This window comes from Panicum virgatum, chromosome 7K (genome assembly GCF_016808335.1).
Source record: "Panicum virgatum strain AP13 chromosome 7K, P.virgatum_v5, whole genome shotgun sequence".
NCBI classification, from domain to species: domain Eukaryota; kingdom Viridiplantae; phylum Streptophyta; class Magnoliopsida; order Poales; family Poaceae; genus Panicum; species Panicum virgatum.
The window spans coordinates 12427240-12499328 of record NC_053142.1 but is presented as its reverse complement, the minus strand read 5'-3'; the positions used below and the strand labels follow the sequence as shown (position 1 = coordinate 12499328).

Sequence of the window (72089 nt, the reverse complement as noted above, 5' to 3'; positions counted from 1 at the left end):
GGCCCAGCACTTTTCTGAGGCGGTTTGCCTTCCCCTTCGACCGGTGGCTTCCTCGGCTTATAAATAGCTCGCACCTTATTCAACTCGAAGCATCCATCCAACCAGAACTCGACGAAAACCTAGGGCCAAGACCGGAGGGAGACGACGGCCGCCGCAAGTCTTCGAAGTTGTTTAGGAGATGGCTTAGGCCATCCCTAGCCGCCATGGCCTCCCTGCGTGGTTGTGTCATGGTGGAGTTCGTGAGCTAGTTGGAGTCGTCAATGGTGTATACGCAGTGGTGGCGATCCAAACGAATCTATTATGTGAGTAGTGTCTTCATGTCATCCGATCTATTTAGCGATCATGTCTCTCCTCTTTCGATTTCGTTCTTGCTTTGGGTGCGCTTATTCCTAGATCTATTCTCGAGATAGATTGCATGGGGTGTTCTTGTAGCTATGGTGGCTAGGAGTTCATACCGGATCTACCCAAAGGAGGTTCGACTTGCTTCAGGGTATCCCGTTGAAAAGGGGGGCGTCGTGACAGGCCGTCTCCACAGAGTAGGTTGGGTATCGAGGGATCGGATTGGAGGTTTTGATTTAAAGAGGCTTTGGATGAGATGCATGTTGAGCTTACTCGTTTAGCTAGAACTACAACTAGAATGCGTGTGATAGGCTTAGTCATGCCTTCGGTCATGCTTTATCCTTACCGATGTTCATGGATGAGATCAACCTTCGTACATCACTCATATTTATCAAAGGTTCACCTTTTATATGCAATTAATGCTTCATGTTAGGATAGATCTGTTAGATTAGATAGAAAACCCTAGTAAGTTCATTGTCGATCCACGGATTGATAAACCTTGGGGGAATACTCTAAGGGAAAAGCTATCATGAACCGTGCGCTTGCGGTATACAAATCGGGGGCGTTAGTGAATGTCAACAACCACTTAGTTGTCTGATAGTCCCACGGTCTGTAGAGGTAGCCGACAGGTGGTGACAGCCCTGTTCGAGCCTTTTAGTAATCCTCCACATTCGGATATCAGATAGAGCACATATTGGAACTACCGGTTTGCATAAGTCGGGCGATACCTTTAGCTCGAAGTATAACGGCGATGTGATCTCTTCTTCTAGGCATAGATTCTAGATATAGAAAGTCCTCTCTTCTGTCTTCTCCACACTGGCGCGTGTGTCCTTGGATGAGCTTGAACCTGTAGATAGCGTACTCACGTTCCTCAGTAGATATGATACCCTGGAATACTCTCGGGTGAAAGCTACAGCAGTATCCGTGCGCTTGCGGATTTTATTCGTGACGTTGCAAAATACCAACAAGCTTTCAGGCGCCGTTGTCGGGGAACGGTAGCTACATTATCTACGGACTCAGTCGTCCTCGTATCTTTTTTTCTTTTTCCTTGATTCTACCTCAACCCCTTCTACCCATGGAGCAGCCATCCCTTTTACATCTCTCTTCACCCAAGAGCGAGTACTACAAGCCAGCACCCTCTGCTGACCCAATTCTTTATACTAGCTATGAACTCGACTCAGGCTACATAGCCTTTGTTCAGGAAAATTCCTTTTCAGGAAGGGATTGTGAAAATCCCTACCATCATCTGCGCGAGTTTGAGCAAGTATGTTCATACAAGAAAATTTCGGGCATGACACACGAAACTCTTAAATGGAAATTGTTTCCTTTTTTCCCTTTCGGGAGAAGCGAAGCAATGGTACATTCGTGTCGTAGGCGGTGTGAATGGAAGTTGGAGTGAACTTCGGGACAGATTCTGTTCTGCATTCTTTCCGCTTTCACAAATATGCGCCTTATGAACAGAAATTTTAACTTTCCGTCAGAATGATAAGGAATCAATCAGTGTAGCTTGGGCTAGATTTACCTTATTGGTAAAATCAGGCCCAGACTTGTCATTACCCCGGGCATTTATTGCTCTAGCATTTTTATGCTGGTCTTGACAAGGAGTCTGCACACCATCTCGATCTTACCTCTGGAGGATCTTTCGCTCATCTTATCCCAACCGAAAGTAGGGAAGTCCTCGACAAAATCTTGGACATAACCTCTTTCGTTTGTATCCATGAGCCAGTCCCCACAGAGCCCTAGATGCGTCAAGCGGAGCCTTTAGAAATCGAATCGGAATCCCCTGAAAGCCAATCAGTAGATTTGATCTATGAGACCGCCCAAGAACATAAATCCGAAACATCGGAGGAAGAAGACCCTCTACCTCTGGAATTTCTCCGAAGTATCGAGCCAGATGTCTTTGAAGATTTCGGCAACACCTCAAGATACTTCTGCCAGAAGTGACCACCAAGCCCTGTCACTCCTACGGATCCCTTAGAGGAGAATTTTCTTCGGGAGACAGTTCAAGAGTTGACAACATTGATCAGCAACGAATGGTTGTAGGAAGGAGAGTCATCCGTATCCCCAATTTATCTAAACTCTCCCTCCACATCATTCTGTTGCCGTCTCCAAAATCAAAATTTGGACGCTCTCTATAGTCCCGCTGTCGGAGCTAATCTCATGTCAGATGATTTTGCCTTAGCTTTTCTAGGCAATTACAAACTCACTCCGATAGACAGACTGCTCAAGAGACCTTCAGGTTCTCTTACAAGCAGCTACGGGATAATCGCCGATGTGTCATTATGGCACAATGATGTTAAAATCCGTCTGAACTTCCATATCTTCGAAGATCTCAACTTCGACTTCTTGATAGGACATCCCCTTAAAGCTCTCTTTTCGGATGTTCCTAAGGACGGATGTTTAAACATCAAGTTAGGGAAGGACACGTTTCACATCCCCGTGGATCGAGCATTAACATGCTCAATGGAGGATCTCCCTATTCCAGAGCCGATCGAGGAAATAATGGCCACTTCCACCTCCGAGTTTTTTGACTTGGGCCTCGAGGAGGACATCGAGGAAATGCCGGAAGAAGTCAGCGATGCAGAAGAAGAATCTGGTGAAACTTCTGAACTGCTCACAACTGAGAAGCCATCACGACCTCTGATTGAGCTAAAGCCTTTACCTTCAGGGCTTAGATATGCCTTTCTGAATAGCGATGTAGAGTCTCCCGTGATCATTAGCGACAAACTCTCGGAAGAGGAGACGAATAAGCTCATCACTGTTTTAGAGAAGCATCGATCGGTCTTAGGCTATACCCTACAAGACCTCAAGGGCATCAGTCCTGCCCTCTGCACCCACCGAATCCCATTGGATCCCACAATAGCACCTTCTAGGGAACCCCAAAGAAGGTTGAACAATGCGATGAGGGAGGTGGTGAAGAAAGAGGTTCTTAAACTCCTAGATGCCGGAATTATCTATCATGTTCGGCATAGTGAGTGGGTAAGCCCAGTCCAAGTTGTGCCCAAGAAAGGAGGCATGATGGTGGTGGAAAATAGCAAGAACAAGCTAATTCCCCAACGAACCGTCACGGGATGGAGGATGTGTATAGATTACAGGAAACTCAACAAGGCCACTAAGAAGGATCACTTCCCACTACCTTTCATCGATGAGATATTGGAGCGGTTGGCAAAGCACTCCTACTTATGTTTCCTTGACATGCCATGACTCTTTCTCTCTAAAGTGACCATCAGGGATGTGGGCTATGCAAAAAGAAATAAAAGATGCATACCCAAAGAAGGTATGCCACATGTCCACAAGACATGTCGAAAAAAAGAAAAAAATAATAAAGATGGATACCCAAAGAAGGTATGCCACATGCCCACAAGGCATGTCATAAAAAAAAGAAAAAAAGAGAAAGATAGTCCACATCCATGGAAAATAAAGAAGAGAGATGGATCATGCAAAGGAGTTCATCCACCGTCCACAAAAAAAAATTCACACACTTGCACCTCTTGATCAGATTGTATGACTCGTTTCTGCTTGGATCTTGTTTTTGACTTAACAATATAAGTAAAGCAAACATGCCTCTTTGCTCCTACCCTGAGCTCCACATAAGCCTGATTAGATGATAGGAGAAAAGAAGGCAGCAACTTTGTCTTGGTGAGGATTTGAAACAAAACGAGTGATTCGAGAGAACAATTTGAGGAGCAAGGCTATTATTTTATTTCAAAATATAAAACCCAAGTTTCCAAGCAGGAAGAGGTAGGAACCTAAAGTCTACATTGTTCCATCCTTCAATTACCCAAGAAAGCATGGTAGCCACTTCAAAGTTCACAAGACTAGAGGAAGCTTGGAATAACTTGTATGCAGGTTACATCCAAGGTGTGGCAGCCAACTTAGTCCTTTCTCCTTCACTCGAGGACGAGCAAAGGCTAAGTGTGGGGGTGTTGTTGACGGCTTTTAAGTCCTAAAATCAGCCGTCAACTCCTGCAGCTTTTCATGTTCAATAATCACCAAACTTAGTTATAGGGCTTATGACTAATTGAATTCCACGAGTTTTGGTGAATTATCATTTGCAAGCACCCACGTCAGTAAAACTAGGAAAACACAAGTGAACACAGAAGAAATGCACATAATATCTTGCACCTGTGTTTCACTTAGAAGAAGGGCCCACAAACTAGACGAAATAGGTGTGCCAAGCAAGATGCACCCAAGGATCAAGACCAAGACCCACCAATCAATTGTCCAGAGGAAGGCAGGCCCAGGGGAGCGCCATTTGGGCTCGGCCGACCCCCTGGGTCGCCCGACCCCCTAGTGGGCCAAATCAGGCCCATCTTTCTGCTGCAAGTTCTCGCGGCTCCCCTACATCTCTTCCGGACGTGCATAGTACCACCTCGCGAGTCTAACCGCGGATCCACCTTTGGAGAGGCTACATAAGGAGGAGGAGAGCTCCCCATTCAAGACGCACCACCATCATGTAGATCTTGTGCTCCATTGCAAAGGCGAGGCACTGCCTAGGCTAGTGCTTAGAGTAGCAGGAGCGTGAGGAGTAGTTCGAAGGGGCGCCGGCCTGTCGGCGCTCTTCTCCAACTTGTACCTCTACGGATGCTGGCTTCCTATGGTATGAGTAAGTTAGTATTTATGATTCTTGTATTGCATAGTACTTTCGTATGGGTGAGATCAGTTTTCTTACTCGCAGGTTCGTCGCTCCTATTTATACGGAGTGTTGTAGTTTGCTACGGGATATCAGACGTAGTTGGACTGAAGTAGTAATCAGTAGCATAGACGTGGAGTCTAGGCTAAGGATAACCTTCGTTTGCCTTATATCCCACGGTCTGTGAGGTAGGCCGTAGGTGGTGATAGCCCTATTTGTCCTTTGTAGCCCTCCATGTTCGGATATAGCGTAGAGCCGTTGGCCGGAGTATCCTGACCATTTCAGGGGTAAGCTGGTACCCGAAGCGAGTCTTACCCGAGAGATCGACCTTTAACTCATCTTTAGTGCTACCGCAGGAATCCTCTCCAGCCTTGCCACTTAATCTTGGTGTGTCCTTGGACCGACTGAGTTAGGAGTTAGTGTGCACACGTTCCCTGTGGAAATGATACCCTTGAATACTCATAGGTGAAAGCTACAACAGTATCCGTGCGCTTACGGATCTAATTCGCATCGTTAAAATACCCAACATCGGCCTGCCCGAGGCTCCAACCGCCCCTAGCTTCGTCCAGCAGGCTGTCCTGGGCCTCCTTGTCCTAACCCCATGGGTCTTGGTCTGTCCTATGCTGGTTTGCTTGGGTGTATGGGCTTGTTTTGATCCAATTGAGCCTGACTCGTGTTCTCTGATTGGTTGCGCATTTTGCCTTGATCTGTGGAGTGTGTTTCCCTACTCATGAAGTGTGTTTTCACCCTTATTTCACATGCATACAAATAATTACCAACACTCGTGGAAATGGTCAGTAATAAACCCCTACTATTATGTTGATGTTTGCATTTCATGTGTTTATGTAGGAGTTGACGACCTAGATTTGGTACTTAAGAGCCGTCAACACCCCTCAAATTCGTGAAATTCAGCGCTTGACCAGAGATGCCTTGCGTCAGATTGGGAGACAAAACCCGGCTCCATCTGTTTCCCACAACAGCCGGACTCCTGCTAAACAGAAGGGACATCAGGAGGCAAACCAAGGCAACCACCCACCTGGCCAACCCCGGCCTAGATACCAGGATGAGAGCCGTCACACTGGTCGTTCGAGAAGCCACGGCCGATACCCTAATGACACACAGGACATCGTCAACGCGAAACGTCATGGACGACCTGCGGATGAAACTGATTGATTCCCAGCCTTCACCCAGAACATAAATTATGCCGAGTACCCGACTAGTTTCAACCCAGTAAACATGCAAAATCTAAAAAAGTACAACGGCAAGCAGGATCCCAAACAATGGCTACGGATCTACTCGACTGCTTTCGAAGTAGCAGGAGGCACAAATTCTACTAAAGTCATATACTTCCCTATGGCTCTGGAATCCGCCCAACTGACATGGGTCGAAAGCTTAAGACATGACTCGATCCACTCATGGGAGGACTTGAAAAAGATCTTCATTGACAACTTCCAAGGCTCAATTCATCGCCTAGCTACTCGCCATGACTTACGACTGTGCAAACATGAGCGAGGTGAAGCCCTGAGATCATACATAAAGAGATTTTTCGATACCCGAGCCACCATTGCCAATATACAGACGATGATGTGATCCACTGCTTCCACAACGGCCTCGCTGCGCAACAGCTATACTGAGACTTCGGGAGAAACATACCCCGCTCAGTCGTAGCATTGCGTGACATGATGCTTGCATGGGCTGACCAATAAGAACAAGAACGCGATCGCTTCCCCCGCCGTGAGGATAACAATCAGAAACACAACGGGGACTCATGATCAGATAAAGGGCAACGCAACTTCGACAAGAAGTGAAAGCCGGAGGATACAGTAGCTACAATGGAACGGGGACAGAAAGGCAAGAAAGGAAACCCGTAAGACGATTTCCAAAAACTACTCGATAGACCTTGCCCTTTACATCCTAAATGAAAGCACACGATCCTTGAATGTGTCAGCCTTCGCAAGTCTCTCCAACAACATCAATTGGAAGAAGACAAAAAGAATAAATAAAAACAAGACAATGAAGATGGCGACAAAGATGGAACCATGGGATTCCAGCAACCCGCCAACAGGGTCAACATGATCTACGGAGGAGACTCTTCTTTCAACAGGAGAAACCAGAAACTGGGCTGGCGTGAAATACTAAAGATGGAACTAGCAGTCTAGAAACCACTAAGTTACAGTGAAACACCCATAACCTTCTCAAGGGAGGATCAATGGACCAACTTTTCCGAACCTGGAAAATTTCCACTCGTCCTGGACCCAGTGGTAGCTGGTTCCATTCTCACTCGGGTACTAATTGACGGGGGTAGCGGATTAAACCTCGTCTTCATGAGTACAATCACTAAGATGGAACTCGATATATCTGACAAACTGAAACCAAGCAAAGCACCCTTCTACGGCATCGTCCTAGGGAACGCTTCTTTCCCAGTTGGAACCATGGTGATCCCAGTCACCTTCGGCACACCAGATAACTACCGAACGGAACTCATCGAGTTCGAGGTAGCAGACTTCAAGTCTTCATACCATGCCATACTCGGACAGCTAGCATTGGCCAAATTCATGGCAATTCCCCACTACGTCTACCTTCTGCTGAAGATGCCGGGAAAAATAGGAGTCATCACTTTCCGCGGAGACCTTCAAAGATCCTTTGAATGTGAAAAGGAAGCTATAACCTATGGCTCCACAAATTGAGTCCCGGATACCGCAGGAGAAGTATTGGTAGCAGCCCAATAGTGCTCGGCGTCGGGATCAGAGATCCCTACAAAGAAGATAAACCGCTTTGCCTCAAAGCCACCCGACAACATCAGAGTAAAGAAAATCCAACTGCAAGAAGATGACCCATCGAAGACAGCCTTGATCGGGACAGGGCTTTCCGACAAATAGGAAAGCACGCTCGTCAACTTCCTTAGGGCCAACCGCGATGTATTTGCATGAAAACTAGCTGACATGACCGGTGTCCCAAAGGAGTTGATCGAGCACTCCCTGAATGTCAATCCTACCGCTACTCCAAAGAAGCAAAGGCTACGAAAATTCTCGGCAGATAAAAGAGAAGCCATCAAGAAAGAACTCGCCAAGCTACTCGTGGCTGGATTCATCAAAGAAGTTTACCGAATGACTGGCGAATCCAGTACTCATTCTCAAAAAGAACAACAACGAGTGGAGGATGTGCGTCGACTACACAGACCTCAACAAGCACTGCCCTAAGGATCCCTTTGGGCTCCCTCGCATCAACCAAGTCATCGACTCGACGGCCGAATGCGTACTACTATCCCTCCTGGACTGCTACTCGGGCTATCATCAAATAGCCCTCAAGGAAGAGGACCAGATCAAAACGGCGTTCATTACTCCATTTGGTGCATACGCTTACAAGACCATGTCCTTCGGACTGAAGAACGCTGGACCCACATATCAGCGTGCCATTCAGTTATGCTTCACCAACCAGCTCCATCACAACGTGGAGGCCTATGTCGACGATGTGGTTGTAAAAACAAAGGAATTTGACTCCTTTATCCCCGACCTAGAAGAAACCTTCAACAGTTTCCGAAGCTTCAGGTGGAAATTGAACCCGACCAAGTGCGTTTTCGGTGTACCATCCGGAAACTACTCGGCTTCATAGTCATCCACAAAGGAATCAAAGCAAACCCAGAGAAAATTAACGCCATCTTGAACATGGAAGCTCCAGCATCCATCAAATACGTTCAGAAGCTCACAGGATGCATGGCTGCTCTAAACAGATTCTTATCAAGACTCGGAGAAAGAGGCCTTCCTTTCTTTAAGCTGCTCAAGAAACAAGACAAATTCAAATGGTCTCAAAAAGCAGCCGATGCTCTCAAAGATCTCAAACAGCACCTCCAATCTCCTCCCACCCTCACAACTCCATTGCTAGGAGAGGAACTGTTCCTCTATATTGCAGCCACCACACACGTCGTCATCACGGCAATTGTGGTAGAACGCAAAGAAGAAGGTCACGCCTACGGTGTCCAAAGACCAGTCTACTTCATAAGTGAAGTACTCTCTGAATCAAAGGTGCGATACCCACCGATCCAGAAACTACTCTACACGATACTAATCACCTCAAGGAAGCTACGACACTACTTCGACGAGTACAAGATATCAATCGTCACGGACTTCTCACTGGGAGACATCTTACACAACCGAGACGCGACTGGTCGCATCTCAAATTGGGCAGTTGAGCTAGGGGCACTCGAGCTGAAATTCACGCCAAGAATAGCAATCAAGTCTCAGACTCTAGTCGACTTCCTGGCTGAATGGAGAGAAAACCAAGTACCTACCCCACCATCCATATCAGATCACTGGACCATGTACTGCGACAGCTCACTAAAATTGGGTGGAGGAGGAGCAGGCGTACTTTTCATCTCTCCAAAAGGCGAGCAACTCAAGTATGTTTTCCAAATTCTCTTCGAAGTATCCAACAATGAAGCAGAATATGAAGCCCTCCTACACGGCCTCTGATTGGCCATCTCACTCGACATAAAGCGGCTACTCGTCTACGGAGACTCCCTCCTTGTGGTCCAACAAGTGAATAAGGAGTGGGACATCAACAAAGAGACCATGGATGCCTACGTTGCAGAGATCAAGAAACTAGAAAACAAATTTTCAGGACTAGAAATCCACCACGTTGTCTGCGACAACAATGTGGCCGCAGACGTCCTCTCAAAACTTGACTCCGACTGAGCAGAAGTCCCTCTAGGAATCTTCGTCCATGAACTTCATTGCCCCTAAATCAGTATTTCCACCCCAATGGAAGTCGACCCGGTTCCCCAAGAAACCAGTTGAGAGGTAATGATGATCGAAGCTGATTGGCTCATTACATTCATCGACTAGATCAAGGACAAAGTACTCCCACCGGGAATCAAAAAAGACGACGCAGAAGCAGTACGCATCATACGTCACAGCAAGAATTACGTCCTCGTCGACAACAAACTCTACAAGCGAGGCACAGGATTAGGAATTCTAATGAAGTGCGTCACAACAGAAGAAGGAAAAGGAATCCTACAGGAAGCTCAAGAAGCCACTTGTGGAAACCACGCGGCTTCATGCACGCTGGTCAGCAAAGTCTTCAGATCAGGATTCTACTGGCCCACAGCATTATCAGACACAGAACTACTCGTCAAATGATGCCCAGGATTCTACTAGCCTGCTCACAACTTGATAACCATACCTCCATCGTGGTCGTTCGCTTGCTGGAGCCTTGACATGGTAGGACCACTCCCAACAGCGCCAGGAGGCTTCACACACATCCTAGTAGTAGTCGACAAGTTTACCAAATGGGTTGAAGTCAAACCAATCAAGAAGATCTCATCAGATCGTGCAGTCGAGTTCATCAGTGAAATAGTTCACAGATTTGGTTTCCCCAATACAATCATAACTGATCTTGGATCAAACTTCACTTCGCAAGAATTCTGGGATTACTGCGAGAACTCCAGCATTGACGTCAAGTATGTATCAATCGCACACCCAAGAGCCAATGGCCAAGTGGAACGCATCAACGGACTAATAATCGACGGCTTAAAGAAAAGGATCTTTGATTCTGCAAGCAAGAAAGGAGGCAAATGGCTAGCCGAACTACCAATGGTAATCTGGGGGCTATGCACCCAACCCAGCAAGGCAACAGGTCAAACTCCTTTCTTCCTAGTATACGGCTCCGAAGCAATACTGCCAGCAGACATCATGTGGAAGTCACCTCGACTAGAGATGTATGACTCAGCAGAAGCCGATAGGAGCCGACAACTAGAACTGGACTCACTCGATGAGATGAGATGCAACGCACTGTTTCGATCAACCCAATATCTACAAAACACCGATATCTACAAAACATGAGAAGATATCACGATCGCAACATCCAGTAAAGATCTTTCAACGTCGAAGACATGGTCCTCCGCAGAATACAAGATGAGACAGGCCTCCACAAACTCAACTCAAGATGGGAAGGACCTTTCATCATCACCAAAGTCATAGGACCAGGATCCTATCATCTGATCTATGTGTATGGACTAGATGTCCCAACTCTTGGAACATCGAGCATCTTCGGAAGTTCTACCCATAAGCTGTCACAGACCACCTCCCGGATTTCAAATTTCAATAAAGAAATATGGTACTTTGGAGTTCAATTCAGGCACCCAAGACAGCTTCAGGAGTCGTAACTCCATCAACTACCTTGAATACCAACCTTTCTTTGTTCACTCAAAGTCAAAGGCACGGCGAATCGAGTAGTCGGGGCTAAGGGCCATGAGCCTTGCGGCCCTAGAGACAAGTTCTCTACCTTCTTCAGGAGTCATAACTCCATCGACTACCTTGAATATCAACCTTTCTTTGTTCACTCAAAGTCAAAGGCACGGCGAATCGAGTAGTCGGGGTTAAGGGCCATGAGCCTTGCGGCCCTAGAGACAAGTTCTCTACCTTCTTCAGGAGTCATAACTCCATCGACTACATCAAATACCAACCTTTCTTTGTTCACTCAAAGTCAAAGGCACGGCGAATCGAGTAGTCGGGGCTAAAGGACATGTGCCTTGCGGCCCTAGAGATAAGTTCTCTACAACCACCAGGAGTCATGACTCCACAAAATTCTCTCGTCCATGAGACGATGACCTATTCGACTACTGCTGTACTCGACTTACGGATGAGACATGCTCCCTATTTTTCACGTCCATGTGACGAAGACTCATTCGACCTCTAAGGTACTCGACCTCTGAATGGGACATGCTCCCAAACTCCCTAGAAGATCTTCGGATGAGACACGCTATCTATTTCCCAAGAGGATTTTTCTCTCGCCAACAAGACGGCGAATTATTCGACTACTCCGGTACTCGACCTACGGATGGGACAAGTTCCCCATCCCCCAAAATAACTCAATCGCTCATGAGATATCAATTAATCGACTACTATGGTACTCCATCTGAAAAGAGAGAACATCTCAAGATGAGCTACAACACAAGACGGTCAATCAGGAAAAGTTCTTTCAAAGATAACTTGCCAACTCATTGACTAAAAACTCATATCCACAACAGTACATCCTACTGGTCTATCAACTTTACAATTTGGTCGGCCACCGGTTCTGCCTCCTCTACAAACTTGACAAATTGGTCATGGTTACAAGTCGAACACATGCCATCGCCAAGGACATCTATCTTGGCCCAAGGCCAGTAAGATTTGACAAGACCAAGAGCCTGCGATACGCAATTCCTAGAAGCTTTGGCCAAGTACTCGGCAAACTTCCGTGGAACTTTCTACAGCCGATAAGCCAAACTGCCATCAGACTCTCCGGCGGAAACTACGGACTCAACAACAGCTTGAGCCGCCACCCGAAGTTCTTGCAACTCCTTCTGGTGTTCCTCAGCACCATCTGCAGCAACAACAAAAAGGCATAAGCACCTGTACAGTCAAAAAGGAAAGCATCCGAACTCAGGACAAGAGGTCACCTCGGTTCTTCTGGATCACCTCCTTCAACATCCTGACCCTCTGCTCGAGCGCGGCTTTGTCCTTCTTCAAAGCAGCATTCTCCGCCTCCAGCAGAGCAATCTTTTGGCAATCCACCTCATTCGCTTTCAGCTTCTGAGACTTCAAATATGACCGATTGGCCATTTGCTGCAACAACGCAGTCAATATATAGATAAATCCACAAAAGGAAAAAGTACTCGACAATAGTACTTACCAAAGAGAACTTGGTGAATTCCCGCACAACGGCCTGGAACTTCTTCATGTTTCCAGCTGTCAACTGCGGATCATCCTCAAGCTACTCGCCATGATAACTTTCAAAGAGAGGAGGGGACGCCCTAATCTCCTCCAACAAGCTATCACTCGACTCCTCCACCTCCTCAGCATCTGGTGAGACACCTACTATCTTACCCACGTGAAGCAGTTGAGCAACTGGAAGAACCTTCTAACCATTGTAAGGAGGAATGATGGGCTGACCAACTAGAATCTCCTCCGGAGACTGCGACCCCACCCCACCAGCCCTCCTCGAAGACTCCACCACATCAGAAGGAGCAGCAGCGGCAGGAGCCCTCTCCTCAATGACTCGCCTATGCTTAGGCACAGGACCATGGCTGAAATCAGAGACAAAGATGTCAGGCAGCAAAAACCAAGAGTGAGACAAAAACCACCCGACTGGTTACTTGACATCGTCGCTAGCCCTTCTCTTCCACATAGTTGTCCTCGGCTTCTTGGGACAACTAATGCCGGCTTCGTGTCCCGGACTCCCCTCACAAGCCAAAAGCTCGACTCCTCCCATCTTACCCTTCATCATGTCGGAAAGGGTAGCATGATCATCAGAGTCAGAACTCGACAGAGTCTCCGAAATAGTCGGATCCAAATCCGGCCGATAATCATGAGGCTGCAAATGAGCGCTTTTCATCATATGGCTCGGCCGATGAACCTCTGGCAACGGAGGATCACTCCGATAGACCAACAAATCATTCTACAAAAGACCGAGAATCAGCCAAAGCACAGAAGAATAGTTTAGAAAAGCACTCGATGACAGAGAACCTTACCTGCTTCGGAGGATTACTCGCATGAAATAAATCCAGTAGCTTAGGCATGGAAGTAACACCCTCAAAGAGATTATAAAGAAGCACCATAGACTCATCTCGACCGGTCTTCTCCGAAGAAAACTGAGAGGGATTGCGCAATCCCATATACTTGAATCTAGGATGACTGCACCACTGCAAGGGCTGAATCTGGCTCCTAAGCCAGGACGAGACAACTATAGCCCCAGTCACCCCTCCCTTCGCAACCTAGCAATCTGCTTCAGAAGCTCTCCCAATTGATCAGTATTACCAGCAGGCACACACCACTCGTGACGCGGCTTTGGTGGTCCAGCAGTCCTCTCCGGAAGAGCAGGAGCATGGTTATCGATATAAAACCACTCCGCTTTCCAATCCCCAATCTGACAGCGCAGAGAATACGGGATATACTTCTCCGCCATGCTAGAATGGAACTGGAGATCGGCACCCCCCCACTTTGGCAATACTCCTAAGATTGGGGCACAGATTCAAGGAAAAGAGACTTTTGAAAAGATCAAAATGGGGATAAATCCCAAGAAACCCTCACATAGCTGAACAAAAAAAGCTATATGGAGAATCGAGTCAGGGGTTAAGTGATGAAGCTGAATTCCCCAGAAGAAAAGCAGACCCCGCAAAAAGTCACAAGCAGGAATGGCAAGGCCACGCTCAACAAAGGCTTTGAAAAAAATAATTTTAGAAGATTTTTCAAATGGCCTCCCATGACCCTTGGCTGGCTGCCACTGGATCAAAGCTCTGGATTGCAAAAGATGCCGGTTAACAAGAGACGAGATCACAGCTTCAGACAACTTACTCTTCTTCCACCCATCAGCCATAGTCGCCTCCTTCTCGGACATTTGGTGCTTGGACTTCTTCGGTGCCATCCGGAAGGTCACGAGCCTCTTCTCACGCATATGCTCGGGGGCTGAGAAATCAAAGGAAGATAGAAGACGAAACCTAACACAAGAAGGCTATGGAAAGGGTAGCAGGCAAGAGAAGATGAAAACACAGATCAGATCTCTGATGTTAAATAAACAGGACAATGGCATTTCTGGAATTACCAGGAAAACCAAAAGACACAAAGAACGCCTCGATTTGGGAACCATAACCCTAAATCGAGGGATTTCAAGTTAAGGCTCGGGGGCTGCGAGACATGTGTCATAAATGGCAAAAAAATTTCAAAAACAGACCTGAAGACAGAAAATGACCCTCAGCCTGATCCATCGGTTCAACCTAAGGCTCGGGGGGCTACTCCATATGGAGCGCGAGTACATCGCGCACCATATCAAAAGAAGAAATTCGGGGCTAGAGCACCTCATAGCCTCGATGCAGCCAGGGAAGTACTCAGAAGACTACTCGAGACGCCCAGTGGACTTCAAGCCCGAGCAATGGATTCCAGAAGAACTCGAAAGCACTCGATGGACATCTTCAGAAGTACTCAATGCCTGCGGGACTCGACTACAAAGAGCTCGGGGGCTTATCAGACCCGGGGCAGTAGGACTGCTCACGAGCATTGAATATTCTAAAGTAGGGAGTACTGCATGGGTACAACTTGCCTCTAACTGTAACTACTCATACAGCAGTAGAACTAGCCTACGTACAAGAAACTACCCGACCCACTCGGAGTAGGACTCTAAACGTACTCGGCTAGGACTTTCCATATAACCCTGCTTCCCCAGATTATATAAGGGCGAGCAGGGACCCCTCCAAAACATCGGACAATACCAGAGGGAATACAAACCACCACACAGGACGTAGGGTATTACGCTCTGGTGGCCTGAACCTGTCTAAATCCTTGTGTTCCTTTCACCATCGCGTTCTGATCTCGGTGAGTCCCTACTCGTAACCACTCTCCTCGGGATACCCCTCGGAGAACCCGACGGTAAAACACCGACAGGTGGTGCTTGCATTTTCTCTAGCATCTGGCGTTGCTCTAGTAATTTCTTCCGCATTGCCCTACAGCGAACCTCTTACTGTTTGATCTTGTTGTATTGTTCTTGTCTTTTGGTTTCGGACAGCATGGTCTCCTTCCCCTTCGCTCTCATTACCATTTGTGGCTCCGAAGGCCCTACCTCCAAGGCCTGTTGCTGGGCCCTTCGCACTTCTTACAGGCGAGTGTCAATTCATCGCATCACCACAATGTCTTTGGCAGAGATGCCGAGGTCGAGCAAGTTGACTTCATGCTGGCCGTCTGCAATGGTGTCGACGGAGATGTCATTGCTGTTGCCCTACATCGTAGCGGCTTCATCCTGTGGAGATGTCATTGTCGTCGTCGTCGCTGTCATGTCTTCCGAAGCAACACTGGTGGCTCCCTTCTTCTTCACCGCCATGTGGTGTGGTGTATAGAACCGACGGGTGGGCGCCAAATTGTTGGTGGAGAGTGTCTTCGGGAGGGACAAACACTACAACAGTGAGGAATGCGCACAACGTGAAGTAGCCGAGTCGAAATGATATGCAAAGTCTTCGGACTATCGTCCAAAGTTCTCTCTCTGTATTCAATCTGTCCCATCAATGTACAATGCTTCGGGTATTTATAGGTGGTGATTCACCTTCCGATCCCCTAATTTACACCGTAATGCCTTCCAATGGCCAGATTCCTAGAATATTCCTGGGACAAACCCATATTTTTACAGCACGTAGTGGGTTACAGCTAGTCTCACACCCAGTCTTGTGGGACCGCTCTCGGACATCGTCATCGGCGAGTCAAGTCCTCGTCACTCCTGTCGAAGCCACTTGGGTGGCTTCGCTCAGATGCTCTTCATGTCCCACTTCCTGAGGTCTTCGCTTGGATTGCGAAGACGTCTTCGGGCGTCCGCCCTTCACCTTTATAGCGAAGGCATCCTTGCTGGCCTTCACGGGCGAAGGCATGGTCACCGTCAGCTTCTGCTCCGCTCTTTGTTTGCCGGGTCCACTAGCCTTCGGTCGATGGTCGAAGGTGGCATCCCCAACAATCATAACCTTGCCATGATGTGACCTGGGTAGATGGACCTACTGTCAATCTTTTGATTGTTTGTTCCTCCACAGTCTCCCCGTCTGTTAGATGTAGCTCCTTCAACCATGCAGTCAGTCGATGCTTGTGCTCTCTCGTGATCCAATCAGCCGAGCGACTGTTACTTTCTGCATGAATCATGCTCAAGTGTTGATTGACTAAAGGTGTCATTATTGTGAGGTGCTGCAAGATGTTGTAATGTGCTTGTTGCACACCTTTGAAATCTTTGTCGATGAAGATTTTCCTCCCAACCGTGCCCACACCTTCCAACCTCCCCAAAAATGTGGGATTGGCAAACGAAGGGACACGTTATCCTTTAGGTAACCTAGGCAAGACTCGATGAATTCCTCGGTACTGTATCCCTCTATCATGGACCCCTCAGGATGAGCACGATTGAGTACATACCGGTTGAGAATGGACATAAAACGCTCATACATCCACATTTTGTGAAGGTAAAGTGCACCAAGTACTCGTATCTGATCGACCATGTGAATCATTAGGTGTTCGGTTATGTCAAAAAACCTCGGAGGGAAGCACATCTCCAGCTGCGCCATAGTTTTCCCAATGAATTCTTTGAGATCCTACAACTCATCTTCATCTATCACCTTTTGTGAAATCTTATTGAAGAAGTAACACAACCGACTGATTACCATCCTTACATATACTAGTTTGATCGCTCTGATTGCAATAGGGAGGAACAACGTCAGCAACACATGACAATCTTGATAGTTATAGCCATGTAGTGACAAATCTTTCATCGACACTAGTTTCCTTATGTTGGACGTGAAACGACTTGGGACTCTGATCCCTCTTAAGCTCTCGCACATTGCCTTCTTCTCATCACGTTTCAAGTTGTAGCTAGCTGGAGGGAGTTCATATCTACCATTCCCTTTCTCAACAGGGTGATGATCTTTTCTTATCTTCATGGCTACCAAGTCCTGTCGTGACTTGTACGTATCCTTTGTTTTGGCTGATGTCTCCAGGAGGAGCCCAATTGTGTTACCAAACACATTCTTCTTGAGATGCATACATCAATTGCATGGCGGACCTCAAGATCTGCCCAATATGGCAAGTACTTGTAGAAGATGGACTGTTTCTTGAATGGTACGCCATCGATAGGTGCCTTATCTCTCTTTCTCTTCCTCCCATCTTCCTTCTTCTTCCCATAAATGACTTGGATGGTCTAAACCATTTCAAAAACATAGTGCCCATCTCGATGTACTGGAGCAGAATGCAATTCAGGCATGCCATCAAAATGATTATAGAACTTCTTACTTCGGTACCTGTGTCCTTCCACCAAGAAGAGTCTGTACCCAAGATAAACTACCTTTAGAGAACCTTCAAGGAAAGATGATACGGTGTCAACCACTGTTGACGGTCACTAACGACCCATTTTGACCGTCAACTAACATGCAAAAGTCAAGCATCAGAAGGAATAAATGTTAGCATAGGATGATTATTTGATGAATTCTACATATGCTGGTCTAAGAATGTGCGTAGGTGAATTTGGGCCAAAACTACATGTAACAAGCATATTATCCAAGCCATAAATTCCTGGGCCAAGCACAAGCAAACCCAAAGGCCAAAAGGGCCGACTTGGCAGCTGCACATGAGAAGGAGACTCAGCCCACAAGCAATGCCACATCATCAATCCGAAGCAATTCCACCTCGATGAATCAGACGCGTTCACGAGGATTCACGAGCCCACCAGAGATACCAAACTGACTTAAGACATGCCCTTACCCATATACATGACATGGGGGGCCACCTAGCAGTCTTCTGACCAAAGACCGAGGCAAACAGGGCTAGCCCACGGTCAGCCGACCTCTAGGTCGCCTGACCTAGTGGTGGCGGCCCACGGGCCCCACTGCCTCTCAGATGACACATGGCGAGGTGTGATTGGTCCCCAATGGCGGTTTGGCTCATTTCCCGGGCAAGAGGCTGGTGTGTAGTGAAAATGGCCTCTCATTCCATATTTCAATATAATGTTTTGGTGATTGATATAGACAACACAACACTTGGACTAATATGATTGTTAAGATGATCATTCTCAGGCTTTTAGGTTCAAGTGATGACAAAGAGAAGATAGGCGTAGCTAGGCCCGAAGGGCAGCGCCCTGAAACCTCTTCGGTCCAAAGGACAAAGATTGAAGAGACCGTGAAGAAATCAAGTCAAAAAGATCAAAACAGAGACAATTTGCTATCACCGGTTAAACCCACGATAGGCAAATTGCACTCATCAGTGCAATGCACTCAGAAGAGGCCAAATCAGGAGAGTACACCGGTTAAACCGACGAGGGTTTCTTAAGCGTCAGTGCAGTTGTCCAGAGACTCCATTTTTCGGGGGTTTCTGAGCTTACATGCACCGGTTGAACCAACATTGGATTTAAGAGCGTCGGTCGATTAATCAAGTAGCCGTTGGAACACTAAATGGCTAGTGGCCAACGGTCGGCTGGGAAAATGCACTCACCGGTTAAACCGGCGATGACGATTTTCCTGACCGTCGGATTAACCGGTGCTACGGAAATCTGTCAGCTTTTCTTAACGGCTAGTTTTGGAGGGTTGGGCTATATATACCCCACCCCACGCCTCATTTGGAGTGTGCTGGAGTTGCTGAAGAGATAGACAAGTCTACTACACTTGAAGAACACCTCCAACCACCATAGAGGTTCATTGTATATCATATAAGCTTAAGCACACTTGTGAGAGTGCTTAGTGCTTGATTAGGCTTAGCTCTTGAGAGAGTAAGCTTGAGAGAAGCTTTGCTGCAGCAAGCAATTGTTGTAATCGTCGTGTGACCCTCCGACTTGGTGTGGAGCGGCAACGACACTTTGTGCGGGGAAGGAGACCCCTCTTTGTGAGAAGCTCCAATAGTGAAGACGGTGCCGTTGGTGACGCTTCGAGAGAGACGGTGGCGGTGGCCTTGTCTTGGTGACTTGGCGCCACTTAGCCTTTGCTTGCCGAAAGCCTTGGTGGAGAACGCAGGACGGTGATCAAGTGAAAAGACTCGGCATCACACTTGTTCTTGTTGGACAAGTGGCCGTGGACGTAGGGAGGGACTTGGTGTCCTAACCGAACCACGTTAAATCGTGTCTTGGTGTCTTCACGGGAGTTTGCATATTCTCTCCCTTACCTCTTTACTTACCATATTATGTTTCCGCATTTACTCTATCTTGCGTGCCTTTACTTTCCTAGTTAGTTTGATTAGGATTGGCTATAGGTTGCAAGTCTTTTGGGGTAAGTAGAGAGTAGCATAGATAAACCTTAGTCATAACTAGCATGTGTAGGACGTGTTAGGTTTATCTTATGCAAGTAGATTGAGCCCTAGGTTAGAAAGCGAATTAGCGACCCTATTCACCCCCTCCCCCTCTAGGGTCGGACACCCCGGAGATCCTTACATGGTGGCTCCCTCCTATATATATGAGGGGAGAGGGTGAGAATTGAACACACCACACACCACACACCACACCATCTGTTCTCTTGAGTTCTCACTTGGGTGAGAGTTGTCTTAGGGAGTTTAGGAGTAGAGGTACTCAGGAGGGGCGCCGGCAATGGCGCTCTTCTCCAATTTGTACCTCTACATGAGAGTGAGGGATAGTCGGGGGATGTGTCAGGCTTGTCGGCGCTCTTCTCCGCTTGTACCTCGACGGATGCTTATTCAGTTGTAAGTGTTCGAGACTTTGTTTGTTTATTTAGAATTAGAGTTTAGATTGCAAGTTATCATCTCTGCCTTATATTAGTTGATGTGTATGCTTGGCGAGTAGCATTTGACTCTAGGGTGGGCTCTGTATAGAAAAGGATAACCCTGATCGCATCTAGAGTTAGTAGGGAAAGGCGTAGACGTGGTGTCCCACGGTTTGTAGAGGTAGCCGGCAGGTGGTGATAGCCCAGTTCGAGCCCTAGTAATTCTCCACGTTCGGATATCGGGTAGAGCACTATTATTGGAGGTATTGGCTTGTTTAAGCCGGTCGATACCTTTAACTCGAAGTATAACGGCGGTGTGATCTCTTCTTCTAACCATAGATTCTAGATCTTAGAAAGTCCTCTCTTTCCTATTCTCCTACACTAGTGTGTGTCCTTGGACAGCCTGAACCCGTAGATAGTGCACTCACGTTCTCCAGTGGATACGATACCCTAGAATACTCTTGGGTGAAAGCTACAGTGGTATCCGTGCGCTTGCGGATTTTATTCGTGACGTTACAAAGTACCAACAACCACACGCACCATGCATCCCATCCTACCTTTGATATGTCCTGACAGGACAAACAATGCCTGGTAATCATGGATGGTGACGAATATAATAGCTCTAAGATTAAAGGGCTGCCGTGAAAAACCATCATATATATCGATACCCTCCTTCCATAAAGTTTCCATCTCTTGCATCAGAGGCTCAAGAAAAGCATCTATATCGATGCTAGGATGCTTGGGGCCCTGTATAAGCACGGATAGCAAAAGATACTTCCTCTTCTAGCGTAGCCATGTAGGCAGGTTGTACATCATCAGTATCACTGGCCATGTGCTGTGGGTGCTACTTCTTTCACCAAACAGATTCATTCCATCTGTACTCAAGGAGAATTGAACATTTCTTGGGTCATTCTCAAATTCCAGATAGTACTTGTCATCGAATTCCTTCCACTACCGAGCATCAGCTAGATGTCTGAGCTTTCCGTCACCCTTCTTGCGCTTATTTGAATCTCACCATCTCATCGGCTCAGCATCCTTTGGGTTTGAGAAAAAATGCCTAAGGTACCACATAACCATGGTGGGAATTATGCTCTGCTTCTCATAAATACCTAAAGTAGCATCATCTGGCTCAACTGAGGTAGCACTATTCTTCGCCACATTCCCATTTCCCTTACTCACATTGGTTGGATCTTGATTGTCATCATCACAGTATCCAGCATTATTTTTGTACCGACTTGCGGAATATACAGGGCATTTTTTTCAAGTCCCCACGATACAATATACAATGATTAGGATAGGCATGAATTCTTTCTACACCTATGGTGAACAGGCTGACAAACTTCTTTGCTCGATATGTATTTGCTGGCACTTAATTTGGCTTTGGAAGCAACCAAGACAAGATACATAGCAGATCATAGAAACTACCATCTGACCAACTATGCTTAGCCTTCAGAGTCAACAGCTCAAGTATGAAATGAAGCACGGTCCAGTATTTTGGGCATCCCTTCGAGTGATCATAAATAAGTTCCTTCGCTGATTTTCTCACTGTCTGAAAGTTTGTTAACCTCCGGGCACTAGCAACCAATACCTCTGCTTTGGTGTGATGCAACAACTGGCCGAGAAAATCACCATCATCAAGTTCATCATCACTACTATCACCATCCATGGGACAGTCGACATCATCACCACGGAACCCACTAACCCCATCATCATTAGCATCATCATCATCGTCGTCGACACCATCATCATCTCTGCCACCATGAAAATAAGAACTAATCATTCTGCCAAAATTGTCGTCCTCTACGATTTGATTAAGTGGATTATCCGCCGGAGGTGGAGCATCCGTCTCGCCATGTTCCTTCCAGATCATGTAGTCCTTGACAAAATCCCTCAATATCATATGCGATATGATTGTAGTTGGGTCGCTGAATACTCTCAAATTCTTGCAGTCATAGCATGAACAATGCATCAGCTGTGTTTTCTCATTTCTTGTGTGGTTCTCTGCAACTTGAATGAATTTGTTAAGCTCTCCACAAAAATAGATGTGTATCCTTTTTGCAGTATACATCCATGCCGTATCCATCTTTGAACAGTAACAAATAATTTAAATGAATTAAAACAAGCAACTACTTACGTAAATAATTAGGAAAATATAAATTCTTTTCTCCAAGTATAATAACCATAAATGCATTGAAAATATACTAATCTATAAGCGTAGATATTAAACAAAATGTAATTTCAATGGTACTAAATAAGAAAATGAAAATCAAACCTATTATTGTACCGCATTATCTTGCAAAAAAATCTATCATGCATGTGTGTGAAAATAGGGGAAAAACAAATCTTCTTCTCTCTCCTCCATAGATCTAGTGAGTACTTTACTTAGAAATGTAGATCTAATACAAATAATTAGATAATCTTGTTCTCTATCTAAAATGGCACAACTTCATCCAAAAGTTTGAGACAAATGTTGTCTCAAATGGCTAATCCACACCATGGAGATCTAAAGCTAGTTAGAGGGAAAGAAAGCTCCATTTGAGCCACAAATCTAACAAAAGAGCTTAGGAATGACAATAAATTAGTGTCAACTTACCTCCAAGAGCCCCAAACTTCAAGGAAATCAAGTTGAAAACCTTCCCCCCCTTTATTTTCTTTTTTTCGATCTTGGGGAGCACTTCTCCCGAGCCAACAATGGAGGGTCGGTAGGAGGAAGAAGACACAAATTTTTATATATATTCAAATAGGGGGCAGGTGGGTAGATGAACCGGCCCTACAAATGATACTTTTAGGGGCGGCTCACCCCCTCAGGCACCCCTGAAAATGAGGGCATTTTCAGGGACGGATGAGGGGTGAGCCCTCACCCCCCCTCCCTACCCGTCCCTAAAAATCGTACCCATTTTCAGGGGCGGCTGAGGGGGTCAGCCGCCCCTACAAATGCCATGTTTAGGGGTGAATTATTTCTACAGTACCTGCGCCCCATTTATAAGAACGGGTGACTTTTTTTGGTCTGCCCCTAAAAAAATTGAGGTGTTGCTACAAATTGTTTTTGTAGTAGTGAGTCAAGCATAGTAAACAGACATGCATAGCAAACTCCTTGTGAGACAGGGAAAACCCACTCACTGTTTGTTTCTTCCTGTTTGCATCTTGAAAGCTTGAGTGTTGAGGAAATGCTGGATGGAAGCTGGCATGGATTGGAGGCACTGCCCTCATCATCAGTTTGCCGCTCACAGCATAACTCCTACGGGCCACGAACCCTGCAGAGACAGCAAGGTCATGCTCTTAAGCTAAGTAGCGACAGAAAGGAAGACAAGTTAAGTATGTCATGCCCTCTGTGATGAGCTAGGTACATTTCTTGTTAGAAACTAATGCTAATATTAGTGGTCTCAATTTACAGATCTCATATCACTGTTTCTAGGTTATGAAAAAATAATGTGAGACCAAACTAATTTGAATAGTTTATTTCGCATGGTGTAAATGCTCCAAACTACATGTAGGTTTTCTGCTGGCTGTATATTTTACAGGATTATATTCGATGCATGTCAATTGCTGTGTATGCAGATTCTTTAGCTATTATGGTTTTCAAGCTGACACATTAAATCAATGTATAATCTACTGCTGCAGGGATTATTTAGTGCACATATTGACTTGCATCTGCCTGCAACACGGACATGGATGTGGGTTGGAGTTTCAGTCTGGCCGGCACTCCAATCCCTTTCCCCAAATTTAAGGCACTCAGCTCAATTTTTCATAGGATGACCAATAGCCGAACCAAATAAAATATTTATTTTGCACATTTGTCATAAAAATCATACATTGCCGAGACATCTACATTGAACCTCAGAGATGACAGTCTTGATTGCAATACCTTGAAGACCTTTGGGATCCAGTCGACTCCTTCCTACGCCACTTGAGAGGAGGAAGCCACAAAGGAGGGAGGACCATCGAGATTCAATAGTGTTGATCATGGTTCAGCTAACCCAGCATGTGACGAGAGATTACAACTAGGGAAGGATGAGAAGGTAGATGTTCCGGCAATAAAGATTGCCTTTATTTGCTCTTGGGTGATGCAGCTAGTAGGGTGCAGGGGAGGCGAGACTTTAGAGCAAGCAAACCAGCTTCATAGGCAAGAGTGGATCTCGACATCGCAAGGACCCAATGGTGTCACCAATGTCGACGTCGCTGTAATGCTGGATCAGGGCGGAGACTTTTCCCCACAAAAATTATGTGTACATCAAGTATACGTATGAGTATAAATTATGTTGAGCCAAATACTCCATTTCTTGAGCTAGAATTTAGTTGAAAGTGTAATCCAAGTCTTCCGGTCTCTTCAAGCCAGACCCCTGCCACTCCGAGCCACATCCAAGGAGTGTAGCGTGTCTCTCGCTCAACTCCAAAGTTTCACGGAGCTGTTCCCCAAAAATGATTTGAGCCAGACCTATCAATGATAGCATGAGCGACCATCGGTGGAGAGCGGCGACAAGAGCCAGAGCTAGAGCAGTGGGAGAACCCTACATAGCTACACCTAAGCCTAAACTGTGAGCATCGGCATCGGCAAGAGACAACTGGTGGTGGCGCGGTAGCCGGCATACCAATAGAGGGGGCTGGCTGACAAGAGCTTAGAGCTTAGCCTCTAGAGAGCTGCTGCGCGGCACAACAGTGTCAGCACAAGGGCGCTAGCGTGGCAAGATAGCACCAGTAGCAGACTGGCATCAAACGATGGAGTATATCAACTAACTCATTTTCTAGCTTAATTTTATTAGTTAGTGTTTGTGTTGTTACTGTAGAGATCAATAAATTGAAAAAGAAATCAATTGATCAACTTTAAGATCCCAAAACATGGGTGGGCTCCACAATGATCGATTGAGCATTTTGTTTTGATTTGAAAACGGGAATACCTAACTTCAAAATTCTGGCTCTGCCAGTGTGCCATATTAGGATTTTCCCCTAGCGGTTTCCCACCTGACCTGTTGTCATCGAGCTACCTAATAGAACCCACTAGGTTTTGTTCCTTATCTTCATTGAGAGAAGGGGTATTTTCGACCTAAGGATGGATTAGATGTTGGCTGTCTAATTACAAAACCACTGGGGGCTGTGCCTTAGCAACAGGTACACCATCTCCGTTTTGGATGTCCTTGCCATTCCAAGAACACCTCTTAACGTGCTAGAAAAGGTGAACAACCGATTACTAGGGGAATTGAAGCCAAAATGCTCTCTAGATCACAAGTTTGGGGTCTTGAATCAAACAAATCGAGTGGTCTAGCCGACAGACGTGTTTACAAGCTGGTTGCAAGAAGCTTACTCAGATCTAAAAAAACCATCCTTCGTGTGGTGACTAGAACATGTATTTATACATGAGAGACAGGCGTGGAAGGGTGTAAACCCTAGTGAGGTTAACTCCATACAAGGTTGTTTGTCCACGACTGGAGGTCCAAACATTTCTCCATAATTTTTGGGCGACTTCGATGGAATCCAACGGTGTTTTTCTTATCCATCTAAAAGTAGACTTCAAGAGCTTTCCAGTAAGTGCGCTAAGAGGGCATGTTCCTTAATATGACTTGGTGCATGGGTATATAGCGGCTGGCAAGTGTGGGTCGAAATGGGATATAAGGCATGGTATATGGTGCCGGTACTGGACGTATGTTCGTGGAGTTGGACCAATGAGGGCGTCGGGTTGTTTGAGGAGATCCAATTTGGATGTAGTCTAGTGGTGGCCCATAAGTTCTACGTGTATATGTTCATTATCACCTTGCTAGTTGAGCTAAGGGTGGAGTTAACTTATAAGCCTTTGTCTTCCATCTATAGCACCTTCATGTTAATCCTTTTACACGAAGCGAGGGCGAGAGTGTATGTAGGGTGTTAATCCTGCCTCTCGGATGAGCTGGGCAGTGCAGCTTTGGATCAGAGGATGAGGTGTTATGTTTCACTACTAAAACAAACTTTAAATTTTAGTTTTGCCTCCATCTTAGCTTGTTAGCACTAAGGCAACAATGAACAATTGGGAGCTATAGGGATCCTATGTGTGGTTAGAGATCACTGTTGCAAAATTGAGTTGTAAGGCCATTCCTAATGCAGGACTTCATTGCCTGATTTCATAGCGTCATGTCAACTAAGCAAATTTTAGTTTACGAATAAAACAAGGTTCCCCAATGCAGAGTTTCATTTCACAATTTTATAGACTAACCATAGCATTTAGTTGTGAGGCATGTGATTAGGTTCAATTGCTTAAAATGAAGCTCTGTAGACAAGTTTTAAGAACTTTTATAGTCTTGAAAATAGTGTATACACAGTTTCAACCTCATGAAACTTCTTCCCTCTCTTTCTTCATAATTACCTTGCCATGTCGTCGCAAATACGGATGTGTCACTATGTTTAATGCGCATGAAACCTCTATAAAACTTGCACTGGGATTAGCCTAATGCTCCCAGAAACTGGGTCCCTAGACTATATTGTACAACAGAACTTTCCAAGGTCATGGAATTTTGGCACATTCATTTATACTATTTACGTGCGTGGTGTACATCTACTGCGCAAGAACCAGTCTTTATTATGTTCATTTAAGAAAATAATGTGACTGTGTTTTGCTTTCATTGATTTATAAACAAATTAGTATAATGGGCTATATGATGTGGTGGAAGCACCTTGTCTACTATATTAGTTTGACAAGACATTTGAAAATACACAACATTATATTATGGAAGTAGTTGAATTGCATTCTGCTTTATTTTCTGTAGAGATTAACGACCACCGAAACTGACAGATTTAATTTCAGTCGCTTAATTGATTACCAGAATAAAAAAATAAGTCCATCGTATAATATCTGAAGTCGATCAATTTTCAGTTTGGTACAACTATTTTCCTAAATATATCTGAATGACTCACCAATAACACAATATAAGTTTATTTTCAGGAGGTGAGGTAATTCAGACTCTGCAACCTCTTTTTTTTCCTCGGATCTATGGTGGTAATAACTAGAGTCCTACTGTCCTACTACGTATGGTGGTATCTCGAATCCTCATACTAAGCCCTTTCCCTTGCTTGTGGCATAAACAGGAAAATAAGTGCATCCATTTACCTCAGCTTTCAAGTCATGCATGAGGGGTGTACATTTACCGCACCTCCCTTTGTCGACACAATCTTTATTAGTGGAGAGTCCATTTTCCATAGTAGATTTTATAGACTATAAAATTTTTGAAAGCCAAACATCCACTTTTACCCCCATATAAGTAGCCCATCACTTCTTGTTCAACTAAACAAAGTTGCACAATAACAACTCAATTCATCTTCTTAGCTCAGATCTCGGTAAGTACCAACACATGCATTTAGAAGTGTTTCTTTTCTATTTCTGAGGGTAATACTTATCTTCCTTATCTGTACAGATTACATTTGTAAGTTTCATAAATTGAAGTCACAATGAAGCTGGGAGTTTTCATCATTGCTGGCCTGATTTTTATCAACTTGTGCACCTGCATGCCAAGGGACCTGGCGGCGGATGCATCTCACGGTACCACTGTGCCAGAGAGTGAAATTCGCAAATTGATTGCTGGAACTGACGGAAGAAACGGTCCTCCCAGCAATGATCACCAGTGCCCGCTTGGGACATACCCTAATTGTCAAGGCATGTCTCAGAACACTGAGGAAGCAGCTCCAGATGTTCGTGGAAATTGAGCCCATCTCTGCTGATCACGGAGCATGAAGATTCATGAGAGATATATAAGTTCATGGCTGATGTACTTTTATCATGCTACTCTGTTGTACGCGGAAGGCTGTTTAGCCATGTTAACAGGACTAGCTTTTTTATGCTTATTTTCCAGTATTATTTCAATGTTTGTACTTATATGGAAACATATGAATCATTATATTTCCTCAAGCTGAATAATTTTTATATGTGCTATAACCTTGTCAAGTTCAATATAGTTGTATATAAATATAAGTTGCCCCAGCCCATATAATTTATTGGTATTTAGATGTTATGAATCATGACCGCTTGGATGTCTAAAGAGTTTTGTGTGTCGTGTCAAGATTCCATTATTACAAGTCGCTGGAAGTACTATACTCTTTGGTTTTCTATTTCCTATACTCCGTCCACAGAACGAGTCATGAATTCTAGGACAAATTAACAGAAAGATAAATGACCATATTTGCCCATATTTATTATATATCCATATTTGGCACTATCTGATTCTTGTATGTACATGCACTTTCTAAATAGTATAGGATGATTTATTTTTTGGGATAAATTTTGAATTCTAGAGTGACTTATTTGTTTGGACGGAGGGAGTACGTCTGATATGCAATTTTTCTCCTTACTCTATTTTCTATTTCCTATGTCCTACATTTCTATATATACATCCTTCATTTGTTATACAATTCGTGCATGCATCACCTACAACATGCCTACAAGCTTTGACCATTGAATTATTCATGCATGTGGGTAAACATAACCACCTTTAAACCTTATTGTGGGTGCATTCATTCTCAGATGAAAAACTCAGATCGCTCAGATGAAAAAAAAACTGTCAATTACTAGCTATAGAGTAACGAAAACCAGTTTTAGTATCTAAAATGGAATAAAATTCAATCGGTTATATATTGCAAATATTTTTCATGTTACTATTTAAGTTTTCATGAATGCTAGGTGTTACAAATAGGTTTATTTGTAACACCTAGCATTCATGAAAAGCTAAATGCAGTTCGCATGTGGGCAAAATGCTCGTATATGAATGAACGGAAACGGTGGTTGCTATCTGCGCTCCTTAGCCTATAAGAATATAATCCGCGAGTGCACGAATACCGATATATCTTTCACCCGGATGTTTACTTGGAATATCGATTCAATGGAATGATAAACACAACTGGAACTAGACTAATTTAATCTTTGAAATTCTTGGAATTGTTTGGACATGTACAAATATAATCATTTACTGCAAAGAAATGTTGCTCTATTGCATCACCCTGCACATTCTTGGATGTGATTTATATGGAATCTTTATTTTGTTCTACACAATTGGTGAAGCTACACAGATGATTTCATGTTCTTGTAGCAATGGTCAATTGTGGTCATTAATTTTTGTGAAAATAGGCCAGCAATGGTGAATTGTGACCATTGCAGACCTGTTTCTCTTCCTCGACTAGATCGATTGGATTATGGTGGCTCGATCACTCAAACTGGACCGGTCCCACAGTAATTTCATCTCGGGTCTGATGTTGAAATAGGCTGAGGTCCTATTATCTGCGAGCTCCACCATCACATCTTGCCATGATGTGGACACGCTGGACCAGGCAAGCAGACCCCATATCTACTTCACATGGCTGCACGACCTGCTGGATCCACTACAAGTGGATGGCCAGATCCCATGGCCTGGTGGCCCGTACTTGTGCACGTGGATGGCTAGGTGCATGGCTAGGTGCCACCACTCCAGTAGACTCTAAATTGACATATTTGACCCATAATCCTATCACCTGGTGTCACACCCAATTTTTAAAAGAAAACCAAATACATAACTATATGTCTGCCAGGATCAGGTTTCATATATATAGTAACGTCGTAATGGATTAATGAGCAGCAATGTCATGAAAAAAAGACTTACAACAACTAATACTCTATCAGAGATCCACAGCTTTATCCTAGAAACGACGGCTCCATACTTCACAGGCAATCGACCGGAGTTGCGTACGTTTAGAACTCAGCAACATTTTCAGATTCATTGCAACTTTCTCCTCTGAGCAGTGTTGTTATAGCAAGGGTGAGCACAAAGTCTTACTCAGCAAGTATATTCGAAATAAATGACATGAAAGGATTAAAACAAGGATAAAGGATGGCTGGATAAAGCGGTAAGCATTTTAATTAACAGTTCAACATTAACAGCCTATTTACTAAATAATATATGAAATCATCCCACATTTATAAAAAAATTAGATATCTGATTAAACAAATATCTTGGAACCTTTAAATATCTGAATTAAAGCAATGATTTCAATTAAGTCAACATGTGAGGGTTCCAGCTGTCCTTGACCGTGAGCACGACTGATATATCAGTTTTCACTCTGCAGAGGTTGCACACTTTACCCACAAGTCGTGTCTCCCTTTGTGTCCGGATTTGCAAGGCCCTTAAACACTTCCTTTGGTGAGGGGCAAAATTTCACTACGAGGCCTTTACAAAGACTCTCTAACTAGTAGTAGCCTGCTAAGGTTTCAGCCGCTATGCGAGTGCACCCTCCCCAAAGCGAGTGTACCGTGTAGGCATACCGAACCCTTTGGTAGGCCGAGTACCCCTCTTGAACCTAGTCCCCCCCTCTTACACTCGCTTCATGGTTGATTTAAATCAAGATCACAAATTCATCATATTGTTCCAAAAGAGCATAAAGTAAAATATCATATCTCAAATATCATTGTTGCAAACCACCCATAACCATTGTTCAATAACTAAGCAATCTACGCAAAAGGTTTTATAAAAGTAACCCAGCTATTCAAGGACATGGATAACAATAAGGATAATAGGTACCCATCAAATTAATGCATGCAAATAAATATTATTGGGATAAAGCATGATCAAGGAAAATACTTGGCTTAAATCCATATAATAATTGCTCAGGGTCTTCAAGTCTTATTTTTACAACTCTTCATCTTCACAACTCTCGAACTGCGTTCCTTTCTACTCGCGATAAGCATTGGGACAAACATACAAGAAACAAGCAAAACTAAGAATAGAGCACTAATAAAAGAAAAGCATTAAAAGAGCACACTAAAAGCTAGGGCTCGAAGCTACAATCGCGACAACGCAAGAAATGCTGAAAGCGAAGCTACAGTTGAAAAGATACAAGTATCGAAAGATTTATATTGTAACATAAAAGAAAACCATAAGCTAGATTTATTTTAATTAAGAAAACACACGTAAAGAATATTTAAAATAAATATCCAAATTATAACTAAATTATATTGATTTATATTTGAAAAGATGAGATAAACTTAGTATATTTTATTTATCAAGTTTCAGTATAAATTAAACCAGTTAATTATCTATGACTAGCAAATAAAAGACATGTGAAAACATCTAAGCGCACAAATTTATTATTCCTGTTGCACTAAACAAGTTATTTAAAAACAAATTTGAGTTGATATTTAATCAAGTTAATATTATTTATGAAAACCGGTGTAGAGCTCTAATTTGTTTTTAATTAGAAAAGATAGTTCAAATAGTCATTAATCAAATTAATTCTAAATTTAATTATGAAAATAGAAACTAGGATACAATGACGCTACAAATATATAGCTCATGATAAAATAAACCTAACACAACAAGAACAAACTAAAACAGAGCTAAAACGAGAAACTATGGAAGAAATAAGGTTGCAGGGACCTACTTGCGATACAACTGCAGACTTCAAGGACCAGATTGAAGTCTCGAGCTTCTACATGGCTGGCAGACAGAAACTCTTTGCTGGTCAAATTGCCAGTGATTTAGAGCATTAGATCTAATGCTCCAGTCCCAAATATGGCTAAGTCCTACTCTCACGTTGAGTAAGACAGGCACTCGCACCAACACGACTTACGTTTTCGTCCTCGCTTCATGTAAAAGGGTTAACCCGGGGGTTGAAATGCACTTGGCATTTGGGTTTATATATTGGTGAGACTCACTCTCAACTAGCAAGGTGGGATAACTCCCCATACCTGCCATGCCACTCACACTTGGACCACTAGTGGGTTCAAATTCATCATTGTTGGGTCGGGATGTCACATTCACCCCCCTGAAGGACCCGACGTCCTCGTCGGCAACATATCCGCACACACTGGGGCAATCAAACAGGAACTTTCTCTCTTAGCACACGCCGTCCATGCGCCTAGTACCGGCACATATGCCATGTCGTGCGACCACATTAGGATCCACACGCGCCATGCGCCACATGTCTGCGTCCCTAGCACGCACACGCACGTGTAATCGTGAGGGTGTAAGGATCACCGGGGTGTCCGACCCTAGAGGGGGAGGGGGTGAATAGGGTCGCTAATCGCTTTTTAACCTAGGGCTCAATCTAATTGCATAAGATAAACCTAACACGTCCTACACATGCTAGTTATGACTAAGGTTTATCTATGCTACCCTCTACTTACCCCAAAAGACTTGCAACCTATAGCCAATCCTAATCAAACTAACTAGGAAAGTAAAGGTAAGCAAGAAAGAGTAAATGTGGAAATGTAATGCGGTAAGTAAAGCGGTAAGGGAGAGGATATGCAAACTCCCGTGAAGACACCAAGACACACGATTTAATGTGGTTCGGTTAGGACACCAAAGTCCCTCCCTACGTCCACGGCCACTTGTCCAACACGAACAAGTGTGATGCCGAGTCTCTTCGCTTGATCACCGTCTTGCCACGCCTCCAAGGCTCCCGACAAGCAAAGGCTAAGTGACGCCAAGTCACAAAGACGAGGTCACCGCCACCAGTCTATCTCGAAGCGTCACCACGGCACCGTCTTCACTATCTTGGAGCTTTAACACCAAGTAGGGGCCTCCTTCCCCGCACAAAGTGTCGTTGCCACTCCACACCAAGTCGGAGGGTCACACGACGAGTACACAAGGTGCTTGCCGTAGCAAGGCTTTCTCTCAAGCTAGTTCTCTCAAGAACTAAGCCTAAACAAGCACTAAGCACTCTCACAAGTGTGCTTAAGCCTATATGATGTACAATGAAGCTCTATGGTGGTTGGAGATGATCTTTAGCTCTTGTATACTTCCTTGAACTCCAGCACTACCAAATGACCCGGCCTTGGGGGTATATATAGGCAGCATAAGCAAATATAGCCGTTGGAGAAAAGCTGCCAGAAAACTGCGTAACGCCGGTTAATCCGACGTACCCCAAAAGCCATCATCGGTTCAACCGGTGTATGTAAACTGCTATTTGAAAAACTAGCCGTTATCAATCAACCGGTGTATCGCCGGTTTAACCGATGTAATCAACCGGTGTATGTAATATTAGCAGTCGGTTTAACCGGTGAGTGTAACTTCTTCACGTTCCTCCAAAAACCACCTCTCTGGACAACTGAACCGATGCAATTGACCGATGCATCGTCGGTTCAACCGGTGTAGGCATTTTCCTCGGTCTTCATCTGCCAATGCACCGACGTATACAATTTCCGTAGCGTCGGTTCATCCGGTGTAAAACCCTAGCCCGCAGACCTTCTCTGTGATTGCACCGGTGAGTTCATTTTGCCCTACGTCGGTTTAACCGATGATAGCAAAATGCCTCAAATCTTGTCCCTTTGACCGAAGAGCTTTGCTACGCCTCTCTTCTCTTTGTCATCACTTGAACCTAAAAGCCTGAGAATAGTCATCTTAACAATCACATTAGTCCAAGTGTTGTGTGCGTCATCAATCACCAAAACATTATATTGAAATATGGCATGAGAGGCCATTTTCGCTACAGAGGGTCAGCTCTGATACCAATTATAACGCCCCATTCCCAAATATCGCACATGCATGTGTAACTGCGAGGGTCGGCTCTGATATCAATTGTAATGCCCCAGTACCGAATATGGCTAAGTCCTACTCTCACATTGAGTAAGATACACACTCGCACTAACACCGCTTACGCTTTCGTCCTCGCTTCGCGTAAAAGGGTTAATACAGGGGTTGAAATGCACTTGGCACATGGGTTTATATGTTGGTGAGACTCACTCTCAATTAGCAAGGTGGGACAACTCCCCACACCTGCCATGCCACTCACACTTGGGCCATTAGTGGGCTCGAATTCATCCTTGTTGGGCCGTGATGTCACACTAGAGGACTTAGGATTTGGAGAAAAAAAAGAGTACGACGAGAGGATTTCATTTTACCTATTACTTACAACGGGGATGCATCATAGTGCCTAGAATCTTGCTGAGAAGAGGCAACGGTAGTCTACTCGAGGGATCGGTGATTTTGTTCGTGCCTAGTCCCCTAGTGAGATGTGCGGGCGGCTGTGTTGCATGATGTAGAGGTGCGAGGGTCCTGCAGTGCAGTGGGCGATGGCGGTTTCTGCTTCCTTAACGAAGGTGCGCTAGACGGAGCACGAGTTGTAGGGGCGCGATGGTAAGCCAAGGCAGTGCTGCGTAGCAGACTGGGCCAGGTGGAGGCGCTTCTGCTCCAATGCTCCATGGCTCGCAGTAAGGTAGTTAAAATGTATAAAAATTAGTGGAATCATCACACTGAAGAAAAAGCCACCTGGGAAATTGAAAGCTATGTCACCCAAAATTTTCCTGGTTTTCTTGAATCTACCAAAGGTATAATCACATTAGCTTGTTACCTGAACCTCGGGACGAGATTCTTTTTAAGGGTTGTAGGCTGTGAAAACTTAGGTGTTTTTAGATGGCCAAACAACACATAAAGTCTAAACCTTGCACCAAAGACTCGAAAAAAATGTAAATAAAGCCAATACGCTGGTAATCCCGAACTATCCAGGCTTTAACCCGGAGGCTCCGCGGCAAAGAACCGATGTCCGAACCTTTGTCCGGACTATGCTGCTCTATACTCGGAGTATTTGAACTTTCCAATTGGATGTCCAAACTTTTGTTCAAAGTATCTGGACGTATACCCAGACAATCCGGGCTTTTTGATCGGGTGTCCGACCCTTCACCTAGAGTATCTGAGACTATGCTCGGAGTATCTAGGCCTGTGCCACTATTTCTTCCAGTGAGTTGGACATCCTTTGTTCTCTTGCATCTGCTATGTCTAGATCTGCGATGTCTTGCTTTTTTTCTTCAATTTCAACCAGACTCTCCATCTTGAACTCGTGTTCAGTCCGCTTGATTTTGTCCAACTCCAGAGCAATTGTTAAAGTTTTTTCTATTCCTTCCCTCGCACCTGGTTGTGCTGTATGCCATTGATGCCCTGATGGCATGTCCAAAGCCGGCGCCAAATCACATTCTAGCCAATTGGCCTTGCGCCCACAGTTTCTCATTGGTTTGCCCACAAACTATCTCTTTGGTTCTAACATGAACTCAACACATGGACATGTACACTGGTGCGAGTGCCATGATGCCGGTGGCCGACGCTGAGTCATCTTTCCGATCTTGCCCTCTCCACCCATTTTAGTGTTTGAGCGACGCGTGCTCACCATGCAACTCGCTCTTTACTCACTCCTTCTCATTATAAACCCAACAGAGCCTCAATGTTGAGCCATTCATCCTGTCTCCACCCGCCATTGCTACGGCAAGCTCAAGCTCACTGAGGAACCAATCCTTCCACCCCCCACATTGTCCAAAACAAGTAGCTCAAGACTTGTTCCACCACCCTGCCAGGCTAGCAAGACCAATCCCAGTTCTCTTCGTCTACTGGAGCGCTGTCAAGGTGACCCGCCCTCACTTTTGTGCTCATCCTCACGCCGACGGGCCGTCTTCAGCCATCTTTTCACACACTAAGACCTTGAGCAGGTGCGACTTGAGACCAAGAAGATTCTCGATCCCTTAGCCCCCGAAGCCGGCAACAATGCTCACCAGAGCGGGACCATGTTTTCCCTGTCCCTCGTCCCAGACCTGGCCAAGGACCCCATTGCAAGAATATGAATCTTTTTAGGGTCTAGAGTGAAAGTTTCCCCAAGCCTGTGCGAGAAGATGAGCTTAACTTTTGGTTCTAAAGTTGTAAACTTGCAAAATAAATAGTAAATGGTAGACAAATCCTAAAAATGCAAACTAAAAGGTTTTGGAATCCTTGTTTTGAGACTTGTAACATACTCACACATGCATGCTTAGTTTTGCTTACTTATTTTAAAACTTGTGCTAAATGTGACATAAAAGTTCTAGTAGTTTTATGTGAGCTGGAACTAATCTTGCATGGTAGTTTACTCCCTCGAGTAGAGTGTTGACACTCACTAATGACCATTTCTAGGCGTCAACTTGATCAGAAAATTATGAGAGTTTGCATGTCTTACACGCATCTTTATCCAAATAAATCTCTAAACCACACTTTACCTTCTAGAATATGCAAGACGTGTTTTTGAGCTAATATGCAGGTTGCAAGCACACTTTGGCCCGACATAAAATCATAGAAAATATCAGAGTACTGATTCATGCTCAAACGGACCAACGGAAGCCCAAAGACCACACCAGACCGGCTTAGGACAGGCCATACCCCAGAGTTCAGACAAGAGGAGGCCCAGGACAGCCTGCTGGACGAAGCTGGGTGCGGTTGGCACCCCTAGGCCATCGGCCGACCACCCTGTCGCCTCCCCACTGGTTGCTTACACTACAAGAAAAGGGGGGCATTATACTGTGCACTTGTAGCTGTTATTACCGTCTCCCGCAGTTGGTACCGATTGGCCGGTACTAAATGGACAGTCCATTTAGTACCGGTCGAAGCGTCCAGTACTAATGCACCAACCCTTAGAAAAAATATATCCGGATAAATGTGCGTGTGTCGGGTTCGAACTCGTGACCTGTGGCCTCGTGCGTAATCTCCTGTACCATCCCAGTGGATCCAAGATGTTATCCTTTTGAAGTAACCGAAATGGACCATTTAGTACCGGGTCATGACCATTTAGTACCGGCCCATAATACCACCCGGTACTAAATGCCACCATTTAGTACCGGGTGGTGTTAAAAACCGATACTAGATGGGTGGGCGGCCTGGGAGCCATTTAGTACAGGATCATAACACCGCCCGGTACCACCATTTAGTGTCGGGTGGTGTTATGACCCGGTACTAAATGGCTCAGGATGGCACTGTGCTATACAATCGGTACTAAATTGGCATTAGTACCGGGTTTAAAGCAACTGGTACTAATTGGAGGTGGACGAATGACTCTTTTTCTAGTAGTGCTAATGCGGTTTAGCGAGTCCCAGCCGTGGCTCCCTCCTATAAATACAAGGGGAAGGGGAAGAGAATGGACACACACACACACCACACACCTCTCATCTCAAGCATTCTTACTTAGCCTATAGGCTTAGTGGAGTTTAGGAGAAGTCTAGGAGTCATTGAGTCCCTGCTCGGGAGTTCTGGTATGGGTTCATCTCTAGTTCTCTTTTGTAATATTCGGTTGTTTGTAATAGAATTAGACTATGGTTACCGATATCTGCTTGAAGTATGTTCTGAGTAACTGGATATATACTTCGTGATCTGGTTGCGTTATCATTCGATGATTGCATTGCATGATTGCCCTATGCTTGTGATTGTTAACATATTGGCTTTAGAACTCTATCAACTGCTCCAGTATTCGTATGTTTGCTCTACTATGATGTCTGTCTATAAGGAGGGTGGGGGCTCCGCGCGGGATACTAGAGTATCGCTTACTAGTGTAGACATGGTGTCTAGATTAACTAAGTGTTGCTGGATGTCAACCTTTCCCATGGTTTGTAGAGGTAGCCGGCAGGTGGTGATAGCCCTGTTCGAGCCCTAGTAATCCTCCACGTTCAGATTGGGGGGGTAGGAGGTACATAAAGCCGCCTGGGTGTGCGGGCTCCTACCGTCGCTTAGATAGCAGTCTTCCGGTTGTGTAGTTTAATCTCTGACAATCTAACCATAAGATAGCATAGATATAGCTAGCCAAGCACATCTGGCTCGAGCTCCAGCTTCTGCCTTTTTCCCTGCCTATAGCATTTCTTTTGTTTATTTATCTTGAAGGTAGTTTGTTATCTATCTTACCCCTGTTTATGCACTTGAATATCCAATCTAGATTAAGTTCATTAACTAGCTAGCCTATATATCTTCATTCGCCGCCTTCCCTGCGGAAATATAAATGATAGCCCGGTATACTCCCAGGTAAAATGCTATAGCGGTATTCCGTGCGCTTGCGGATTTATTCATGGTTCATGAAATACCTGCCACCCCATTGGCGTCTGCGAGCATCATCACTATTACTTAGAGGTGACATTGGTAGGCGCTAACATATAGTCTTGCATGTTTGTTTCTTAAGCTAAAAACCAACTAGAACTAAGTTTTTTACCACTGCATGTTGCTACTGAAACTTTTCCAGTAGTATGTATCAAATTGAAACATGCAGTCAAGGTCTTAGCACCAGTGCTCCCACACTTTCTCTGCATTCATGTATCTTGCTAGAATAGAAGTTGTTTAAGTTGTTTCTCAACTTTAACCTGTGCAAAGTTTTAAATACTGTTACTATGAGTGGTAATGAAAGCATGAACTCTCCATGGTTTGTTTTTAGCAACAGATATATTTTCTAGTAATGGTAGTAAGTAAACTAAGTTACTGTGGGAAATAACAGGAAGCGAATGTAACTAACCCAACATGCTTGCAGAGTTAAGTAAAGATGTTTACTACTCTATAAACATTTGTCCAGTAAAATTGTCTTTTGACTTGCCTCGTAAACAAAACTTGTGTTTTGTTGGATAACAACTTTATTAAGGAAATCATGCACTTTATCTTCAGCACAACTCATGCATCTGCATTTCATATAGATTTGACGACGCTAGTTGATGGAACATATGAGTTGGTACCGAGGAGAAATGAAGGGAGTTCGGAAGCCCAGGTGAATCAAGCTGTGATCCCAGAGGACCTGAACCAAAGTTCAGTTGTTGAGTTGTCTAACACAGCACAAGAAGGCAAGCCCCGGAGAATAATTCTTTATTTTACCTCTTATGCAGTTACATCTATATTTATATGTCTATACTTGAATGTGCATTTAAGTTGTAGGAGTTCTATGAAACTTTAGCTGCATGATCATAGGTACCCCCTTGCTGATTCCTAGAGTTTGGTTCGAGTAGTTGCTTTGCTAATAGAACCGGTAAAAGTCGAGTGATTTCCTATCATTCACAAAAAAATAGGAGATGTTTGTCTACTACATGCTGCAACTATAAGGATGACGGACGGGGTAAATGTTGGTGATTTGGAAACCCCGTCTATCTAGTGCTAAAATGTTAAGGCTGAAATGTGGTGGTGGTGATAAAGCGTTTGAATATACTAACCACATGCTGAGAAATATGGTAATCAGTAAGTTTATGTTCTTGATTGGACCTAGGAGCGGACTTGTCCCTCACCCTCTTTAAAAGATGTTTCTCATGAGGCCAACATGCAGGTGCAGAGTAGACTTACACTGTAGTCGAGGGTGTGACCCTGATCCATGAACTAAAAAGAAAGGGGAAATGTTGTGTGGGTGACGACGTTCCCCATACGTGTGTGTTAAGTTTTTCTTACAAGGTTAAGAAATTCGATTCGAATCGTCTGTTTCTCGTGGTTATTCAGACTACTTAATACTTTTATCACATGAAGTAAGAAGTGGAACAATAATGATAATGAATATGGATGACTGTTTAAATTGTTTGCAACTTATTTGATCAGTTTTAGCTGCTCACTTAGAATGGTTAAATGAACTAAAACTTTGAAAGCTAATATTTGATACTCTTTGCTGCTTTTCAGCAAAACAAACTCCACTGGCCAAAAAGCTTTGCATATCTAATTAATTGGGCTAAGTATAACTAAATGTCGGGTAAGTCTTGCTGAGTATTAGTATACTCAGCTTTACTTGTGGCTTTGTTTTCAAGTTTGTCTTTTGAAGACACGACAGCTAGTCTGACTTGGCCTTGTGCTATTGCTATTGTGGCATTGATCTCGCACTTGAGCCGGATTAAATTGGGTGGTTCTGCCATAGATGTGTTCTGTTCAATGATGAATTTCATAACATCACACTCAAAATTTTATGGAAGCTACTATTTCAACAAGTGTGGGTTGGCTATCGCCCTTGCCTTGCTAGATCCACCACTGTGCTGGGGCCGCTCATCGCCTGCACCCCACCCATGCTTGCAGGAAGGACAAAGTGAAAGGTGAGAAGGGTGCTCGTTGGTTGAGAAGAGACAAGGTTAGAGAGAAGACAAGGGAGGAAGGAAGAGAGAGGCCAGATTGGTGGACGAGAGAAGATATGGGACAAAGAGTGAGGTGGGTGGGACCCACATGTGTGCATTTGCTGCTTGCCCCTATTGAAAATTTCTATGAAGCTTCTTGTGGTTAAGCCGTCCCTAGAAATTCTATCTATTTCTAAGGGTAGATCGGGTTCATGAAGCACCCTCTAGAAACATATATTTTCAGAGGTGGCTTGTGTGATGAGATGCCTGTAGAAATCAAGACGATTTTTTGGTGACTCGTGTGAAAATTGATTTCAGAGTGCAGGTTGGCTCCTTTTCATTTGTACGAGCGGTTATATTTTTTGTCTTCCCAAAAACCCTGTTAGAAATCTTTTTGTAGTAGTATTTTCCAATCTTATACTTGGTATATTTGTGATAAAGTAATGTCCTGGAAGCAGCAACTACGGAATGTTCCAAGTTGCTTGTTGTCATCACCTTGCATAGGCACCAGTAACCTAAGAACAAGTTGCCCTTTAGGTCCTCGGATGGCAATACAACGACATATTCCATCAGATCATCTGTCATTTCTGCAATCAATTGAGCCAAATAATCCTCGCCCACTTCCTATTGTCGATCATGCGCAATCTACCAAGTGGTAATTACACCACTTGATGCTAAATAATCACTCCAGGCTTCGAACACGACATAGGTAATATCAATCCCCTATAAATATAACATCCAAGTCACATGAAAAATTATATCTAACCAAGAGTAAAATAGGTACAAAAGAAGATACTTCTGCTTCCATAACAGTAATACATCGTCTATGAATAAATGGATATCAGATTTTGTATCATCGTTTGTCTTTATCCTGTTCTCATGTGCAGATTTTCATTATTTATCATGCACAGGTGAAAATCTACAACTTCCGAAGAATGAAGGAAATAATAGTTCCTGCCTTTCTCTGCGTCCTTTTGATGACTACCACCTCCTCTGATGCTCTGAAGAGGAAACTGTCTCGGAATGGTGAACAGCAGACAGGCCAAGTGCAGGAGGAAACAGCGATTCGCGTTGATGGAAGGCCCTCCACTGGCTATGGTGACCATGTCTGCACCAGAAGCTTGTTTCCCAACTGCTCAACAAGGTTGGATCAGCCCTCTTCAAACAATCTTGGCTGAATCACTGAATGGAAACATGTCCGATTATTATCGATCCAGAAACTGGGACGTTTGTGAGGCTCAGTTTACATATAGATAAGTGACGCCAAAATATTGTCATTATTTTCTTAAATAAGCTCTATATTTCCACATGTCTACTGTAACTTACGAGATATATATATACAACTATTTTTAGTAATTTCCGTGCGACCAAGTTATAGTTCCCTTGCATGGGTGCTGTCAATGTGATGTAAGCGCCTACACGTATGCTCTTACTCAGAAGTATTTCCTGGCCAACCGTGAAAGACCACTTCAAACTGAAGATATGGCTAAGCATCACCCAGCACTTCGAGGAGACTGAGCTCCTTAGGACCGCAATCAAGCATGCTGGGGGACGCCATGATGGGGAGCAAGACAAGACGCTGCTCACAAGGACACTCATCGGGACCCTATCCATGGGTAGGTTTCTCTTGGTCCTAGATGATGTGTGGGGGGATGAAGCTTGGAAAAATGCTCTTTGTGTCCCAGTCAAAAGAGCAATCCAAACACAACCAGGGAACTGGGTCTTAATCACTACGAGACGAGAGGACCTTGCTCAACGAATGGGAGCCTCCTTCTACCAACACCATGTCAGCCCACTCGATGAAGAAGATGCTTGGTCCTTGCTCAAGAAACAGCTGCCGCTGCACGATAATCAGGTTAGTCTATATACATGGACGAGGAATTTAATTCCTTCCGATTGAGTGCACAATAATGAGTTAAATTTATTGCTTTACTATTTCATTATCTGCACAGTACTCGGTTATCTTTGTGAAAGAATAATAAGGGCATATATATATATCTATCTCACGGTCCCTCCCTAGGACCCCGCTCATAGCTTTTCAAAAATAAATTCCTCCTCTCTCTCCCTTATTCTTATTTGTCCTCAGACAAGTATGGGTATTCACATTGCACGATCTCTATGCATACGTTGCTCCTCTCTCTTCTCTCTCTACCTTTTAATCCTCTCTTCCTCTACCCTGGACCTCTACGAGGCTAGCATCGTGGATGCTGACAGCAGCGGTGCTGTGACGGCAGCGGGCGGTGCTCCTCAAGCAAGCTCTGGTGGCGCGATATGGTAAGGCCAGCGGCTTGGCGCGGCTGGTTCTTCAGTGAACACCGGTTCCCAGAGCAGATGAACATAAAATGCGGTGGTCTACCACTTGCTGTCAAAGTTATGGGAGGAATGCTGTGCACTAGGTCCCAAAGCGAGAGTGAGTGGGAGGCTGTTTTGAACCATCGTGCATGGTCCGTAGCTAGGTTGCCTGAGGAACTGGACAAAAGAATCTATTTGAGCTATGATGACTTGCGTTCCGAGCTCAAGCAGTGCTTCCTATACTGCTCGCTTATTCCAAAAGGTACAACTATAAAGCGGGTAAACATGGTTCCCATGTGGATCAACTAGGGATTTGTCCAACCCCAAGATGATCGGCTAGAAGAAGAAGCAATCAAGTACTACCAGGAGTTAATCACCAGAAATCTTCTAGAACCAACCAAGGGTGCCGTTGTATATCACTGTACCATGCATGACGTGGTACGCACTTTTGCTGAATTTATGGCTAGAGAAGACTCGCTTGTGGTCCGAGACAGGGAAGTTGCAGCAACAGGTGGTGGTAGTAGTAATGATAACCCTGTCCGTCGCATGTCTGTAGGACCAAGCACATTGGTGCCAGAATGGGGCGTGCTACAAAAGCATGATTCTCTACGAACATTAATTCTTATAAATTGCAAAATCAACTTTGATCCGAGTGATTCATTAACCAGATTCTCAAGGCTAAGGGTACTGTCCATAGAGGGTGGAGATTGTGATAGGTTGGTTGCTTCCCTTTCTCAGTTGAGGCACCTAAGATGCTTGTGCTTATATCAAACAAATATATCTAGCCTGCCGGATGATATCCAGAAGTTGAAGTTCCTACAGCACATTCGACTTCCATGGTCTAGGAATTTGGAGAACCTCCCTGAAACCATTCAAAAACTGGTGCATCTCAGAACTCTAGACATATATGGTTCAAATGACAAAGTTACTATACCAAAGGGGTTTGGTCGGTTAACAAATCTAAGGACATTAAAGGGGTTCCCGGTGCACATGGACTTGTATGGCGATGGACGCTGGTGCAGCTTGGAAGAGATAGGGCCTCTTTCCCAGCTTACGAATCTAACTTTACGAGGTCTACAAAATGTGGCAGCCAGCTCGTTGGCAGAAATGCCCATGGTTATTAGTAGCGAGGAGCACCTTGATTATTTGGAATTGAATTGGAGTAGCAGTGCATGTGTGGGATCGAGGGATGAGATGGAGAAGCAACAGCCGCAGCGAGCAGCAGAGGAGGTACTCGAGAAGCTCTGTCCTTCATCCAGCATTCGGCATCTGATTATTGAAGGATACTATGGTTGCCAGCTACCAAATTGGATGATGGTACAGGCAGCATGGGACTTTAAGAGCTTGAGGTTTTTAATGCTGAAGGACCTGCCTTGCTGCACACGTCTCCCCGATGGTTTGCGCCGACTTCCTACTTTGGAATCGCTGCACATTGAAGACGCGCCTGCCATCAAGTGTGTGGGACCTGAATTCCAGTCACCCTCCTCCCTGGCAGTGGGTGGAGGTATCATTAGTGCTACTCGATTTGTACCAGCTTTTCCAAATCTAACACGTATTAATCTAGAAGTCTTGACCGAATGGGAAGAGTGGGACTGGGAGGAGCAGGGCGAGGATGAGACTGTGGATGCTGCTATGGCCATGCCTGCTCTCATGTCTGTCACAATGAAAAACTGCAAGCTGAGCTGTCTTCCACCAGGGCTTGCTAGCAGCAAGAGGCTAGCTCTGAGACAGCTGTACCTGTACGAGCTCACCAAGCTGACATCCCTGGAGAAATTCCCTTCGGTTGTGGAACTCGACGTGTTCAACTGCCCTGAGCTCAAGAGGATCAACGGCCTCTCCAGGTTGCAGAAGATTAGGATCGTCTACTGCCCGAACCTGCAGGTGCTGGAAGGTCTCCCCACGCTCGACAGCATGGTGCTAGAGGACATCACCATGGAAACACTTCCAGAGTATCTGAAAGCAGTGAAACCAAGGTATTTCGAGTTGGATTGCGGTAAGAAGCTGCACGACTCTTTATCACCGGGTAGCTATGAGTGGAACAAGATCTGCCATATTGGAAAACGCAACATTGTCTGCATCAAAGATTCATAAGATTAAGGTTCCCAAGAATATTCAAATGAAGACTGAGGACTGCACGGGTTCAAAGAAAATGGCTCATACTCTCTGGTAATTATTTGCATTCTTTCTCTATGCCTAGTATTTGTATATTTCAGATTATTAATTGTTGCTTGTACTCCCATTCCTTGTATATCCGTGGTAATCTACATGTATTAATCATTGATACCTGCCGTATTTGTGTGATCAGCAGGAAGGGAATTCTTCTGTGGACCACACACACAGCCAGGAATCATATTGTATGGTGATAAAACAGAGTGCTGATAAGACACATACAACTGCAACAATATGTGTCCTGAGATTAGTGTCCTTTGTGCAACTTGTCCTCCTTCAAGCCTCGCACACATTTCTAATGTTTCTACAACTAATTTGGCCGAGTTGCTGAGTTTGATTAATTGCTTTAAGATAATTTTGTTGTTAGTTGACAAGAATTACAGAAAACTGCCGGTAATATATTCATTAGCTGCCTGTCGCTAGTGAATTATTATGTCTTTATCTAAGGAAGAAGTACCATATGAGGTGCATTGTCCATTTACTCTGGAGACTTTTATAATGTTGCATACTTACATACTACAAGTGCAATGCGGCTAAACATTCGGTAAAAAGATAGTATCAAATGTTCCATCAAATTTCGAGGCATACAGCTATCAGCATTTTTGTCGAGCAATATAGTAGTGTGTTGCGCCCGACGCCACCATGTGTCAGTCTGGCCATCTGAGGGTAGGATATGGCCCTGTGATTTTAGGGGAGGGCACATGTGTGAAATGAAAATCACATCATACGTCTCTAAAAATTGAGCGAGGAAAAGATGCAGTCACTAACTTTTAATTAGGGGGGTGAGCGCGAGTTCGAGACAACCCCCGACCACGAGTCGCGCCCCGTCGGGTGACTCGGGGGCTCCTCGCTGCTTTCACTATATAGAAATGAACAACAGTAATGAAATATTTCATACATAACAACATGCAGAGCAGAAACAGAGCAGAACAGAGCACCCGCGAGGCAAAGGCACACTCTCTACTCTCTCTTGGGCGCCAGGGCGGAGAAAGGCAAGAGGAAGCCAGCGCAAACCATGCCATTCTCTGCCTCTGCGAACGCTACTGCTCTGCTTTGCATACACACACAGAGATGCCAAAAGGGCGGAGGTGCACCAAACAGGATATGGATTATCAACGAATAGGAACTTCGTCGGCTATATTGGCTAAGATAAGTGGTGATGCTTTTATTTGCAAATTCTAAAAATGCTTGCTCATGGTTTAATTTAGATATATTCTCCTGAGCTTTTCTATGCGGCGTCTCTGTGCTATACTCTCTTCGTATGCACATGCTAGCGCTTGTAAATACTGTTAGACATGTCTAGGAAGCTTTCACGTACAATTTTTTGCATTGCATGACATATTTGCTGTTGGGTCTGTAGAGAATTGCATTTCAGGAAGACGTTGCAGTTCATATTTTTATCTGCTAACCTTATTATGCAAATATAATCAATCGGTTTCTGGCCGAGTCATAGTCTTCCCTGTAGAGTTGGTCCTGGCAACCATTTATTTTGCAGACATGTCGTATCGGCTAGCGGGTGTTTTCATCAACCTTTCTACGGTACTACATTTGCCAGACCTCCAGCCAACCATCGGCTCTTCAGCCGATGTACCAGGGAGCTCGCAAAGCAATGTCCTGTCGACCTGAGAGGCCCAAGGTCTGCCGATCACGGTGGCTCCGTGCAGGGAGGTGTTTGTTTCCATATTTGGAGGAGCAAGCCCAGCAGCACAACCGGATGTAATGCCGGTCCAAACATCGGCAACAGAAAAAATATCAAGGGAGGCACAGACAAGCCGATTGCAGTAGTCAAAAGAAGCTTTCCACATATTTGGCCAAAATTGGGGGGCATGTGTTATCGCCATAATTTGGTCAATTAATATTCATTCGGCATATTATACAAATTTTGGCCAAATATTATGATAAGCATACCCAAGGCCCAAGTCAAGGTGGTTTGAAAGCCCAACTTATGTTAAAGGCCAATTTATTCACGAAGTCGGTTCGGACTGCAGGAACATGTCGCACGAAAACGGACGCTCAGGTCGCATACAGACTCCATTTGAGTCGTTCTATATATGGATGGAAAGCTAAGAAGATAAGCTTTCTAACACATCTAGTCCCATGTCCAGATTCGCTACGAGTCAACAGGAATTGGCGAAACAATGTGACGCCCAGAATCTGCCGTGATTGCTGTGGCGGTTATCTTTTGGCATCGGCTAATATTTGGAAGCCTCCCCAAGATTTGGATCAATGGAAGTTGCAGCAACGGGTGGTGGTTGTAGTAACGATAACTACCCTGTCCGTCGCATGTCTGTAGGACAAAGCACATTGGTGCCAGAATGGGCTGTTCTACCAAAGCAGGATTCTCTACGGACATTAATTATTACAAACTGCAAAATCAACTTTGAGCCCAATGATTCATCATTAACCGGTTTCTCAAGGCTAAGGGTACTGTCCATACAAGGTGGAGATTGTGATAGGTTGGTTGGTTCCCTTTCTCAGTTGAGGCACCTAAGATACTTGTGCTTAGATCAAACAAATATATCTAGCCTGCCGGATGATATCGAGAAGATGAAGTTCCTACGGCACATTTTACTTCGATGGTCTAGGAATTTAAGGAGTCTACCTTGACATATATGGTTCAAATGACAACATTGTTATACCCAAGGGATTTCATCAGTTAATAAATCTAAGGACGCTAAAAGGGTTCCCGGTGCATATGGACATGGATGGCCATGGGACCTGGTGTAGCTTGGAAGAGATAGGGTCTATTTCCCAGCTTACGCATCATACTTTACATGGTCTAGAAAAACTGGCTGCTAGCTCGTTGGCAGAAATGACCACGATAATTAGTAGCAAGGAGCACCTTGATTATTTGGAATTACATTGGAGTAGCAGTGGATGCGTGGGACCGAGGGATAGGATGGTGAAGCAGCACCAAGAAGTGGAGGAAGTAGTTGGGAAGCTCTGTCCTCCATCCAGCATTCGGCATCTGATTATTGAAGGATACTTTGGTTGTCATCTACCAAATTGGATGATGGTACAGGCAGCATGTGTCGGACCCCATTTCTGAGATCCACTGTGCTTACCGTATCAGTCCCTGGATCAGTAGCTGATACGCACAAGAACAGAGAATGGTACAGAAACCACATAACGATTTGATTACATAGAACAGAGTCTTACACACATACATCACAAGACGGCTCGCAGGCCGCTTATTTTATTATACAGCTGAACTCCTACGTGGTCGCCCAAGTTCATAGGCGAAGGCTTGGGCGTAAGGGAAACCCTATCTACGTTTTATTCTCGGCGTCGAAGTCGTATTCTACTTCTCCCGCTGAAAAGTATAAGAGAGGGGTGAGTACAGACAGTACTCAGCAAGTCCTATCCTTAAAAGTAAGTTATTTAAATGCATAGGGTATGAGTCAAGGATAGGCTTAGGGTTTGGTTTTGGTTTTGTGAAAATGCTGGATTTTATATGCAAGTGGTGAGATCTTCTAGGTTGTTTATTGAAAGAGGAGCGAAAGATAAGAGTAAGAGCAATTTGATAGTTTATAGAAGATAATAAGGGCTTGGACCTTGGGGGAGATCTCGTCAATCCCGCCCGTTTCCGTTTCACAGGTTCAACTCACACAAAGTTTCTCTTTCTAAGCTATGGGGAATTCCAAACCATTGGGTTCCCCCTGATCTCTTAACACCACGAAGGCCTCTCACAGTTTCAAACCATAACTCAATGAAAATAAAAAAAACTCCCAAATTCACACACAAGAGAACTCACGCTTAAAACTAATCACTGTGACTTCATCGTAGCATGCTTGAGACCACAGGCACGGCTATCCGGATAGATTATACCTCTGCAAAGTTTGTATACTTTCCCCACACGATATACTTGAGTTGTGTCAAGTATAACTCAATGCCATACTCACATAGCATATTGCCCACAACCACCTACAGAACCATCCAGGGGCCCAAATTAGCGTATCGATAGTCAAGGATATATTCTTTAAGGTTACGACACGGTACACCACATAGGTCCCTGTGCCAGGGCTAGACTCTGGTATGCCACAGAGGTTCTGTGTCCGCTCCTGGCATCCATTGCACCCTGCCTCCAGGTGAGTTGTGGCTATAAGCTTGTGGGGTATGAGATTAAGTCTGTCTTAAGACGGACGTGTGGTTGCACTTATATTATGCTAGGTGAGAATCCCAACGACAGGTCCTTAAGTGCTAGGGTAAATCCTCCTTAGCATATGTACAAAGTAGGTACATAGCCATGTCTACCCTGGCGCTAAAACAGTTTTACCCCTTTAAACTCTTTCGAACATTAAAACTCATACAAATCACACAGTTTTCAAAAATAGTTGCAAGAGTTCAAACAACATGAAATAGTTTATCTAAAAGCGTAGCGCTAAATCCTAAACATAATGTATATACGTTCATTAGCAAAGCTAATGATGAACTATCCTAGGTCAAACAAGAATTAGGGTTAAGCAATAGTAAAAGTATGGCTTAAACAATATTGGGTGTAGCTAACGGATAAAAATAGCTTTATTTTTTTCCAAAATAACATGCAAGAACAGGTTCTAGGTTGGTCAATTTTAATATTTGCAAAACTTGGGATCAACATGATCAAGGAGTCGATAGGACTTGCCTTAGGGATCGTCGACGGGTCCTGCCTCGAAGTCCAGATCCTCGGGGTCGTCGTTGACAGCCTCGTCGTCTAATCCTACTCGTATAGGGACGAACGATCGTTACTAACGGCGCGAACGAGCTCAACAAACAATACAAACAAATAAATAAAATTTGGAAAAAATCTAAAATAGATAAATTAGGTATGGTTGGGTAGGGTTTGATTTTAGATAAATTTATTAACAAGAATCATCGAATTTGGGTAAAAGATGAGAAAGTTGTAGCCTTTAGAAGTTGAAAGTCCTGGAAATTGGAAAACCAGAGAGAATTCTAGGGCCAGTGGTATGATGGTGATAAAACAAGTATCGGAGGGCTTTCTAGTAAATTCCAGGGGCTTGGAAAAGATAAGGGGCTTCTCTGTAAATGTAAGGGCTTATTTGTGGTTATTTGAAACTGCAGGGGCTCCGGTGAGAGATCCCAGGGGTTATTTTGCAAAACTGCACGTCCAGGGACGGCGGACCCCATTTTACGAAACTGCAGGGGTTAAAACATAAAAACCAGGGCCTATTCGCAATTACTTTTGAACTGCGCTGGACTGCGGTTTGATTTCAGGAAACTACAGGGGCTCTTTAGCAAAAACTACACAGCCGACCGGTATCTCCGTCGACGGCCGTTGGATCTGGATCTGACGGTTCGGACCCAATCTAGGTCAACGGCCGTTGGATCTGGATCAGACGGTCCAGACCCGATTTGGAATCGTTCTAATCTGGATCGTCCATTCACGATCGGACGTCCAGGAACGGTTGGGCGCGCGAGCGGCAGTGCTGAGTTGCCGGAGTCACGCGTTCGTGGCGGAGCGTCGCCAGAGTTCACCGAACTCAGTGCTCCGGGGCTCGATTCGAGGTGCGGCTTGGCCAGGGATGACGAGCGAAGCATGCGTGATCCACTTGGGGTGGTTGTGCAAGCCTACGGCGGTGGCGGGAAGAGGCTCACGTGGAGGAGCTCGGTGGAGGCATGAGAGGTTCAATTGGGCAGTCGAGAAGCTTCACCACAGTAGTGGGGTGCTCACCTCGCACACAATCGAAGAATGGCAGTGGCTAGGGCCTGAATCGAGGGTGGCGACTTTGGAGGGGCTTCGGGAGGGCGGCAAGCAAGGGAGAGGATTGCGGTGGTGACCGGCTCGGCTTGTTGGCGATGCTGTCGTGGGGAGATCTAAGGAACTCACTCCTATTTATACACGCACAAAGGCGGTGCTTCAATGGCGGTTCGCCGGAATACTCGAGAAGACATTGCGGCGTGCGCTCGTGTACGGATGAAGACTCGCGGGAGAGGGAGGGTACTGGGTGATGCAATAGAGTGAAAGGGTAAGGACGGTGGCGCCATTCCTCTGCTGACGCGAGCCACAGGGGGCTTTTGCCGCGGTATGGGCAGGGGGCCCGTCGCTCATCCCGTCGCTTCAGGAGGAAGGAGATGATGGCTGGCGTCGGGCTCGGGGGGCGCCTCTCTGCAGCGAAGGCGGAAAATGGCGCGACAGGAACTACCAGAAAATGCACATTTGCTGTGTGCCTAGACGTTTGCTGCGTGCAAAATTTCAGGCACACGGCAAACTGTTTGTTTGCCGTGTGCCAACAGATAAACTCACAGCAAAAAAATGACACACGGCAAAATGGTCCTTTGCCGTGTGCCTGATGTTGATGCACACGGCAAAGAAAAACTCATGGCGAAGGGAAACTCTTTGCCGTGTGCCCGGCGTGAGGCACACGGCAAATAGACAGGTTTGCCATGTGTCTTGCCTAGGCACATGACAAAATGTATAAAAAAAGTTTGATACCATGCTTCCAAATTTTTCTTCTGAACTCGTATAGTACTTGGTATTCCATGTTAATTTTTCGTATGATTCTCGGTCCATTAGCTATATTTAGTGATTTTATATTTTAAAATGGTTTTTTTAATAATGGCTAATTTGAACTGCAGGTGCTTGAAAAAGTGGAATGTACTAAATCAAAAAATGATATTCCTGTTATTGAGTCCAACGTTAGACCATATACACGCAATGGAAGCTAATTTGAAATATCGTGGTCACGAACCATGACCTCGAACGTGTGGCCGAAGCATTTTAAAATCTTGTAAAAACCAAATGAAGAATGAATATTATAAATTTTGTCCTGGTATCATGATTTTCATATGTGGAGGCTGTGGTAAAAATTATAGAAGGTTTCGAACAAGTTGTCATATACGCCCCTTAGAAATCGAAGCATCTCCAGAGAAGATCCAGTGAGTTTGAGAACGAGTTGTTATTATTTCGAAGCAAAGTAACCGTTGAATTATGGTTTGATCTCAATTTTTTTTTATGTGCAACCAACAACCTACATTGCTTCATGCCAGAATTTGGTTTTTTTCTAGAACAATTTGATAGTTTTTAATTTTTTTTCGTTTCAAGAGTATCCTATTAGTATAAAATGAAATTGAGATATAATTGCATGAAATAATGGATTTTTTGATACAATCATCAAACATGAATTGTCGGTTGACTTTGGCAAAGGTATTTAAGGTTCATTCATTCTAATTTAGTTAAAAACATTGTGGAAACAGATTATTTGATTGAAATAGAATTTGAATTTGAAACACATGAAATAATAGATTTTTTATCATAGAATCGTAAAATATCAATTGTTGAGGCACTTTTGAAAGTTAAAGAATGTGACAAAATTATGAAAATATGAATTAATGGAACAATTTAAATAAATTTTGAAAATTTTGAAAACGCGTTTGCCGTGTGCCTGATCCAGATGGCACACGGCAAAGACATGGTTTGCCGTGTGCCAGATCTAGGGCACACGACAAACATCCTTTGCCGTGTGCTAGATCTAAAGCACACGGCGAACAGGCCTTTGCCGTGTGCCTCAGATCGGGCACACGGCAAATGTCGCTCTCTTAAAGCTCCGCACCGGCCCACACTCCACGCACACAATACACACCACACAACACACCACGGGCGCCGGCGGCCGCGGCGCAGTACTGGCGGCGGCGGGGCACGGGCGCTAGGCGGAGCGGGGCGCAGCGCAGGAGGCCGGGGGTGGGGCGAGGGCGCGGGCGGCCGGGTGCTCTACGCGGCGCGGCGTGGCTCAGGCGAGGGCGGGCACAGGTCGCGGCGCAGCGCGGATAGGCGTGGCGCGGCGCTGCACTAGAGGCTGGGGGCACGGCGAGGGCGCGGGTGGCCGGGTGCTCGGCGCGGCGCCGCGCGGGCGCGGTGCGGCTCGGGGCTGCCACGGGCGCGACGCGGCCTGTGGCGCGGTGCGGACGGCTGCTGGGCACGGCGAGGCGATGGCGGCTACTGCGGGGGCGAGGCGACGGCGAGACACACGGGCGCGGCGACGACGACCGCATTTTGTTTGACGCCCACGCTCTCCGTCTCCTTCTCGCCGGTAAGCCGTTTACTCTTAAGCTACTACTTCTAACATTTGTAAGGATCGATGGACTAAGAGGGGGGGTGAATTGGGCCTTTTTCAAAATTTTAAAACAAAATAAAGCAACCTTAACCTATGCAATGCTAGTAAGGCTCAATTCACCAACCGGCTAACTAAGCAAACTACACAAGCTATAAAAGATACAATAAGATATGAAATTAAGAAAAGTAGAGTTAAGTTATGATCTCTAAGGTCAAGCACATGAATAATTGCATGAAAATAAGTGCTTGAAAGTAAAAATTGGGCAAGAGACAACCGGATTTTTCCCGTGGTGTCGATGTGTTAGCACACACCCCTAATCTACGTTGTGACACTCACTAAGAGTCTTGTCACCTCCCAAGTCACCGAGACGAGGGCGCTCACTAAGAGTCTCCATTCACCATCCCGGCGTGGTGGAGATCAAGCCACGTACAAATTTCTTCGGGCTACCACAATCAACTTGGCAAGCTCCGGAAGAAACACCTCAATCACCAAAATCACCTAGGTGCTGTCAATCACCAAGAGTAACAAACTAGGGCCTTCACTTGACCAAGAACCGATCACCAAGAACGAATGCACACAAGCTTCTCTCTACTCAAGTCTTTAGTCTTGCTTCTTGCACTACAACACAAACCACCCTCTGGCAACGGATAGCTCGGAACGGAACACTATAGCGTTGCAAGCCCTTTGCCGTAGCAACGCTAAACCACGATGCCCCTTGACCACGTCAGAGAAAAAAAAATCGGGGCTAAATTCTGGCCCACACATCGTCCTTTGTATTTTTTATTTATTTTCTAAATCTGTTCAGTAGGTTCCTATCTCTATATGTACCATATGCGGCAACCACCACTGCTCCAAAATAGATCGAAGGGGCGGACTGCCTAGGGTTGCGCTGTAGTAGATCAACACTGCGATTGCGCCGCCGTCCATGTTGAGGCCGCTCCCCTAGCGTGAGTTTTCCGTCCAGTCTGATATGTGGTGCTCCATTATGGTATGGTTGCTCATCTACGTCATGGCCTGTTGATTTCCCCTGATCTCCCATGTCTCTCTCACCGCTTGGTTCCTGGTGATTAAAGGATTGCATCAACACAACAGCATTGATTCACGGAAATTAACCATGTGCGATGGCTTTAGATGGTAAAATTTTGTGTTCTTTTCCTTAATTTATTTTGATCGCACCACAACTCCGGTCTGATCTACACTGCTTTGATTAGATCCAATAGAGCAGTCGTGCAACTGTGGTGCCAAGGTGGAGTTGTTGATTTTGACGAGGATGATGCCTGCTGCTTTAATCATCCCATATTTGTCTTTCTCCCCTTGCCCTCTCGGATCATCCCAATATGTTGACGGCAACCTCTTAATGTTGCAGCTTCTGCTATCATTTCTTCTTTTAAAATTTTGACCTTAACTTGGATAGGAGTGGATAGTTGGAGTCGCTTTATCTCCTGTGCAAGATATCCACCGTGGTGGTGTCCCTGACAGATTCTCAGCCTTTGCTTTTTTTTTTCTCAGGTAATTACGTACACACATCCTGGTATGATTGTTTAGAATATTCAATCCCTCAAGCACTGAAGAATATTTTTTACAAAAAAATTTCTTGATTCGTCTTGGCAAATATCAGTATTTTTCTAAGAGTCCTCTAATTATGATTTCTTTGTTATGTAAATCTGGAATTCAGACTCTTGCAAGATCAATATGACTATCAGAAACAAGAATGATCGATATGTCTGACAAACAACATCAGATATCTATAACCATCTTACTTCTTTGCAAATATTTATTTTTCAGAAATCTCGTGAGTCATTGGTATCAGTTATTCTTGAAAGGCAGATCAAGCAAGGTAAATTAATTTTGATCAAGTAGTTAGAAGATTGATCTATCCCTAGTCTTGTCCCAAAAATACTAGAACATAATTACCCTGTACAGTACAGTACAATTTAAATAACCTGATACAAATTTGTTGGCATATTTTCAGAACTAGTTTTTACCCAATTGCTTATATTCGCGTACTATTTTTTCCATACAGGATTGATCAAGTGGATATATCTTCTATTCTTGCTGAGTGCCTGGTTTATATTGAAGGTCAAGATGGTTTCACTTGAAGTTTTGAAGGTGCTGGAGCGTAGAAAATTCAATCATGCTTGTAGAAAAAAGCACATTGCAAGGCATATTAGATATTACGCATGTGTTTGTCATGCTATTGAGATTAGGAAAATAGTGGACGATCCAAGCGAGCGCATTCCATGATAAATTAGTCATATACGTTTGATTTTTGTTTTTTTCTGTTTGATAAATTAGTCATAGATGATCCTTGTAACTGAAATTATATGTATCTAATAAGATTATTTCAATTTCAGTGGACATGTTCAATGTTTTATAATTTTGGAATGAATACACTATTTAGGATTATCTAGTTCCTGTGGAAAAAGCTATGGTGTATATGAAAACTCTGGTTTTTTAGTCACCAACGCATAAGATGTGTTGCAAATATGAGTTGTAAAGCTTGCAACACTTTTTAGCACTAGTTACCAACGCATGTGTATATGTTGCCATAGACCCTTGCAACGCTACCTATTGCAACGCATATATAATGTATTGGTACAGACCTTTGCAACATTTATTTTTAGTTCTAGCAACGCATATATGCGTTGCTAAAGGGGTGTTTCTCTTGTAGTTGAATGATTGAATGATCAACTGTGTGGAAGATGAAGCTCAAGGTGGCTCTCAACAATAGTATGAGTGTATGAATGTTGCCTGGTGTCAAGAGACTTCAAAATGACCCATTGGAGGGGTATATATAGGCAGCTCTCGCGGATAGAGCCGTTGCAGAAAAGCTGCCAGAAAAGTATGCAACGCCGGTTAATCCGACGGTCCTCCAAAAGTCATCGTCGGTGTCGGTGTCCCGACCCGGGGGTCCGGATCCCAACTAGTAAATGCCGCGTGTTTCATCATCCCAGATAATGATGCAAGAGGCAACACAGTAACACACGTGTTTATCCTGGTTCCGGCCACCGGGCCGTACGTCCAGCAAAGGGGCGAGAGAGGGAGGGAAGCTCCCAAGTCTCTGCTAGAGGGGGAATCAGTTACAGTGAGTGCCCAGCGGTGCTGAGAGGTGACAATGATCGTAAGCGTGGGAGAATGTGTTTGCTGATGTCCAGAACGTCCCCCTTTAAAGGAAACCCGCCTCCTCCTTTTATAGTCACAAGGAGGGGTGGGGTACATGTAACACCCGGTTTATAAAAGAACATAAACCGAGCAGTCATATACGTGCCAGGATCAAGTCACACGTATATACAACAGAATGAATAGTATATCATAGCACATATCACGTAAAAAGATATAATAAAGCGAATATGAATGTTATTTATTATATTAATGACAAAATGTCTGATACAGCGGAAGCGAAGTACAAAATACGATAAAAACTCTCCGAAGCTGAGCAGGGCGCCACAGGGACGTCGACTGGGAGACTGAACGCCTAGAAGTCCTCGTAGTCCTGGAAGCGCTGAGCGTACTCCCTCACGTCGGCAGGAACTGAGCAGCAGTAGAGTATCCAAGAGGAAAAAGTAGAGAAGAGGCAAGAGTGAGTACACAACTTGTACTCAACAAGTATAACACAAACTATGAGGCTCTAGGTTGGCTGACTGACTGCATTAGCTTTTAAGTCTTGGCAAAATTTTATTAAGGCTATTTACTACAAGTGGATGAATTACCATTAACCCAGTTTCATAGTAATTAATCAAAATTAATTATGTAATTACTGAGAACCATACCAAAACCACCAAGGTAACCCCGAGAGGCACCCCCTCGTCGGAAGGAGCTAACCCCACTAATCAAAAGGAGGATCTGGGCCGCTCATAACCGTGAGCACGGCTAGTATACCAATTTTACACTCTGCAGAGGTTGCACATCTTTACCCACAAGTCGTGAGCTACGCCAGTTGTTCATCACACTTCCTTAGGTGAGATGACTAGCAAACTCACTACGAGGCCACTACAAAGGACACGTTGGTAAGGTGTAACTGCTAAGGATTCAGGCAATGCATCGATGGTACCCACCTCGAGGGGTACGCACACCAAGCCTCGTAGCCTGGGCACCATTGAGGCTCGACTCCCCTCTTGCCCCGTCGGTAAGTTACCCCCGAACCAAAATGGCCTAATTAGTAAGCCAAGACCGTCCCATTCCAGTCTTGTGGTAGCGCTGTTGTCCCAGGTTGTCGCTCTATGAACCGGTCCTTATGGAGAGTGGCCAACCAGGCAGTAAGCACCGTGCTGGCCCCCTAAACCATGTTTCTAACAAAACCAATTTTAAACGAGACGTGAGCCCCTCCAACGGGCCACTCTCAGAATTAAGTTGCATATACCATTAATCAAATTAATTAAAAGGACCATAATGTGTTATAGCGCGGCACCTAGCACAACTAACCAAAATGCAACCCAAAGGATATATATATAAAGGATATAATGTGGCTAGAAATCCTTATAGGCATACAATATTAAAATGTAGTATGAAAGTGTATTTAAAAGTGATAGGTTGTTCATGTTATACCTGCCTTCCTCGTACTACTCCTGCTGCTATTCAAACTGATCTGAAGACGGATGCTGCTCCGGGTATTGGTACTGGGTCTCCTCAGATGGATCAACGTCTACTCACGATCACATGGCCAAAAACAGTTCACAACATAAACATACAAGCAAACAAAAGCTAACACTAATAAATAGTACAACAATACATAAAAACAGCACACTAAACTAGTCTAAAACTATTCTACGCGTTACAACGATCGCGTGGATATAAAGAACGCCTAAAACGGAGCTAAAACGCATATTCTAGGCTAAAAACAAGTTCTAGGGACCTATTTGTAAGAAAACTGGAGTTCCAGGGGGTTTTCTACAAAAACTGAGGACTAAAACGCAATTAACCCATAGTCTCAGGGGCTAACACACAAAAAGTCAAGGGCTGGACAGCGGGTTCAAATTCTAAAGAGCTCAGGGGGCTGGGTGTTAAAGTTTGGACTAAACTGCAATTAGTTTTGAACTAAGAAGGATGGCGGGTTAAAACAGGGAAAAGCCGGGGGGCTCTTTAACAAAAACACCACAGCGAACCGGTACTCGCAATCCTCGGTCATTGGATCTGGATCTGATGGATCAGATCAGAGTGGCCCACGCTCTAATCGTGAACGCTGGGCTCGGATCGGAGGGTCCTGGGAGTTTGGGCGCGTGGGGCGGCGGCGGGGCTCGCCGGAGACCATCTCCCACGGCGGAGGATCGCCGGGGTTGGCCAATCCAGCGCCCCAAGGGTCAATTCGACCTGGATTTGGTGCTGGTGCAGACTTCGTGATACGCGTAATCCACCCAGGGCTTTAGCGGGGCACGGGGGTGCTCGGAGCTGCGCACGCGTGGGTGGCGGCGGTTCTGCGGGTTGTGGTCGCCGGCGTGCATGAGTCCAGGCGGCTAAGGTGTGCTACGGCTACGGGAACTGGCGCAAAAGGACCAAGGGGTCGCGGTGGAACTTACCGAAGGCTCGTGGTGGTCAGAGCTGCTGCGCCAGGTGGACGTCGGCGAGGTCCGGGCGGCACGTCGTGGCGGAGCTCGCGGAGGAGGGGGAGGGAGGACTGCGCCGGGCCTGTTGATCCACGAAGGAGGTCCGCACGAGTCCTGCGGAGGTGTTTCGGGGGTCAGGGAAGCCCGGTGTACGCCGGCGGCGAGAAATTTCCCCAATTCGAGCTCACCTTCGACGGCGGGGTCTGGAGAAAATTCCGGCGCGCGCAGGGCCGAGGTGGAGGGATGATGCCTTGGAGAGTTTCTAGGCGACGAGGTGGCGCTGCTATGCGACTTGGTTGGGGCTCCGGTGCGGCGGATCGGCGGCTCCACGGCGGCGCAGAGGCTCTGCTCCGACGGCAAGACGGGGCGTGGACGCTGGGGGCTGTGGTGGCGGCTATGGTGTGGCGTTAGGGTTCCTAGGGTGCGGCGCAAGTGGTTAAAAAGGGTAGGGCCAGGGATTTTTGGCGTGCGTGCGCGCTGGCGATGGCTCCGGTGATGGCGGCCGTGATCCGTGCTGGGAAAGGGGAACGCAACGGCCTTGAAAAGAAGTTGGCTCTGGGGGCGATGCGTCTAGAAGGAGAGGGCGCGGGTGTAGCTGGTGGGTGGACCTGCAGAGGACGGATGGTCCACGGGGCAGAGGGGAGAGCGGGGCTGAGCTGCATGGACGGGAGCGCCAGCGGGCGTCACGGCGAGGAAGACGGGCCTGCCAGGTGGGGCCGGCGTGTCAGTGGTGGGGCGCGTGTGAGCGGCTGAGCGGCACGCTGTGAGTTGGGCCAGGCGATGCGCAAGTGGAGCGGGGGTGGAGCGTGCGGGGCTGGGGCGCTAGCAGGCCATGCGGGGCGATGGGCCGAGTGCAGGAGAGTAGGCCCGAACGGGATGTGGGCCAGGCTGGTTTGAGCGCGTGTGCTGGGTTGTGCGGGGCGAGCGCGGGGTGAGGCTGGGCCGGGAAGCTGCGGACTGGGCCGGCACGGGATTTTTGGGTTGGGTTTCCAGGGAATGTTGGGCTGGGTCTGGGTTGAGTTTGGGCTGGGTTTTCTGGGTTGAGTTTGGGCTGGGTTTTCTGGGTTTGAGTTTGGGATTTTGGTTTCTAATTCTTATTCCCTATTTCAAACTAACTCAACCAAATCTATTTGAATTCAAACAAAATTTGAATTCAACAACCTTATGCAAACAAGCAAATAAAAAAAATGCTCCAGCATGATGCAACAACAAAATTTAACCTTAGACAAAATTTTAATTACTTAAGGAACAAAATTTAGATTAAATGCAAGACTAACACAATAATCCTTAGAAATTTAAATAAAGCCAATTAAATTTATTATTAATTATTGAAATTTGGATTAGGGTGTTACAAATCCTACCCCCTTACAGGAATCTCGTCCCGAGATTCTAGGCTGGCTAGCAAAGAGATCAGGATAGGTCTGGAATTTAAAAACGGGGTGTTACAACTCCTACCCCCTTACAGGAACCGACGTCCTCGTCGGTGACGTCCTTGACAGGGATTCCCTGGATATTATATCCTCTTCGTATTATCCTTCTTCTTAGCAACAAGACCGGGGAAACTCAAGGCATGATAAGGTAGAGAGGATATAACCCTTGGTTAGCAACTCATCAATAGTCTTCTTAACTTCCTCATGCTCTATAGGTGCCATGCGGTAGGGCCGCTTTGCAATAGGGGCAGTGCCAGGTAAAAGATCGATAGAAAACTCGATGTCGCGTTCAGGCGGCATACCTGGCAAATCATTCGGAAAGACATCCGGGAATTCAGACACCACGCGAATACCGTCCGTGGGTCTAGCCTCCATCTGATGAAGAAATCCAGAAGGCTCTGAAGCACTGACTGTCACCTCTTGACCATCAGATGCTATCAGGTGAACTGCCCGATGAGCACAATCAATTCTGACTCCCCACTTGGCAAGAGTATCCATTCCCAGAATCACATCAATACCCTTGGTATCTAGCACTCTCAGATTAGCACTGAACATTGCCCCCGTTATGGCTACACTGACTCGGGGGCAAACACTATGGGATCTCAACTCCCCTCCCGGTGAAGAGACTAACAGACACTTCCATAATGCGGTGGTAAAGAAACTATGCTCCTCAACATATGACTTGGTGATGAATGAATGAGTAGCACCAGTATCGAAAAGCACTGTAGCTGGATGAGAGTTGACCATGAACGTACCAATGACAACGTTAGGAGCCTCGGCCGCTGACTCGGCCGTCACGTGGTTCACTCTGCCCTGTGCTGGCCCCTGGGCTGAGCTGGGCGCCCCTGCTGTCTTGTCTGCGCCTTCCGGGGGCAAGTGTTGGCGTAGTGCCCCGGCTGGCCGCAGTGATAGCACACGCGAGGAGGTGCTGGAGCCTGCTGTCCGACAGGAGGAGTTGCCTGCCATGGAGCCTGTGGTGCTGGCGGAGCTGGTGGAACATGAGCCGGAGGTGCCGGTAACCTTTGGTCCTTACCTGCCTGCTGCTGCTGTCGAGGCAGGTACTGCTGCGGCCTCGGCTGGTACTGCTGGGGAGGCCGGTACTGCTGGGGAGGCCGGTACTGCTGTTGCTAGTACTGGTGAGGCGGCTGGAGGCGAGGACGAGTGTTGCTGCCGGAAGCAACGGGGACCATCTTCCTCTTCTTGTCCTCCATCTCCAAGTGCTTGCGCTCAGTGTTGAGTGCGCTGTCAACCAGATGGTTGAAGTCGTCGAAGCGGAGGTTGAGCAGCGCATACTGGAGGTAGTCCTCAAGGCCCTCCATGAAGTGTTCCTGCTTCTTGCGGTCATCCGCAACCTCGGCAGGGGCATAGTGAGCAAGCTGCAAGAATCGATCACGATACTCCGTGACTGTCATAGTCCCCTGCTTCAATGCAAGGAACTCCTTCTGCTTCGTCTTCATAACGCCCGCGGGGACGTTGTGGCTGCGGAACCGCTCCCTAAACTGGAGCCAAGTGAGAGACTCACGGTCCTGAACTGTGTGGGACTCCCACCAGTCCAAAGCTGCCCCTCGCAGCTGTCCTGCTGCGTACAGAACTCGCTCCCGATCATCGCACTGGGCGATGTCCAGCTGACGCTCCACTGCACGGAGCCAGTCGTCAGCCTGAAGAGGGTCGGACGTGTGAGAGAACATCGGCGGGTGACCCCTCAGGAACTCAGCACGCCTGTCGCGGGTCTGCGGAGGTGGAGGAGGCGGTGGTTGAGCGTGGATCTGCTGCAGCGCCTGAACAGTGTTGTTCAGGGTGGCCATCATCTGCATCTGGAGCTGAAAGAACTGCTCCGGAGTCAAGGGTGGAGGCATCGGCATCCCGGTACCCTGGTTGTTCTGACCCTGCTGATTAGAACCGCGCCTGGTGTTCACCATCTGATTTTGGACAAAGGATCTCACGAGTAAGGATATTGCAGGAATAAATTCTGAAGGATATGATAACTTTTTGCGGAAAAAGACTCAGACCTGATAAAGTAGACAGGATAGAGTGGACTGTTTTACCCCCAATGATCTAACTCATTTTATTATTTAATTAAATTTAACTTAAGACTGATTTTCATTAAACAAATTTAACTTCTAAACTATGCAATCAACCAAAAATCCAAATCAAGCATGTAGCAAAATAACAAGCAGACAATTTTCACGACTTAGCCGAGTTTAACATACGACTCGACTAACACAACGTGTCGCAGAACGTACTACCGTATTATTATAAAGGGTCACCTAGCTGATACTCATGGTGGTCAGATGACTGATTCAGGCCAAAATCTACGAAAACTATTCTTTAGAGAGAGAAATCAAGGCAAGATGAGTAAAAGTCACAGAATTCAAGGGGTATAATAGTAAAATAGTTTCAGCAGATAAGGATTGGAGAGAAGAAGTCCTAAAACTCGACCAGTTCTATCTAGGCTTCGTCCTACAGTCGATATGGCTCTGATACCACTCTGTAACACCCGGTTTATAAAAGAACATAAACCGAGCAGTCATATACGTGCCAGGATCAAGTCACACATATATACAACAGAATGAACAGTATATCATAGCACATATCACGTAAAAAGATATAATAAAGCGAATACGAATGTTATTTATTATATTAATGACAAAATGTCTGATACAGCGGAAGCGAAGTACAAAATACGATAAAAACTCTCCGAAGCTGAGCAGGGCGCCACAGGGACGTCGACTGGGAGACGAACGCCTAGAAGTCCTCGTAGTCCTGGAAGCGCTAAACGAACTCCCTCGCGTCGGCAGGAACTGAGCAGCAGTAGAGTATCCAAGAGGAAAAAGTAGAGAAGAGGCAAGGGTGAGTACACAACTTGTACTCAACAAGTATAACACAAACTATGAGGCTCTAGGTTGGCTGACTGACTGCATTAGCTTTTAAGTCTTGGCAAAATTTTATTAAGGCTATTTACTACAAGTGGATGAATTACCATTAACCCAGTTGCATAGTAATTAATCAAAATTAATTATGTAATTACTGAGAACCGTACCAAAACCACCAAGGTAACCCCGAGAGGCACCCCCTCGTCGGAAGGAGCTAACCCCACTAATCAAAAGGAGGATCTGGGCCGCTCATAACCGTGAGCACGGCTAGTATACCAGTTTTACACTCTGCAGAGGTTGCACATCTTTACCCACAAGTCGTGAGCTACGCCAGTTGTTCATCACACTTTCTTAGGTGAGATGACTAGCAAACTCACTACGAGGCCGTTACAAAGGACACGTTGGTAAGGTGTAACCACTAAGGATTCAGGCAATGCATCGATGGTACCCACCTCGAGGGGTACGCACACCAAGCCTCGTAGCCTGGGCACCATTGAGGCTCGACTCCCCTCTTGCCCCGTCGGTAAGTTACCCCCGAACCAAAATGGCCTAATTAGTAAGCCAAGACCGTCCCATTCCAGTCTTGTGGTAGCGTTGTTGTCCCAGGTTGTCGCTCTATGAACCGGTCCTTATGGAGAGTGGCCAATCAGGCAGTAAGCACCGTGCTGGCCCCCTAAACCATGTTTCTAACAAAACCAATTTTAAACGAGACGTGAGCCCCTCCAACGGGCCACTCTCAGAATTAAGTTGCATATACCATTAATCAAATTAATTAAAAGGACCATAATGTGTTATAGCGCGGCACCTAGCACAACTAACCAAAATGCAACCCAAAGGATATATAAAGGATATAATGTGGCTAGGAAATCCTTATAGGCATACAATATTAAAATGTAGTATGAAAGTGTATTTAAAAGTGATAGGTTGTTCATGTTATACTTGCCTTCCTCGTACTGCTCCTGCTGCTGTTCAAACTGATCTGAAGACGGATGCTGCTCCGGGTATTGGTACTGGGTCTCCTCAGATGGATCAACGTCTACTCAGGATCACATGGCCAAAAACGGTTCACAACATAAACATACAAGCAAACAAAGGCTAACACTAATAAACAGTACAACAATACAAAAAAACAGCACACTAAACTAGTCTAAAACTATTCTACGCGTTACAACGATCGCGTGGATATAAAGAACGCCTAAAACGGAGCTAAAACGCATATTCTAGGCTAAAAACAAGTTCTAGGGACCTATTTGTAAGAAAACTGGAGTTCCAGGGGGTTTTCTACAAAAACTGAGGACTAAAATGCAATTAACCCATAGTCTCAGGGGCTAACGCGCAAAAAGTCAAGGGCTGGACGGCGGGTTCAAATTCTAAAGACCTCAGGGGGCTGGATGTTAAAGTTTGGACTAAACTGCAATTAGTTTTGAACTAAGAAGGATGGCGGATTAAAACAGGGAAAAGCCGGGGGCTCTTTAACAAAAACACCACAGCGAACCAGTACGCGCGATCCTCGGTCATTGGATCTGGATCTGACGGATCAAATCAGAGTGGCCCATGCTCTAATCGTGACCGCTGGGCTCGGATCGGAGGGTCCTGGGAGTTTGGGCGCGTGGGGCGGCGGCGGGGCTCGTCGGAGACCATCTCCCGCGGCGGAGGATCACCAGGGTTGGCCAATCCAGCGCCCCAAGGGTCAATTCGACCTGGATTTGGGGCTGGGGCAGACTTCGTGATACGCGTAATCCACCCAGGGCTTTAGCGGGGCACGGGGGTGCTCGGAGCTGCGCACGCGTGGGTGGCGGCGGTTCTGCGGGTTGTGGTCGCCGGCGTGCACGAGTCTAGGCGGCTAAGGTGTGCTACGGCTACGGGAACTGGCGCAAAAGGACCAAGGGGTCGCGGTGGAACTTACCGAAGGCTCGTGGTGGTCAGAGCTGCTGCGCCAGGTGGACGTCGGCGAGGTCCGGGCGGCAGGTCGTGGCGGAGCTCGCGGAGGAGGGGGAGGGAGGACTGCACCGGGCCTGTTGATCCACGAAGGAGGTCCGCACGAGTCCTGCGGAGGTGTTTCGGGGGTCAGGGAAGCCCGGTGTACGCCGGCGGTGAGAAATTTCCCCAATTCGAGCTCACCTTCGACGGCGGGGTCCGGAGAAAATTCCGGCGCGCGCAGGGCCGAGGTGGAGGGATGATGCCTTGGAGAGTTTCTAGGCGACGAGGCGGCGCTGCTGCGCGACTTGGTTGGGGCTCCGGTGCGGCGGAGCGGCGGCTCCACGGCGGCGCAGAGGCTCTGCTCCGACGGCAAGACGGGGCGTGGACGCTAGGGGCTGTGGTGGCGGCTATGGTGTGGCGTTAGGGTTCCTAGGGTGCGGCGCAAGTGGTTAAAAAGGGCAGGGCCAAGGATTTTTGGCGTGCGTGCGCGCTGGCGACGGCTCTGGTGATCACGGCCGTGATCCGTGCGGGGAAAGGGGAACGCAACGGCCTTGAAAAGAAGTTGGCTCTGGGGGCGATGCGTCTAGAAGGAGAGGCCGCGGGTGTAGCTGGTGGGTGGATCTGCGGAGGACGGATGGTCCACGGGGCAGAGGGGAGAGCGGGGCTGAGCTGCGTGGACGGGAGCGCCAGCGGGCGTCACGGCGAGGAAGACGGGCCTGCCAGGTGGGGCCGGTGTGTCAGTGGCGGGGCGCGCGTGAGCGGCTGAGCGGCACGCTGTGAGTTGGGCCAGGCGACGCGCAAGTGGAGCGGGGGTGGAGCGTGCGGGGCTGGGGTGCTAGCAGGCCGTGCGGGGTGATGGGCCGAGTGCAGGAGAGTAGGCCCGAACGGGACGTGGGCCAGGCTGGTTTGAGCACGTGTGCTGGGTTGTGCGGGGCGAGCGCGGGGTGAGGCTGGGCCGGGAAGCTGCGGACTGGGCCGGCACGGGATTTTTGGGTTGGGTTTCCAGGGAATGTTGGGCTGGGTCTGGGTTGAGTTTGGGCTGGGTTTTCTGGGTTGAGTTTGGGCTGGGTTTTCTGGGTTTGAGTTTGGGATTTTGGTTTCTAATTCTTATTCCCTATTTCAAACTAACTCAACCAAATCTATTTGAATTCAAACAAAATTTGAATTCAACAACCTTATGCACACAAGCAAATAAAAAAATGCTCCAGCATGATGCAACAACAAAATTTAACCTTAGACAAAATTTTAATTACTTAAGGAACAAAATTTAGATTAAATGCAAGACTAACACAATAATCCTTAGAAATTTAAATAAAGCCAATTAAATTTATTATTAATTATTGAAATTTGGATTAGGGTGTAACAGTACATGAGTAGGGGAGCGTGGAAGTCGTCGTCTTCCCCCGAATCGCGGGGGTGTAGTGGTCGGGTACTGTGGGAAGCACACTATGGGGCATGGCGGTCGTCCGGGCCATCGTCCTTGGTCTCGCGGAGATCGTGCCGGTGTCCTGCCAACCCCTGCAGGCAGAGTGGTTGTCGCTGTAGGGCGTACAGTTCTCCAGATGTGGCATTCCGTGGGCCCTGCGGGTCAGGGTCTTGCGTACTCCGGCGGCGGCGGGGCACGCGGCGGTCCCGGACCCTCTGGACGGAGTGCTGATGTGCAGACTTAGGAGGTCCGGGAGACTCGTGGAGGTCCCGGACCCCTCGAGGGGGGAGGTCCCGGACCCCGGCTGCGAGTGATGGGCATCCCTCTCCGAGGGGCTCGTGGCGACACCGGACCTCCTCCCAAGCAGGAGGCGGGCCCGGGGCCATACGTGTGATGATGTAGAGTCCGGACGGCCGGAGTTGGCAGAATAGTGCGGGGAGCAGTGCCGGGCACACTTCGTCCCGCGTCGCAGGTCCCATACTATCGCCACAGCGCCCGGGATGGTGGAGCAGTGATCAGGGTTGGCGGATGGGACTCCGGTCACAGCCACCGCGGGGAATGGCGGTCTGACACCATCTGTCCTGGGCACTGTGTGTGGCAGAACCACCTGAATTATCTCGGCTCAAGTGCGTAGGCCATCACCATGAAGCAACACCGGCTCAAACGCACTTCAAACGGAACAATTCTTGGTTTGTCGGGTAACGTCCCGATACAACCACCGGTTCTCGGATCGAACAAGCATACCCCGCACGAAGGCGAGTCCAGAGATATTATAACCACAAGTTTACAACATAGGCATAGTAAAGATTACAAACCAGTTCAAAGTACTTATTATAAAACCAACTTTAGTAAAAACAGTTATACAAGCCATAAGTGTAAAACTATAAGTTCAGAGTTTAAACAGCGGAAGATAAAACACGACGGCTACAACACGTCGCCAAAGTATACCAGGCTAGCCCAAGCATGGTATCACTCGTCATGGTCATTGCCGGTCGAAGACGTATCCCACTCTACGGACCAGCCAGGAGGCAAAGAGCAAGGATAGGTCAAACTAGCGATCCGCTCTTCGAAACTCAAACCTGAAAAAGGGTTTCAACAGCAAGGCTGAGTATTCTAATACTCAGCAAGACTTAACCGTCAATGGGTATACTTAACCCACTTTAGCTAGACTATGCAGGGTTTGTGAGGTTCTGGTTTCCTTTGCTGAAAAGCAATAAAGAGTAGGTCCTTATTTCACATTTTAGCTTTCAAGTTCTAGCTGGATTAACCATTCTAGGTTTGCACCTAGCTATACAAACATGGTATAGAAATTATTTGCATTCAACAAATTGAGTATGATCCTTGTTTCACTTCTTACTCTATGCAGCAAAGGGATCAAGCAGTCTCATTTCATCGTGAGAGGCGGACGATTCTGAATCGAAATTCAACCTTGCAAGGATAAACCTAGCGCGCACGCTTGAAGCACCGTCGAGTCACTTCCAAACAACCTTTGGCTTTTCTTTCCGGTTCATGGATCAGGGCCACTCTCCCCGACTATAGGGCTCTCCCTCGTCCCACAGGGCACTTTCTCTCGTCCCATAGGGCACTCCTATACCTCGTCCCTCATAGTCGTAAAGTAACACTATGAGTTTCCATATCCTTTATCATGTTATTCATCTTATCCCTAAAAGAGAGTGGGAGGTATGTCCACTTGCCGGGCTGAGAAGTTACTAGGCTTGCCGCGTACCATATTTACGGCATGTGGCTAGTACTTTCAAATGCTTAACCACTACTACCACACCCTGCGGCCTTAGCAATTTCATGTACACAGACGGATTACCGATGACGAGGTTGACCAAATCCGTCCATGGTCCTTATAGTGATTGCAGAAAGGTAAACAAGCAATTCCTATAGAACTCGCGAGTGACAAGCAATCACTCGACTTTTACCGGTTCTACAAGCTTAGCAATTATTCGAACTCAGGTCTAGTGTTCAGTACAAAGGTTCCTAGGATCATGCATCTAGGGTTTCAATTCAAAACCTAAGAACTGTAAATGCACAAGTAAGTAATAATAGTAAATGATAATAATTTGAAATATATGTTATGTCCGGGGCTTGCCTTCTCGGTAGTCACTAACTAATTCAGCCCTAGGCTCTTCCGAACTTTGGTCCGGGGCTTCAGTTAGTACGGCGGTGTTTGCTTGAGCTTCGAGATTACCTCCTTCGGAATCCGGAATCAGCTCGTACGTTCCGTCCGATAAGGCAGACGTATCTATATGTGATGCAAGAGATAAAATTACAAACACACATGGGCAGTCGTTTATAGAGTAGTTAATTAACAAAGTTAACTACACAAGGCATCATGATCAACAGCACAAGAAAGTTATACTAACTTCTTAAAGTGAGTGGTGGTTGATTCCTGTAGCAATTAAATCAAGGTTTACTAATAAATAAACAACTCAGAGCATAAACAATAATAAATTTAGCAAAAATTACCCTAAACAGAACATGAACAGAGTAGGCTACCCTGAAAAATCATGCCAAGACATGTAGCCATTTATTCACAACAATTCAATCACTCAGATAACACCTAGAACAAGATTGAATTACATAGGCTAAACCATAGCAAAACAGAAGCTCAAAATTTAAAAGCAGACCTACACAGGGATGAATTAGCTACTGTGAATTTTGCATGATTTTATCTACATAGAAATAATTCTGAGAAAATAAATAAAACAGACATCATATTAACAAGATTCACTTTTATCTCCTGTTCTAATCATTAACTGGGGCTCAAACTTTATTTACAAGCTAATATATTCAAAAATATCACTCAGAAATATTTTCATGATTTATCATCAGCATAAACTATTTATCATAATTAAAGTCTACTAAACAAGGATTAAATCAAATAAAAAGCTACACATGAGAACTGATCACGAAATTTTTATAGAAATACTAGAGTTACAAGATCAAACTACCATAACAATCTCACTGCAAGACATGGCTTCAAGCATCAGTAAAGGGAAAAGATAAATCAACTAGTCTTTAATTACCTAGTGACACAAATTAATTTATACAGCAAGAACTTGCAACAAACCTACACCATATTTTGATTCTACTGCAAAGACCTACTCTCAAGGATTCCAAAATATTAAAGTTTACATTTTTCTGAATTTCTTATGAATTTCTATGGAATTTCAAAGTTCACTACAAAAATTACAAAGGAGTCCTTAGAGCACTATTCAACTGAGTCTATGGCTACTCAAACCCGAGGCCCTTGGCTGGGTCAGAGAGAGGGGCGCGGCGTTGACCGGCCAAAATCCGGCAAGGGGGCTCACCGGAGGTTGGGGAAAAGTGGTGGAGAAGAACCACAGCGTCGAGAGGAACTCGTGGGTGGCTTGGGTTGGAGCTGGGACGGCCGGTGATGGCTCGTTGGCGTGACAGTGGCGGCGGCGGCTCGGACAGCTCGATGGCGAGGGGGTTCTGGTGGCGGTCTAGGGGCGGGCTTGGGCCTAGGAGCTGCGCGAGGCCAAGGCGGAACTCACTAGGGTGTTAGCACGGGCGGAGGAGCTGCAGAGAGGCGGCTCGACGGCGGCGTCAAGCTCGCCGGCGTTCGGCGGATGGCGGCGGTGGTGTTCCTGGGTCTGGGGTTGGGGAATCGGAAAACAAACGAAGGGAACGGGTTGCCGGGCTATTTGTAGTGCTCAAGCGTGTGCGAGATCGAGGGCTGGGGCTCTGCAGCGAGCTCACCACCGCGACGGTGAGGTGGCGGCCGCTGGGCTCGGCGGGGGTGCGTGGCACGGGGAGAAGAGGTCCAGCGCGTGGGGAGGTGGGTCCAGAAGCTTGTGAGGTAGCCACGTGAAGCGGCAGCGAAGCAGGAGGTGGCCGGGAAGGCGGCCCAGAGCGGCGCTGAACAGAGAAGCAGAGAGGGAAGAAGAAAGGTGGACTGAGCTGTAATTTCTGAAATTTCCAGGGACCAAACTATAAAGCAGAGATAACTTTTAAAATAGGGCTCAAATGAAAAAGTGCCCAACATGAAAGTTGTTCAGTTTTTCAAGATCTACAACTTTGATGTTGTGCAAAAATTTATTTGCTCAAACATTCAAGAGCTAATTTTGAAAACATGGAAAGGATTTTGAATTCCAGGAATTTTGTCTTTTTCAAAGCAATTTCACTTTAAACTTAGACTTAAAAGCAAAATTTGCTGCCATGCAATAAATGCACTGAATTTTGCAAAAACACCCTCCACAAAAGCTATAAATACACATTCAATTCAAATTAAACGATAAAAAGACCCTTGCATAAAATCATAATTACACATATAACCTTTATATTTACAAAAAGATCCTTTTTCAAGCAATTCAAGCACATGATGCATACAATAGATACACAACTACAGTGCAGACACCTAGGGTGTCATAGCCTTCCCCCCTAAAAGGAATCTCGCCCCGAGATTCTGAAAGATAGACTCTCGAGGGAAAAGGAGCAGACCAATCATCAAGCCCGCAGGACAAAGTCACATTAGAGAATATTGATGTTGATGATATGATCTTTTGTAGACAAGGATTGAGAACTTAGAGAAAGTTCAAGAAACAAGGTATGATATTATGAGCGAGAGGAATTACAGTGCCATTGTGTGAACTAAATAATTGTTTTTCCACACTAAAGACTCCAGGACTTCATTCTTTGCAGCGAGATTCTGTGGATAAAACATGAGATCACAATCACCATCAAAGTCGGCTGGAAAAGACCGGTGGATTAATCTAGTACTAACATATAGTAGGATTTTTGTAAAGAAGAGAGGACCTAAGTTCTGGTAGAATCAAGGTCTCAATCTGGTGGTGAATCTAGATAGAAAAGATATCAAGGTGAGTTTTTGCTCAAGGACATTCTTGCTCAAACTGTTGATTAAAATAAATAAAATAACGCAAGATGCATATGCTCGATGACCATGAAAATGACGCATCCTCGAGATGTATGATTGCAATGCTGGTGCAATGCAATAACAAAATATTTTATACACAATTGAAATGGTGCTTATGACACAATGTAATTGCCATGATGCTGACCCAAAATTTTGCATACACTCTGATGCAACGATGATGATGCTCTTGATGGATGCATGTATGAAATGCATAAACATGATGCACATATGAATAAGTTGATGATGCACAAAGTGCAATGCGCATACCATACCCATTTTTCCCGCGACTAAAACTCGTTAGCCTTGTACCCTTGAGTAAGGATCAGAAGTTAGGACACTAACAAGGTTGCATAGAAGGGGATTGCAGTGAGTTACGTCACACATACTAGACATCAGCGCGCTCCTAGTAACTCAATCATGTGGCTGCAGCACACACGAGAGTCTAGGTTTCGTCGCGGCATCAAGGTTATATGACTAAACTCCACCACAAGAGAAAACAAGAGTGGCAACCCAATAGCGCCAGCAACGATAAGATAGGAACCGAAGACAACCCACGAAGTGGTACTCAAATGCATACCCATTAGTCAGTCTACAGATTTCCGATCATGATGCAACACTATGCATTGACAAATGACATGAAATGATGTGATGCATGGTAGTTGCATTAAGGACTGTATTTCCAAAGTTTACTACAGATTCAAAAGTCAATACTATGCATTGCATTATCAAGAAACTTTTTAATTTATCCAAAATTAACTGAGCAAGAATGAAAATATAGGATTTAGGTATCAAAATAGCCAGCAAGATCCAGCATAACACCAAGAGGAATAGAATGACTATTGATGGGGGTTTTTTTGTTAACAAACATCATGACTTAGCCAAGGAGCCATGAAGGAAAAGGAATAATGGTTTTGATAGGAATAGATTCAAGGCATTGATCAAGGGTTGGATTGATTAACAAACTAAGATCAATGGTAAGGTTCATACAAAAGCCAAAGCCACTAACTTACAAAAGACCTTCTCAAATAATGCTTTAAGAAGACTGCGGCAAAGCAAATGTGATTCTAATTCAAAAGATGATATGGTTCCAAACTCAGAGAATAATAAACCACAATCGGTACTGGTTCATCATTTGAGATTCTAAGGAATGAAAAGATCCTTATAACAACAAGATGGGGCTTAGGATGAAGACACGACTCAAAACCATCTTTTTCATCCAAGAAAGTCTAAGCATTTAAACAAGCATGCTCCTAAAATCAAAATTTAACCCACTTATGGTTTAAACACACTAACAATTATCTATAAGGATTCATACTAGAAATTCCTTACAAAGCTTATGTAACAACTTCAAATACTAGGAACCAATTCGGACATCAACCAAATATGCATGCACGTCCTGACCGTCCTCACAAGATAAACAATTGCCAACTATCGTTTGGCTTACGTAGTTAGCACGGTGGCATACATAAATATGGCTCTCCCTATATAGCTAGTCGATACGTTCTAACCGTTCTTAACTTATCGAATCGGGGTTAGTGTACCTGCAGAAGATTGACAGAACACACAC

The 72089-nt window shown here is 45.6% G+C and overlaps 1 protein-coding gene and 2 long non-coding RNA genes across 3 annotated transcripts; 2 read left to right on the top strand and 1 right to left on the bottom strand.

Moving 5' to 3' along the window:
• The first annotated feature begins 27385 nt into the window (after window positions 1-27385).
• On the top strand, window positions 27386-28039 carry LOC120642893. The gene is made up of 2 exons (XR_005662778.1): window positions 27386-27458; window positions 27536-28039. It is a non-coding gene; the product is annotated as an uncharacterized LOC120642893 (long non-coding RNA).
• Window positions 28040-51912: 23873 nt separating this feature from the next.
• Window positions 51913-52365, bottom strand: LOC120639928 (putative uncharacterized protein WWC2-AS2). The gene has a single exon (XM_039915845.1). The coding sequence runs from the start codon at window positions 52363-52365 to the stop codon at window positions 51913-51915; it is 453 nt and encodes a 150-aa protein (XP_039771779.1).
• Window positions 52366-53410: 1045 nt separating this feature from the next.
• On the top strand, window positions 53411-53886 carry LOC120642892. Its single transcript, XR_005662777.1, has 2 exons — window positions 53411-53561; window positions 53639-53886. It is a non-coding gene; the product is annotated as an uncharacterized LOC120642892 (long non-coding RNA).
• The last annotated feature ends 18203 nt before the right edge of the window (window positions 53887-72089 follow it).

Bases quoted from the DNA above. Each gene is read 5' to 3' on its own strand.
- LOC120639928 (XM_039915845.1), bottom strand. From the start codon at position 52,365: ATGCGGTCGTCGTCGCCGCGCCCGTGTGTCTCGCCGTCGCCTCGCCCC.